The sequence below is a fragment of the Nyctibius grandis genome, chromosome 11 (genome assembly GCF_013368605.1).
Source record: "Nyctibius grandis isolate bNycGra1 chromosome 11, bNycGra1.pri, whole genome shotgun sequence".
NCBI lineage: Eukaryota > Metazoa > Chordata > Aves > Nyctibiiformes > Nyctibiidae > Nyctibius > Nyctibius grandis.
Window position 1 is genome coordinate 1,097,023 of NC_090668.1, and position 66,940 is coordinate 1,163,962.

General features: G+C 54.4%; 5 protein-coding genes across 12 annotated transcripts; 1 reads left to right on the forward strand and 4 right to left on the reverse strand.

The window, feature by feature from the left end:
* Window positions 1-276: 276 nt before the first annotated feature.
* On the forward strand, window positions 277-19,231 carry CERS5 (ceramide synthase 5). 5 transcript variants are annotated; one of them, XM_068409806.1, is made up of 11 exons: window positions 277-489; window positions 6,410-6,515; window positions 8,631-8,761; window positions 9,758-9,815; window positions 10,430-10,480; window positions 11,194-11,286; window positions 12,477-12,605; window positions 12,891-12,997; window positions 14,878-15,034; window positions 16,212-16,241; window positions 17,964-19,231. In XM_068409806.1, exons 1-11 carry the CDS (start codon window positions 290-292, stop codon window positions 18,114-18,116), a joined length of 1,215 nt encoding a protein of 404 aa, XP_068265907.1. In that variant the 5' UTR covers window positions 277-289; the 3' UTR covers window positions 18,117-19,231. The 5 variants fall into 5 exon arrangements, with proteins under 5 accessions (XP_068265907.1, XP_068265902.1, XP_068265904.1 ...); XM_068409801.1 differs by lacking the exon at window positions 16,212-16,241; XM_068409803.1 differs by lacking the exon at window positions 17,964-19,231 and having other exon boundaries at window positions 16,144-16,233.
* A 198-nt stretch (window positions 19,232-19,429) lies between these two features.
* On the reverse strand, window positions 19,430-19,891 carry COX14 (cytochrome c oxidase assembly factor COX14). The gene is made up of 2 exons (XM_068409822.1): window positions 19,812-19,891; window positions 19,430-19,703 (listed from the first exon to the last, which is right to left on the reverse strand). The coding sequence occupies exon 2, from the start codon at window positions 19,693-19,695 to the stop codon at window positions 19,537-19,539; it is 159 nt and encodes a 52-aa protein (XP_068265923.1). The 5' UTR covers window positions 19,696-19,703; window positions 19,812-19,891; the 3' UTR covers window positions 19,430-19,536.
* A 1,766-nt stretch (window positions 19,892-21,657) lies between these two features.
* On the reverse strand, window positions 21,658-27,030 carry GPD1 (glycerol-3-phosphate dehydrogenase 1). The gene is made up of 8 exons (XM_068409808.1): window positions 26,937-27,030; window positions 26,560-26,737; window positions 25,789-25,929; window positions 25,338-25,476; window positions 24,265-24,377; window positions 23,798-24,031; window positions 23,513-23,619; window positions 21,658-23,227 (listed from the first exon to the last, which is right to left on the reverse strand). The coding sequence occupies exons 1-8, from the start codon at window positions 26,975-26,977 to the stop codon at window positions 23,131-23,133; spliced, it is 1,050 nt and encodes a 349-aa protein (XP_068265909.1). The 5' UTR covers window positions 26,978-27,030; the 3' UTR covers window positions 21,658-23,130.
* A 909-nt stretch (window positions 27,031-27,939) lies between these two features.
* On the reverse strand, window positions 27,940-34,853 carry SMARCD1 (SWI/SNF related, matrix associated, actin dependent regulator of chromatin, subfamily d, member 1). Its single transcript, XM_068409799.1, has 13 exons — window positions 34,686-34,853; window positions 34,366-34,553; window positions 33,349-33,391; window positions 33,129-33,251; window positions 32,722-32,844; window positions 32,117-32,233; window positions 31,699-31,800; window positions 31,453-31,614; window positions 31,245-31,342; window positions 30,673-30,808; window positions 30,205-30,327; window positions 29,862-29,963; window positions 27,940-29,641 (listed from the first exon to the last, which is right to left on the reverse strand). Exons 1-13 carry the CDS (start codon window positions 34,851-34,853, stop codon window positions 29,588-29,590), a joined length of 1,539 nt encoding a protein of 512 aa, XP_068265900.1. The 3' UTR covers window positions 27,940-29,587.
* Window positions 34,854-40,704: 5,851 nt separating this feature from the next.
* ASIC1 (acid sensing ion channel subunit 1) lies at window positions 40,705-57,808 on the reverse strand. 4 transcript variants are annotated; one of them, XM_068409797.1, is made up of 13 exons: window positions 57,444-57,805; window positions 56,056-56,279; window positions 52,822-52,857; window positions 50,778-50,792; window positions 43,005-43,175; window positions 42,435-42,562; window positions 42,083-42,233; window positions 41,938-41,994; window positions 41,709-41,862; window positions 41,532-41,623; window positions 41,251-41,330; window positions 41,020-41,124; window positions 40,705-40,809 (listed from the first exon to the last, which is right to left on the reverse strand). In XM_068409797.1, exons 1-13 carry the CDS (start codon window positions 57,803-57,805, stop codon window positions 40,705-40,707), a joined length of 1,680 nt encoding a protein of 559 aa, XP_068265898.1. The 4 variants fall into 4 exon arrangements, with proteins under 4 accessions (XP_068265898.1, XP_068265899.1, XP_068265896.1 ...); XM_068409798.1 differs by lacking the exons at window positions 50,778-50,792; window positions 52,822-52,857 and having other exon boundaries at window positions 43,005-43,155; window positions 56,084-56,279; window positions 57,444-57,808; XM_068409795.1 differs by lacking the exons at window positions 50,778-50,792; window positions 52,822-52,857 and having other exon boundaries at window positions 41,251-41,623; window positions 43,005-43,155; window positions 56,084-56,279.
* Window positions 57,809-66,940: the final 9,132 nt, after the last annotated feature.

The following is a 66,940-nucleotide window of genomic DNA, read 5'->3' on the forward strand; positions in this document are numbered from 1 at the left end:
GCGCGCGCGCGCGCGCCAGCACCCTCACGAGCGCGCGCGGCGCCGCGCCTTGATGCGGGCGCGCGGGCCCGGCACTGCGCCTGCTCGGAGCTAACGGTCCGCGGCGGGGGCGTGGCCCGGCGAAGCCCCGCCCGCCCGTGCCCGGTTTGCGCATGCGCTCTCTCGCCGCCGGGAGGGAGGGGAGAGGAGGGGCGGAACTGGCGCGCGGCGCCGCCCCGCTGTCGGCTGCGGTGGCCGCCTGAGCTGCGGCCGCCGGGAGGGAGGCGGAGGGAGGCGGCGGCGGCGGAAGATGGCGGCGGCCGCGGCGGCGGCGCTGCGGGCCTGGTTTTGGAATGAGCGGTTCTGGCTGCCGCACAACGTGACGTGGGCGGACCTGGCCGGGGAGCCGGGCCCGCCGGGCAGCGGGCTGCAGTACCCGCGGGCGGGCCACGTCCTCTCCGCCTTCCCGCTGGCGCTCGGCATCTTCGCCGTGCGGCTGCTCTTCGAGAGGTGAGCGCGGGCCCGCCCCCGCCGCGGGGCAGCCCCCGGGGCGGCGGGGCCCTCAGGCGGCTGAGGCGGCCGGGACGCCGCCTGCTCCCGCCTCGGGGGCGAGCGCGCGGCGAGGCCGCCGGTGTCTCTTAGCAACGGGCTGCGGAGCGCCCCGGGGGGGAGCGGCGTGCGGCCCCGGGGCCGGGCCGGGCCGGAGGTGGGGCGGGCCAGGCCCCGCGGGGAGGGTCGGCGGGGCTCCCCGCTCGCCCCTCGGGCAGCGCGGAGGCCTTCCGCGGAGGCCGTGGCGGGCTCCCCGCCCGCGGCGTCTCCCGAGGCTCTTTGTGCGTGGAAAGGGAATATTGTGTAACCCTGAAAAACCCGTCCCGGGAGCCTCTCGGTGCCTGTCACGACGTACGCAAGCCCGAAGGGCTCCTCTGTCCCTTGGCTTTGGATCCCGAGAGGCTCCTCCAGTGCTAGCGGTACCTTATGCTGACGTAGTGCCAGAAAAAAGTCTGGGGAATTCACTTTAATGTCTCCTCCTGTCCAGGAGAACCTCGGCTGGGCGAGTGAAAGACAACTGGCTGCTGCTCTGCAATTGCTTTGCTTGTGTTGCTGGTCTCTGCCTTTATCGTACTTTCCTTGTGAGTTCCTGGATCAGGAAACAGGACTTGTTCACATGGCCTGGTATATTATTAAACAATTTGTGGATCCCCTGCATCTTGGGCATGACGGAAGTGTGTGCAGATCATCGTATCTGCCATAAACAGGTGTAAGACAGTATGTCTCATTTACTTGAGTATCCATAAACATATGATATTAACTGTTCCTTAGGGCAGAGGTTTATCCTTTCCGCGATGTGTATCTCTTACAGCCACACGCAGGGCAGACTGTGGGTGACATAGATACTAATTAGTAAAGCAGCTTATTTAGGAAGCTGTTGGGTGAAGCAGACCGAGACACCTTGTATTCCTGTTCAAGTAGTTCATTAAAGATTGATTTAATCTTAAATTTCTACATTGAAAGGGCAGAAGCCTCTCTAAGCGTGAAAAGGACTGTAGGACTGAAGTGAGTAGGAATCGAGTTGGTTTTGTTTTGTGGGTTTTCTATAAGAAGTGTGAATTTTCTTGAGCTTTCAGAAATTAAGAAGAGGGGACTGGGACAAAGTAAAAAGGTGAACTGTGGAGAAAAATGAAGCAGGTCAGCAGAGTAGGAGGGATACTTGAGAGGCTCTTTCTTTCTCCATCTTATCTTTTTGCCCTCAAAAAAAAAAAAAGCTTCAGAAAACTACTGGCAGTTCAAACCAGTGCAGAGGACCCAGGAACACACATGGCAGTGCCAAAATCTCATCTCAGCTTGGTGCGCTACTGCTAGTCTTGGCCAAATGTCCATGCTTGCCAGCAGACAAGGAAAGGAAGTTGTGAGGCAGAACAATACCCCTGGAAGGAACATCATAGGAAGGGCTCCTCATTTTCCAAGCCCTGTTTAGTCCAAGTGTCTTAGTCTGGGGAAGAAGTGCAGAAGGTTCTCTCTTCTCTGGAGTATGAGATGTTAGGAGAGATACAGTGTATCCTACCACGCCTAGTGTAACACAGTCCTCCTGGTAGCAATTACTTTATCATGATGATCTCTACCTGGTTTGTGCATTTCCTTTGCAGTGTTAATTTACGCAGGAGTTAAATGACAAATTAAGTCCTCGGTTTACAGACTAAAACCTAGAGACCACGGCCTGTTTCCTGAGTGGGTTGTTCCTTTTTTTCAACTGTGCCTTTGCTATAGTGTGTCTCAGTGATGGTATCCTGAAGTGAAAGGAGATTGTGAGAGCAACATCCAGGGCAGTTTCTAGTATGTTTATTTTAAAGGAGCACATTTTTTAAGAAATGCTTTTCTTTTTCCTCCTGCCACTTTGAAAGTGTCATAGAAGTTCACATTTGTCTTAATAAAATCCCATTGTGTGTATACCCTGATTCAGGCTTTGGGGATGATTGTGTCAAATGTCTTCCTTGACATATATTTGGCAGTGAGACTTGATGACTCAGAACTTGAATTATAGACTTGTGCAGCTCTTTTGTTTTAGCCTCTCTTCATTTCTTTCTTGTCTCTCTCCTTTTGCTGGAGATCTTCAGTGTGAGGAAGTGCTTTTGTGACACTGATGCTTGTAAAACTGACACATTTCTGTTAGTGAATGTTCCTATAAATTAATCTTTGCATCATGATGTTGGTAAAATATTCATTAGGTTGACTGTCTGTGGGAAGTATGTGACTATAGAGATGAGGCAAGACTCATAGAAGAAGGTAAGGTTCTGACTCACTGAGGGGGTGGATTTTTGTGCAGGCAAGATACAAGAAGGACTTCTGGCTATAAGTCTGGTTTTATTTTTTCTTTCTTGGTTATACTTGCTGTTATTTCTCCTTACACATCTTGTCCTGCTGCAGGCACAAAAAAATTGCCAGGTATCTACAAAAACCTGGAGCCTGTTATTCATATGATGTGTTTATAATTACACTGGAATGCCCTTCGGTAGCAGATCTGCTTGTTACTCTACAGGTCTGAGAAAGGATCTGCAGCTTGTGCTCAAGCTGGAGGCGGGGGAGAAAAAAGTGATTTTATATGTTAGTTCCTCAGGTCTGTCTGGAAAATTAGGGACAGTTGTGGAATGAGGTGATTTAATCTTAATACAGATTATTAATCTTAATACAGAAACTGAGAGATTAGGGAAAGATGAACTCTTATTTTGAGTGCATACTTTATAAATCTTACTATTTTGCAGATTGTTCTTTTAGAGCTGTAATAGGGAGCCACCAGACAAACTTGAATGTTCCATAAAGAAGGATGTGAAGTCCAACGTGCCTGAGAAATATTTGTTATAACATAACGAGTCTGTGTACTTGGAAATTGGTGTTGATTACAAAATCAGTCTAATAACAGCGTGAAAAAGGTAGCTTGGTAGGTATGACTTAAGCTAATGAGCAGATACCTGTTCAGAAAAGTATAATATAAGTATTGAAGTGACGATAATTCCTTGCTGGGAAGGTGTGGCAGTGAGTTGACCTTGGGAATAGTTGCTGCAGTTGAGATTTCTGTGGCATCATAAAATAATTTAGATTAAAAGGGACCTCTGGAGCTCAGCTTGTCCAATCTTCTCCTCAAAGCAAGGCCAACGTTTTAGTCAAGTTAGGTTGCTCGTGGTCTTGTGCTGTTCAGTTTTGAATATCCCCAAGAATGGAAATCCTACTGTCTGGGCAGCCTTTTTTTTTTTTGTGCTTAACTGCTATTGCTATATAGAATTTTTTCTCTGTGGGATACGGTGCAAAACCTGCACATCTGAAAACCTGTTCTGGGGCCAAAAATATAAAATGCCGCAGAGGTTTTAAGTGTGAGTTTTCCTTCATGGACACCTAAAGGAAATGGCATGTCATCTTGATTTTTTTCTGACTGACAACAGGGTTGATCATTCCCTTCATATTCCACCTGCAAGGTAGTAGCTGCTTGAAGCAATTGGACCGTGGCTGTTCAGTGGACTCATGAGTGTGAGCCAGCCATGCCCAGCCCAGGTAAAAACACCTGCTGTGGGTAGCCAGGAAGCCCTGCAGGAGGACAGTTGTCATTTGCAGTTCCATTGCACGAAGCCATTACGTGTGGAGTTAAGAGAAGCTACGTTAGGTGTTGGGTTAGACTTCCTTAAAAGTAATGAAATCCACTGCTGCCATCCTTTTCCCTTCCTGTTTCTGTGACTGGGGCTACCTCCATTGCTTGTGTCCGTGTCTGTCTGCTTCCATGCACCTAGAAATGTTTACAGGTTTTTTTGGTTTGCTCTTTGGTCACCCGCATGCTTGACTGAGTAACTTTAGTCTTGTGCTGTATCTGTAGCCTGTGGCTTACTCTTGATTTTTATTTTTTTCCCCCTGATTTCTGGAAACATCTGTATTTTTTTCCCTAAGCCTGCTAGGGGAAGAAGCCTACTACTCAGGAATACTTTAATGCAAAGTTTTGAGGTGGTGTTTTTTTGGGTTTTTTTGATTTGGTTTTTTTTTTTCAATCTTTAGGTCCCAAAGTGAATTATTTCTGCGTCTGTTTCTGAGGAGATGCTGTTTCTTCTTTCCTTGATGCTTCAGGTTTTGAATTCTAGAATAATGCCAAAACTTTGTATGGATCACTATGAGCTTTCTTAACCATTCGTTCTCTTCTTTACTTTTTCCTAAAATGAAAGAAAACTATCCTGAATAATAAATTAATTGAATGTGTAGATTTTTAGAGTTTTCAGGTTTCCTCTTATGTGAGAAAACTGACCCAAACCGACCATCTTCAGACCAGGATTTTTTTTGGTTTTATGTAGGGCTGTAAGCACTGTGTCCCAGAAAATGAAAGAAAAATATTTGGCATCCTGTAATTGCACATGTCTCCTTCTTTGCTGTTGCTGTGGTATATCCTGTAGGAAAGAAGAATATAAAGATGTACACTTTTATGGGGTCTAGCCAAATGTTTCATAATTCACATGATTTCTGGCTGGTGCTCTAGGTTGTAGAGGAAGCAGTGAGCCTTTTGAGCCAAGCTAAAAGGAAATCACCCTTTCCTTTTTTTTCTTTAATTTTTTTTTTAAAGCTACGACTGTTGAAATGAACAGGACGTATGAAGAAATGAGGCAGGACAGTGAAATCTGGGGCCACAGTGTCTATTACATGTTTAGTATTTTCTGAGAGCAGGGGAGTTCCTTTAGGATTAGTCATGAGCTGATCTGTAATTTCTCAAGGGGAAACCCCACAACCTGTGTCTGTTCCTAAACGCAGTCATAGCAATTTCTTACTGAAGTACTAACAATGTACTCCCAAGAATGATTGCTGTTGGAACACTTATAGTTGTGATTCTCCTGAATTTTAATCTCTCCTTTTAAACACAGGGAAAAATGGTAACAAATGTAGTTGGAAAAAGCAGCTTTTTCTGCTTGATGGCACTCTCAGTCCGCTAAATGAAATACATATGTGTAATTTTTTGTCTTCAATTCATTTGTCTCTGAAACAGTCTCCGTTTCAAAGCAGAATAGATTTAATGATGCAAACGTTGGGTCCTTTTCAAAATCGGTTTTGAGAAACAGGTTCTTTGCGCTCTCTCGCTCACAAAAGAATTGATGAAAAAAATAACAAAAATTGCACCTTGAAACCCCCCGCTCTTGCCCACCAACAGATGAGAAAACAACGCACATGTTCAGGTAACGTGCATTAGAATCCTGTGCCCATTTTGACACAAAGGTACAGCAAAACCCAATAATTTTTGAACATGTATATATTCATTTTAGATGCAAAACCAGGCTTGTTTTCAGAGTGTCCGTGCTATAAAATTCACGAAGGGTTAGATCAGCTTTTGGAATACGCAGTGCATACAGGGCTGAGAGATACTGAGATTGTGGGTCTTTCAGACTGAGTGACTTCTTACTTTCTCACTCTTGAAGGAAACAAGCCACTTTATTTTTCCCAAATTAAAAAAAAAAACCAAACTGTTTCTTTTAGGAGCTGTGTCACTTGAACTTCCCTTTTTTCTGAGCTATGTGACACCGAGGCGTGTTCTGGAAATAAGACATTTTGTTTATAGGGCTACAAGGGCTCTGGCATTTCTGTTCACAGAGGACTCCTATCAGTAATCTATTCTTTTATTTCTGAGTCATGAGAATCACCCTGGGGGAACACATTCTGATCCTTACAAGCCAAGGACATTAAGGTTTAATATTTCTTTTTAGGTGTGTGTGCTGTATGTGCTATCTGCAATTACCATTTGAACTAGTCAAAGGTATTACTTCACCTGTGAAGTTCCTTTAAGCAAAGTGGAGATCTTCAAAAGCTTTTTGGATAGGTTTTGCAGCTGCTAACAAGTCAAGGTCCTTGTGATTTAGGCAGAGGAGGGAAATAGGTGCCATGTTTTAATCTAGCTCTTTCTTTGGAACTCTTTCAGGTTTATTGCCAAGCCATGTGCCATAAACCTCGGCATTCAAGACAGTGGACCTCACAGAGCCCAGCCCAATGCAATTTTAGAGAAAGTGTTTACATCCATCACTAAGGTGAGTCATGCCTCAAATTCTGCTAGAAATGGAGGCCTGTAAGGAAGAGTGGTGGGGGGCTTTTTGCTTCCACTTTTCCCGTTTGAGAGAAATGCATTTCGCACTGTGCATGCACAATGAGTGTGCTCGTTCTCATTTTACTTTGCCTCTGGCGTGTCCTTGTAGCAAAGTAAATTCTTTTTATGGCTGACCTATGCTTTTGTGCACAGAAGAATCTTTTTTTGAATAAAATCGTTCTCTTTTTGGAAAGGTGCAAGGCTTCTTCCTTTAGTTCCCTGCCTTTGTCCTAATTCTAACTCCTGTAACAGGTGGTAATTCTTGGTTTAACAAGAAATTTCCCAGTATCTTTCACTTTCTATTGGAAAAGTGCTACTCTTTTCCTTGAGATCTCTTCCTTTGCTGGTTTTATCGGCCAGTTGTGTGAATGCCTTCCTCTTATTTTTGCCATCTACTGTGGAACTGGACAACAGCTGTCACAGTAGAAATCAGTTATTTAAGGAAAGCGTTCAGTCAGTGGACGTGTGCCCTGATAAAGGGTAGGACATTTAATGTTGACAATAGGTGTTTCTTTTGATTTTTTTTCATGGCCTTTCTTTCACTTAAGCTGACAGTGCTCCTTCACTTCAGAATTACAAAATTCCACACTGTCTGTACTCTATTGGATGTTGGCAGTGAAATCCACACAGACAGCATGATAGATTTCCATTAAAGATAATAAAATGGAAGGTTTTATATTCTGATTTGGCGATGCTGAAATTCATTCTGAGTGAAGCAGATAAAGTGCTCCGTAAATGGAAGGGAAATTCTATAAAAACCTTACTAAAACTTGCCTCAGGGGAACATTAAAGTTTTGAGGTACTTGAAATGACGTGTGAACTGAAAAGTCCCTATGGTTTGATGCTGTTTGTGGGGAGGACTTTTATGTAGGGGATGTCCTTGGAATTAATGTTCAGGAAACCCATGAGGACGCATGCTGTGCAAAATTTATCTAGCTTATGAAAACAGAGCTGCCTTTAACTGTACTGGTATGCTTGTGTCTGCTGTTGGATTTGGAGGATCAGAATGTAGGGTGGCACTGATGCAGGGGAAAGATTTCATTGCTCTTCTGAAATAGGAGCTCTGTAAATTCTCCTTTGAGGCAGATTCAATTCCAATGCAGAAGTGTCAAGTAGCCCAGACCATTAAAGCCTAGTAAAGTGCAGAGAGATCTGCTTGTGATGGAATTACAGGAAAGTCGTGGTCTCCATAGTGAAAATCAAATGATGATTTTGCTTTTCAGTTGAACAGCCTGGTGGCTCTTTATTAAATCAACATTCTGCATAGTTTTTTGGGTTTGTATGTAACTCAAGTAGTAAAATGTGTTTATCATCTTTCAGTTGTAAGAGCTCCCTGGCAGAGCTTGTTAAAAGGACACTGGTCTGAAACTAACGTGGCTTATCTCACCACTGGGCCATTTTAGAGGTAGTTATCAGGTTTTGTTCACTTTGTCTCTTATAAATCCATTTATGTCATTGTTCACAGAAATTAAACTGCCAGTAGAGTTTCCAGTCAGAGAACAGTGATATATTCTTTATCATACAATAAATTATCAAATTTAATTTTATTTATAAACTTTGATAGCGGAAATAACGCCATCACTACAATGCCCTTTTGGAATATACAAATATTTAGTGTGTTAAACCAACTCTTATTTTAAAGTGTCCCTAAACTTGCAGTGAGTAGAAATGTATTCAGCTTTGATCTTCCTGAGTTCTGGACTGTTTGAATTGATGTGCAAGTTTTAACAGGTAGGACAGAATATTTTAAAAGCTCCTTCCCCCAAATTAAGAAACAGAACATTGCATTCTTTGTCATAATGTGCTGTCAAATCATGAACTAGATGAGGAAATGTTAAACCAAAAGCATTCTGAATAATTAAGTAATTAGTGGCTTTTGAAGGTTAAACTTGAATGAACATTTGTGGCAATGGGTTCCTCCTTCTAGTCTATACCTAGTGCCTTCCTAGGGTGTGTTTTTTGTTATCTGTGCATTATTGCTGTCATAATACAGAAGGGATCTCAGACTGAAAGTAGGTCGAGAAGTAGGAGAAATGACACTTGTTTCATTTTCCTTCAGTCTCCAGATGGAAAAAGGTTAGAAGGCTTGTCAAAGCAGCTAGACTGGGATGTTCGAAAGATCCAGCGCTGGTTTCGTCATCGGAGGAACCAGGACAAACCCACCACCCTCACTAAATTTTGTGAGAGCATGTATGTTTGTGCAGAGGCCAAGATGTGGCTTCATCTTAAAGCTCCAGCTGTGTGTTCTCTTTTCTAACTGAAACTGTGGTCAGCTGCTAATTTAAACTATTGTCTTGGGGTTGGCTGGTGGAAGATAAATTCTTATATAAGCAAATGAAAGGAGTTAGGAGGGCTTTTTAGAGTTCAGTATTTTAAATATTTTGTATATATGCGTGAGAGACCAGAACACATGTACAGGAGTTATTCGTGTCAACAATGAGCAGCTTTAGATAGCGGACCAGGTCCTCAATGCAAACGTAGCACTTCGGTGTGCATGTGTGCATATGCATGTGCCCAACTTGAGTAATTACACTGAAGAGCAGTCTGCTGTCTGCACCCTCATGTTGCAGACCAGCCTTTGTTCCCAGACAGAATCACCTCATGGCTTACAGAATGATATATATACTTTTATACAGACACTTCTTGATTCCTATTCTTTTCATTTCAGTTCATTCTTTTGTTCTTTGTTTCTTTCTGAATGCTCACAGTTACCTCTGTTAGTGTAGTAGCATCTGAATATTTTTTCCTGACTTATTATTTCTTCTGTGCTGGTTTCTTTCCTTTCCAGTAACTTTCTTCATATTAATTCTTCCCCCCAGTATGGTTTTGTCTACTTAAAGCCACAAGGTAAGAGGGACAAATATATATATTAGGATACCTTCTGGATAACAATGACTTATCTCGTTGTTATCTTGTAACTCTATATTAAGGCATATGAATGATGCATGTTCGCTCTGAACTTTATTTCAGACTTGGCTGTTGATGCAAACTTGTGTGTGGTGTGAAAACTCTTAAATAGGTTTATCCTTATATGAAATGTTTACAAATGAAGAATTACCATTTGGTGGGTGAAAGCTTTTTAGGTGTCAGAATTGTTTTTTTTCACAATTGTTCCAGTTTTTGTTACAAATGTTAACCAGAAGCTATTTCTATTTTCATAAGTTTGATTTTTGCTTCTTTTTCCAGGTGGAGATTTACATTTTATTTAAGTATATTTTTTTATGGAATCAGGTTTCTCTGGACGGTGAGTTGGTCTGTCATCCACTCCCTTGTTGTTCTGTGTGGCATGCAGCTGGGTTATGGCTGTCGTGATGAAATACAGGGGCTTTGACTACCTGTGTCACTTCTTCAGTGCTTGCACCTAACTTAAAACAAGGGGGGTTTAGTGGTGATAGTCATATTTATGTTCCCTTATTTGGGATCCTGGGGTTTCTATATAAGGATCTTCTTTACACTATAGGAAAGCTTCTGTACAGATCTGTCATTAGGGAATTATTAGAAGCTTATTTGTCCTTTTAGCCCAGAATGGGACAGAACGGGGGGGTTTTGTTTGTTTTTCCTACAGAGAGCTGCTAATTTTTTTCTCATCTCCCTCTCGAAGGGTTATAGATTCATCTCTTTGGGTCTTTATTATTATTATTAGAGCTGTATGATTATTCTTTGAATTTCCATTGCAGTATCACTTGCCTTTGACTGCAGACAGACTTATTTAAATCACTAGGATGTTTTACAATTAATTTACCTTGAATGGTAGAATCAAGGTAAAATTTCAGTGAAACAGTACTGTAGTGGTCAACTGCCTTACATGATAGGAAAGAAAAAACTCAGTAGAATAATAACTTGTCTTTTTCCCTTTAGGCACCCTGGTTTTGGGACACACGACAGTGCTGGTACAACTACCCTTTTCAGGTAGGAGAGAAACACTTACTAGATTCCAACTTTTTGTACAATTTCAGTTTTTACTTTTTGTTAATGATTGAAACTCTGTAGACTTGAGTGGTCTTGTTATTCTGCGGGGTGGATGCTGCACAGGCTGCGACCTGGTGGGCTTTCTAGTGAGTGAGCAGCCATCCCTTTTGGAAGGCACAAAGATGGCATTTACTCTTTGTCTTTAGGTCCTGGTTAGGCTTGTCAGCAGCAGTGTTTCCTCAGACAGAACTGACTGAGTTCGTATTCATTTTATGTTTACTTGCTGCTGAGATTATTAAAAGTGGAAAAAAAATTATGCATAAAATTATACTGGTAACTTATTTACAGTGTTGTTTTCATTATGCAGCGAGTATGATTGTATAGAGGCCAACCAGTCTGTTTCAGTGCCTGCTTCTCCTAATCCAAGAGGCTGCAGTATGAGTTGTAAATATTGCCAAGGGAATCTTACTCCTTTTGAAGAAAGCTCAAACACACAAGTGTTTGTGACTAAGCCTAGAGTAAGATGTCTGTTGCTTAAGCTTGTTTTTACTAAACCTTAATTCTGGATCTTTTAACTTATGCCTCAGCATTCTGGAGGAACAGAGTGGGATGGGAAGGAAGGAAGGATGGAAGGAAGGAAGGAAAAAGTCAATTTTAATGTAAATTTTTAAGTACTTTGTCTTCTAACTGTGCTATCTTTGTTTGTTTTCCAGCCTCTAACATCCAGGCTTTATTATTACTATATCTTGGAGCTGGCCTTCTATTGGTCTCTCATGTTTTCTCAGTTTACAGACATTAAACGGAAGGTGAGATTAAGCAGAATTGCACTAACCACTTTGCTAAACAGATAGGACTAACAAAAAATGTGATTGTGCCTGACCAGTAAAGCTAAAGCATAGTAATAACTGTATTTTCTTCCTCACTCACATCTTTATGGAGCCTACCTCCTTCTGTAATCACTACCCAGTCCTGGGGAAAAGGGAGGAGCAAGCCTGATAGGCAACCTGGTATATCCTTGAGAGTCCCTTTCACCTTTCAGGGGAAAGAACAGAATCACTCAATACCTCCCAATAAAAAGTTATAAAATCGTTGCGTAAAAATAGATTTAATTAGCAGGCTTGCAAGAAAACATCGAAATGAGGTGCTCAAAGCAGTACCTTGCTGAGCTGAGTGAGAAAATGGCAAACACTAAAGCAATAATAAATGTTTTTTGAAGGTAATTTTTCATCTGTGTGTGTAGCAGAATGATGACTGGTCACGATTGCCGGAATCTAATTCCGTTGTGCTGCATTCTAGGGTTTGGCTTATTGTTGCTGTTGGAAAACAGTTCATAGTAAATCATGGTTTATTGCTTCTGTTAGACAAACTGCTAAGTAGCAAGTTATCCCAATTCTCGCATTGACTGTTCAAAGAGCAAAATTTGCCTGGGATTTTTTTCTGTACTGAAATATTATCAGGTGAGGCACTATAGAATATGTTGGAGCTGCAGAAAGGGAGTGATTAACAGCATCTGTGATACTGTTTATAATGTTTAATTTTGTACTCTGACTTTAACAAAGTGGATTGCTTTCCCCACTGCAAGCATGGTACAGTAACAACAGCATACTTAAAATTTGTGCCAAGAGCTGAAAGGACTACCAGCAATATGACTGTAAAACCAAAAGGAGCCAAAAATAAGGGCCATATGTTGTCTTGTCAATCTTTTCAGTGGGGTCTGCAGGCATACTTATCTTTACCTTACGTATGTATGCCAAAGAGACTGTGTTGTGCATGCAAAGCTCTGACTTCACAGGAGTACAAATACTGGGAGAGACCTTTCTGGAATCTTTAGTGATGATGGTTGATGTTGTATGATGAGCTGTGCTTTATATAAAGTGGAGTCAGAGTCTGAACTGAAGTAATCCTGTGACCCCAGTTAGTTTTGTGGTTCTGTTCCAAACTGTTGTATCTGTTTGACAGCCAAAGAGTCTTCATTCATTTTTTTTTCTGTTTCCAGGACTTCCTGATCATGTTTGTCCATCATTTGGCCACAATTGGACTCATTACGTTCTCTTATATGAATAATATGGTGCGGGTTGGAACTCTGGTGCTGTGCCTCCACGATGCATCAGATTTCCTTTTAGAGGTGAGTTTCCTTTCAAATCTTTGCATACTTAATGCTAGTGTGGTCTCAGGGGAGCAAGCTGACTTTCCCATTCTTGATAAACTGCATTAATTATGCCATAAAACTTGTGCTGCTGATCCTGCCTTGTCAGCTTTTCCTCATAACTGCTTTAGTGCTGAGAATAATCCCTAAATGTTCCAAACTCCTTACAAATGTGATGGCTCGAGGGTTTCTGAAGCTCTACAGCCTGGTAATTACATGACTGCACAAAGGGAATAATATTCTTATGTTTCTTGTCTCTTTTAGGCTGCAAAGCTAGCCAATTATGCCAAGTACCAACGTCTATGTGATGCTTTCTTCATGCTCTTTGGTGTCGTATTCATTGTTACACGGTTGGGCATTTATCCTTTCTGGTAAGCATCTTGAGCTGTAAGGTCTCGTTTGTCCTTCCAATCCTTCACGCAAAGCCTTTGTATTTAGACTTCTTGCAAGCATTCCAGCCTGTCCCTCAAGGCAGCCTGAAGTTGCAGACAACCCAAGTACTGTTTGGAGCAGTACGTTTGACTAAGCATATGAGGAAACCTCTCAACAGCCAGCTGAGGGAGTGTGAAAAGTGACTAGAATCCTAATGCACAGCTGGCCCCTCTCCTCCTACTGCAAAGTGATGACAGTGCTTATTAGCTGGAGCCAAGTCAGCCAGTATCTGCTCTGAAAGACTTGAAGGTTGTTTCCTCCTCTTAAGAAGTTTTGGAAATAGTTACAAATGAGGCTTAGTCTCTTGAGGTAAATTTGATTTTTGAGTATCTGGCTTAGTCATCGTTGCAATTTGTGATTCTTATGACACTCACGTCCTATCCTTGTGTCGTGACTGTTCAGAGCCTGAAATAGGTCTTAGGTTTCTTGGGAGGTAAAACCCTGGCTAAAAGGCTTATAGCTAATCATCCTCTAATGAGATTCCCTCTCACCTCAGTAGGTCAGGCTTGGTGAGGTTCTTCTGTTGATGAGCTGTTATCCACTTCTTGTTTCTGTTGAAAGAGTGTGGTAAAAAACTGGTTACACCTGATTATTACTGAGTTTATTTCGGTTTTACTGCATGTATCTATTTCCTAGGCAATGGACAGCTTGCATTCTCATTCTTTTCGGGTGCCTTGATGGTAGGCAGAAACAATACTTAGGCTTTGGTGTCAGGGTTGCAATTAAAGCTCTTGCTGGTTTCCAGTAAATGCATCAAAGGAGTCTGGACGAGGAAGAGCTTTAATTCTTACGTCTTCATAGGCTGCCTCCAGTGACAGATGAAATAGTTGTCATGGTGTTTATTGCTGTTGTCTGTCATGAGGTGATGCTTTTGCATCGTGCTATTGCTCAGCAGCCCTGTAAATCTTTAATGTATTTTCCACTGGCTGTAATGTAATTCCTCAACTTTGTAGAGAAATCTGGCAAGCTTGCAGCAGTATTGCACCTATGCTATTTCACTTCACTTATATCCCCTTCCCTAATTAGTAGTATAAAACATCAACAGATCTCTGGAATTGCATTTAATTCATCCATAAACTGGCTGTGAGTTAGATGTTTCTGTAGCTGCATTTTGGGGGACTTGGGTTCTTCTTTGAAAGGCTTGTTTTTCTTTTCTTGTGAAATGTTAAAAGCTGTGTGAAATTAATGATGTCTTTAAAGGTCTCCATATCTCTCTACTTCATAAAATCTAAAGTGTTTATTAAATTACTTAAGTACTGGCAATAACTCCCAGAGACAAGAACAGCAAAACAATAATGAAAGAAAGCACAAAGCTTTGTCCATAAAGCAGTTTCTAGTCCTCCAGCTTGGCAGGAGGAATCTATAAAAATCTGAGGGAAGAGAATAGCGCACAGGGAGGGAGGCCTACTGGGAACAAAATTCCTTCCTGATCTTTAAATATGGGTGAAGACTGCCCAAGTATGAACGTGTTAACGGTTGTTTTGATGACCAGTGCAGCTTGACATCACTTCCTGTAAAGTTATTATAAATGCTCATGCTTTTGAGAAGGAAATTGGCAGCAGATCTGTATGTGTAACCAAATTACAGAACATTCACATCTCCTCCTGTTCGTTGCTCAGTTCAAATGTTTCTAATTAGCTTTAGTCTGTCTCCTAACTCTGGCAAGAGACGAGCTGCATTGCTGCTCTGACAGGAGCAAAGCAACAGATGCTTAAATGAGATACAAACTGGTGTGCATCTGGCCAGTCATCTTAATTTAGAGCTGGAAGCCATGTTACCAGCGCAGCTGATCTGTAATGTCTTTCTGGATCTCTCTTAGGATTTTGAATACAACCCTGTTTGAAAGCTGGGAGTTGATTGGTCCTTATCCTTCATGGTGGCTGTTCAATGGGCTTTTGATAACCTTGCAGATCTTGCATATCGTCTGGTCGTATCTCATCATTCGCACTGCCTACAAGGCCCTCATGCGGGGAAAGGTAAGATTGCTGGTGACTCTTTTGGGTCCTCTTTCCTACAAGCCCTATTAAGCCATCATGAGAAACTGGGCCCTTCAGTGAGGGCTGGTACTAGTTCTCGAGGGACTTGCATCAGGAGTGCTTTGTAGAACAGTAGTTTTTACCTTGGTTGCTCTGCAGCCTCAAGTTGCCCGGTGTATACAAAGGCAGGGATGCTTTCCTGTTCTGGTCATGCAGGGAAATAACACCATTTTCCAGTATGTTCAGGTGTGGTAACAATAGTGATGATGACAGACTTGTTATGTACTTTGTTTGGAGTTTAAGATGGTAGTAGGCTCTTTTTTGAACAATCATATAGGATGCTTTCCAACTTCAGCTGGTTCTTGGGATGTGATGAGGGTTATGCATCGTCCCCTTGTTAGCACTAACACAGGCTTCTGGCTGTCAGGGCAGGCCAGGCATTGAGCTGCAGCATGCAGAGGAGAAAGGGTTATCAGCAATGCAGAGGAGTTTGCTGAGTTGTCACTGGGCTAATGGGGTGCAGTCTAGCTTCAGTCCTGAGTATTCTAATTTTAATTTGTCTTGGGAGTCTTGGGGAGAGGGAGGGTGAAACTGCAGCAGCTGGTTAGAAACAGATACTGCCCTAAGAGTGAACAATGCTGACTTTTGGCTGCAACCTCAGCTGCTAAGCAAAAAAGTGTAGTGCAATTGAAGTAGCATGAGACAGGGCACGCCAGCCTAGGAACTCATTTGACACCCAGCCTACCTGCCAAGAGAAGCCTCTTCCTTTGCAGCTACCAGAGAGCAACAGCTGATTTCATAGCACAAATGCTTTTTTTTTTTAAATCAGATATTTGGTAGTCTGATCTGAGTTTCTCTCATGGCTCTACTTTATTTTGTTTGACTTCTTAGCTGCCCCTACACATGGCATGTAACCTTGAAAAATATTTATATCGTAGTTGTCTGTGGCAGCGATTGTCAGGGGAAGGCATGTTTCAGAGTATGCACATGATCTTTTCATCTGTTCCCCACAGCTGCTACTGCAAATGTCTTTTATTTTCTGTCTGCGCAGCTACTTCTGTATCCTGAGGTCTACATCTTTTTCCTTTCCTTGGTTCTCTCCTGTCCAGGTGACGTAGCCAGAGAAAGGACTCTAAGCTCTGTCTTCTTCATTCTTTTCTCCTTTTCTCTGTGCCAGATTGGAGCTGGACAGTTTCATCCTTTGCATGTAAGTGTGATCTGTGCTTCTGTTTGTTCACTGGAACACGCCTGTGGCTGTTTCAAGGCTAAGACAAAAGCAAAGCTCTGGTCTTGGGGCTTTAGATGGCTGGTGCCTTCTCTTAAGCTGTTTCTCTCCCGGGTTGATACAGTGCTGGTTCTGACAGCATGCTAAAATGCAGGTTTTTTCCAAAGGTCAAAGCAGTGTCCTGGGGTTTGTTCTTATCTGCTGTCAGCTGGCTGCATGACCTTCACCTTTCTGCTTTTATACGCCCACAGGGACTCTGATACCTGTCTTTAGTGCTCATTAACACCGTGCTGAGTGGAAGAGGACAGGAGAAATGCAGTGCTTTTTGCAAAAAGGAGTACAACAGTCACTTGTCCCCCAAATAATGGGAAAAATTTCGAGGGATTTCTGCTTCCTTCCAGTGACCCTTTGAACTTCCAACGTAGCAGGAGAATAGGGAAAGATATCAGAAGTTCTGGCAACAGACAGAAGCCAGTACATCCAACAGGCCTGTCAAAACCAATCCTGGAGATCATTAACTTTACCTGGCTTTCTGCCAGATCTTCCCTTGAGTTCAAAAACTTCCTGCCTGGTGCTGTTGGAAAGCCCTGGCTCAAAGCAAGCAGAGTAGAATGAGATCCTTGGAAAGGTGCTAGCCACAAAGTGCTTGCACATTAAGCAAATGAGGGCTATTAGTTGCAGAGGCCCAAGTGTGGAGAGCCTGCCTTAGGGTATGCAAAGCACGGGCCATTCTCGCCGTCTCTGCTCGGCACTGGTGAGTTTATGGCTCTGGCACCCCGCCACCAACCAAGGTGCTTGTTTGCAGTTGGGGCCGGGCTTGTGAGCTCTTCCCTTCAGCCTTCTGGTGCGGTTGGCTCTGCCGTGCTGGTGCAGTGCCCTCCTGCGGCACTCGGAGCAGCCGGCAGCGAAGTGCACCTGGATCTGCTTCGAAAGGGTCAAAATCCCACGTGCAAATCGAATTCGGCTGGATTTGCAGCCAGTCTTTGGACTAAAGTAGTAACTCCCTAGAGCAGCTCTAGATTTCGGGGCTGAGATGCTCCTTCTGTTCCTGAACGGGTGTTTGCTGGATTAGATAGTTGTCTTTGTTCTCCAGCCCGCTGTCCAAACAGGCTTTTGCTTGTAAATAAGTTCTCATGTATGAACCACAGGCTGTGAAAATGGGAGGCGCTTTGTGCAAACAGCAATGTGATAAATATAGCTGGTTAATTTTTAAAATATCAAAGCTGTTCCCTGTAGGACAAAATGTTCTCTCTAAAACTGATACATAGCTGGTTTTTGGTCATGGTACCCACTTAAGATTATGGTATGAGAAGTTTTATGATTCAAAACAAATTTGTTGTTTGGAAAAGTGGCCTTTAACCAATCTAGAATGCAGCTCTTGGAAGGCAAGAACAACCAAAGGTCTGTAGTGTCCTCTGATCTGGTGAGAGCAAAATAAAGTGTAGTGCTTTCATGGATGTACAGAGTATTTGGGAAATGGAACTTGTATTTCCAAATTGTCATTTTCAGTGTCTGTGTCTTGCATTCTGTATGTGGTGACTCTGTATGTGAGTTTGAAGTGATTGAGGATCAAATGTAAAAGGTAAATGTAACTGACTGAGGCTGGTTAATCACACGGACACAACCTTCTAACTACTGTTTTCTGTGAATTTTTCAACTTCCCTTCTCCCCTTTCCACTACCAAATTTCATTTGAAATGTTTAGGTATCAAAAGATGACCGCAGTGATGTAGAGAGCAGCTCTGAAGAGGAGGATGTGACTTCCAACAGCACAAAAGGAGTTTTCAGCACTTCGAGTAACGGCTCCAACCGCATTAATGGCCACGTGGCTAGTGGCCAGTGGACAGAAGAGGAGTAAGGCTGTGGGTTGGCCTTGAGCAAACACGAACTTGTCTTTAAATATCTAGATGTGTTGAGCTCCAGATTCCCAAGTGATCTTTAATCAAGATACCCTTTCCCCAGAAACCTCCAGCAAATCTGAAATGGGCACAATCCAGACCGGTCAGAGGCTTTGCACAACAGAAGGGATAAAGCCAATGACTAGGGCAAAAACAAAGCTGCAGATTTCACTTTAAGCCATTTTGTACTTAAATCTTAGTCCCGTCGATATTTGCAGAGGTATCTTTGTTTGTCACAAACTGGTTTTTACTAGGATCAACTCAAGGCGGAACAAGTTTGGACTAGGCTGGCTGCCGACCGCAGGAGGGTTACGGTGCCATTTCGGTGACGGTTTGCTCCGGTGCAGGTTCAGCATATCTCCTTGATGCACTCCAGAAGCCACTTAAGAGCATGGAGAACGCAGTGTCCTGTGGTTCCACGTCCGAGCTCCCCTGGCTGTAGCAGAGACTCTTTTTCTCAGTCCTGCTGCGAGCGCTCTGGACTACAGCCAAGCTTTGAATTGGACTGTGCTACAACAGAAACGTTGTTCTAACTTGCCATCGGGGTGCTGAGGAGGTTATAGCTTTTATCTCTGCTGTCACGAGGGACCAGGCCAGCGTTTGCTGCCTATTTTGGTGCTGCAAGCCCCTCTGAAGTCTTGACTACAGCCTTCTGAAACGGGGGAGGGGGGGTTGTTTTATTGCCCCTAAGACAACTATCACAATACATGCCTTTTAATTTTTTTTTTCTGTTGCAAGTTGTGGTTTTGAAGATGTTTCTAGACCTCCTGGATACAGTTGGCTAAGCTAGGGCTTGAGCTGAGGGCGGACCAGTACTGGGGGGCTGTGGTTAACTTTCCACAAAATAAGACATTTCAGTCCTGCTTGTCTGTACTCCCAAGTGAATGTTGCTGCTCTGATTTTGCAACTGTGTGGAGGAATCACTGGGCTGGAAAGGCAGCCACACCATAGGCTTTGCTTCTTTTTTTTTTTACTCAATGGTACCTGGGGGCAATGGAGGACCTGTGCGTCAATCATGAGCAGAATTTTGGAAACTTCTTGAGTTGTTACCGTTTTATACCGTTGTTTACTCTTATTTCCGATTAAAAGATGCTTCAGAAACTTGGTTTACACGTTTCACCTTGAGAAAATAAAATCAAGGAGGCTGTACGCCCCTTTTCTGTGATTCTGAGCAGCTGGACTGATGGTAGGTGCTGGTGCTGCCACGGGGAAGCACCTTTGGAGGCTGGACAGGGAGCTGTTGGGGCAGACACCACGCAGCACCACAGCCGGGCCTTGTCACAGGGTTTTATTATACTCCATCTCCTTCCCCCGGCCTGGGGAGGCCGCGGGGCCTTTGCCCTGCCCTCCCCAAACCGGGAAACGCGGTCCTGGCTGCGCTCAGCTGTCGGGACCGGCAACGGCTTGCCGCTCCCGGCGGCGCTGGAGGATGCGGTAGGTGCGGACGCCGCACAGGTACCCGCCGTAGAGCGTCAGCAGCATCATGGAACCGGAGAAGGCCTTGTAGCCCAAGTCAGCCAGCCGCTTGCCGGACACCATGGCTGCGCCTGCAAGGGAAGGCGGCGGTGAGCGGGGCGGCGAGCGCTGAGCGGGGCCGGGAGCGCTCCGTCCCCCGCTGCACCCCGCCGGGATCCCGCCCCCCCCCCTCCCCGTACCTGCGCCCTCGGGCTCCGCTGCCACCGGCGCGCGGCTCCGCTGCGGTCCGCTTCCGGCCAGCGCCCCGCCCCCGCCCGTCACGTGCGTCCGCCGCGCTGCCTGCTGGGAGCTGCAGTCCGCGGAGGCGGGAAGCTCGGGCGGGCGCTGCGGCGCCCCCTCGCGGCGGGCGGTGGCGTCGCCGCTCTTTCACCCTCAGGCGTCGCCTCAGGCGCCCGCCGCGCCATGGCCGCCCCCTCTGCACGCACCCCCGGGCCCCGCTCTCCTCACCCCAGCCCCTGGCACCTGCCTTTCACCACCAGGCACACCCCAGGCTGCCCTGCGTGACGCTGAGGCGCCATCAGCCCTGAGGAGACTGTCCTCAGCCCCACACGGGCTGGAGCAAAGGCCGCACAAGTCCCGCTCCAGCACTCAGAGGCCTCGCCACCCTCCCTGAGGGCGCAGCCTATGCTCACAGCCGGAGAGCCTCCTCCAAGAGGACTTTAGGAGGCCTTGCTCCTCCAAAAGCACCACCCAAAAGCGGTGCTGTCCTCCCAGAGCTCCTGGCTGGCATTTGAATACAGCTCTGCTCTTCTCTGAGGGCTCTGTCAAGCACTGAGGCTGCAGGAGTCAGACCGCCTGCCTCTCCCTTGTCCTCTCCCCAGGCCGCTGCACAGCAGCAGCTCCCGAGGCTGCGGAGTCCTGCAGTGCCTGGATGTGCTGAGGCTGCAGAACATAACTCCAAATGGCAAAGGGAAGACTTTTTATAGCTCATGAACTCCAGCACTAGTGCAAGGCATGGGGTTTCTAAATGCAAGAGACTTGTGCCCTGGCCACCCCCAGGTGAGACTTGGGACCTTCAGCAAATGCTGTGAGGGCCTGCAGGGACCTGGGCTCTGCCAGCAGCACACAGCGTCAGAGAAACCCACACGGGGAGGGATGCACAAAGGACTTCCATGGCAGAGGAGCTAAGAGCTAAATGCAAGTCCAAAACACAATTCTGGATCCTGCTGCCGCTCCAGGCAGGTGCTGGCAAGAGTTTAGCAAGCCAAGGTGAGAGACTTGCAAGGTGTCGAGGGAGGAGAGCTCAGAGACCCTCTCTCCTGTATGAGCCTCATGCCCAAACACTTCAGCTGGGATTCCTGAAGCACTTCAAGACAAAGGGAACTAGAAGTTGTGCCAGCCCTGCAGGAACACGCTGGACTTCCTTTATCCTCCCTCCAACCTCAATAAAGTTCCTCATCAGAGGAAGCCGATGCTGGCTACTTTCCGTACGATAGCTCAGTTGAATTTAAAGGTCGTAGGGTGCCTAGTGAGAAAGCGTGTCTAATAAAAGGCACAGAAACAACTGCAGTGCCAGCAGATTAAATTCCCCTAGCAAGAGGCTGAGCAGAGGGCTAACAGTCCTGGAAAGGTCACTCAGTACGAGATGCATTTCAAAGAAAGACGAGGACCAGGCAAGTCCAGGGAAAGCAGTTGGGAAAAGATGAATAAAACAATACAGCATGTCCCAAGAAGCCAAGACATCAGAGGAGAGGAGGCCTGGGGTACATGGGGCACAGTGGGGTCCTGGCCCAGCTCCTGCAGGCCCCAGGTGGAAGAGTTAGGATTCTGTACCCAGTTCAGCATTGCAATCGCAACCCTCTTCAGTCCTACGGCCAAACTTTTAACACTGGAACCGCTGCTGAGAAAAAGCAAGTGGGACACTGTTACGTTGTGACTGAACAGTGACCTGCAGCATTCTTGCTGTTTCTGGGACAGCACACAAAGGTGCAGAGCCAGGAGGGAACGGACAGTGCCCTGTTCTGCACTCTTGGCGAGTCCAGCAGGCACCAACCCAAAGACAATGATGCACCAGAGCCACAGAGCAAAGAGCGCGTCTCCCCCTCTCCTCTCCAAGTTTATTATTATTTTAAACGTTCGTAAAGTACACTGCTAGTCAGAGACCCAGTGGCACTAGGACCCGGAACGGGGGTGGACAGCGAGACCTGCAGCAGCTCCGGCCTGCCAGCCCAGACGGGGTTCAGTGAACTGCTGGACACGCTGGCCTGAGCAAACACGAGCAGAGTGAGCCAGCTTCAGAGGACCAGAGAGGCACGTGGCACCCGGCCGGACAAGGGGCAAGTTTCAAAGGCACAGCATGAGGCATGAGACCTCTGTCCTCTCCCGTGATGTTGGAGGTCTCCTTGCACCTCTTGTGGCTCACGTGTCCATCGCTGCCCCTTGTGCTAGCAGGCAGTTTCCAGCACCCTTGCAGGAGGGGCAGCAGGGAAAGTGTGGAACCTGCTTTCTCAGTTCCTACAAAGCCACGCGTAGAGGCAAAGACCAGGCTAAGGCACAGAGTGGAGCAAGCCAGAGAGAAGGCAAAAAGCTGCTGTGGATCATTCATCTAAAAGCAACATGACTCAACTGCTTTGCCAGGTACACTGCCAAGGGTTCCACAGACTGCCAGCTGCTCAGAAAGACTTTGGGGCAGTTGGTCCCTGCATTGCAAAGCCAGCCAGAGGACAAACCGATTTGAGGGAGAAAGGCTTATTTGGGGGCAGTCAGCGGGCATGGAATTAGCACAGGTACATCTGTGACAACAGGGGAGTTCCCTGGGTGCAGGGGCCAGGTTTGATTGCGAGAGCAAAAAATTCTAAATAAACAAGCTCTAAAGTCTCACTCGGGGGCTGCCCTCACACACAAAGCGTTGGCCGTTCTGCAGGAGCAGCTGGTGGTGGCTGAGGAAGCAGCACATGGCAGGGTGGCAAAGAATGCTGTCTTCTGTGCTGGTGCTTCTTAGAAAGAAGAGTGATTCTCAGCCCCTTTGAAAGTCCTTAGGAGCTTCACTCACCCTGGTGGAGCCTGGCAGGGAACTGTGCCCTCTCCACGAGACAGTTAAGCCAAAAGCAACAGCAGCAAGCAGGAAAGGGCTGGTATCATGCAAAGTGGCCCCATGGGGCTAATAGCAAAGCTTGTCCTCCCAGGCAGCGCCTCCTGCGCAGCCCGTATCAATCACGACGACCTGGCAGAGTCCCTCTGAGAACTGAATCCATCACAGCAAGAGAACATGAAAGGAGGAAGACGCTCAGCCTCGCTCGGGGCAAACCCTAGACAGCAGCAGAAGCTAAATGAGCCCTTCAAAGAGAGAGGGAGATCAGCAGGTACCTCTGTGCAGATGCCAGGCTCAGGCTGGCAGTGTCCAGGGCTGAGAAAGGGAACCTCTGCCCTTCCAGCGCTCTGCAAAGGCTCCCAGGAAATCCGAACTCCTTACAAAGCTGTAGCAGCAGAGCAGGTCGGTGCGGGCAGGAGCTCTCCACTCATCTCAGCAGGATCAGTGGTTTTGCAGGCAGAGCCCACCTACATGTGCTCAGGGTGGTTCTGGAGACACGTGATGATATCACGAACAGGTTTGCCCTCGTAGCAGATCCGATACACAGCTGTGAAGAGGGGGAACCTGTGGGCAGATGAACAAAGTCACCCCTTGCCCTGTCACCACAGCTGGCAGAGTCAGAGCGCCTCAACTTCTGTTGCCACATGCAGGAGCACTGGGCAGGAGCAGGTGGGACAGTGGCATGGTGCCTCATCCAACAGGCCATTCCTGCCCAGCTGGTTTGATGCGGGCAGTGCAGAGATTGACCTGGACAGCAAAGACACTACGGGTGGGTTTCCCCTCCCACAGCTGCAGGAAAGATCCCAGCCTCACCCCAAAAGAGCAGACAAGGGAGATGACAGCACTCACTTCTCCACTACGTTCTTGATTTTAAGGATGCGATGCAGCTCAGCAGACGTCTGGGGACCCTGCAGCTTCTGCCCATTCAACATCTCCTTCTCCAGCTGCTCAATAGACTGAAAGAACCCAACAGTGAGGGAGCTGGACCCTGCAACCCCATCTGCTGCCCCACTGGAGCCAGGCTGCAGCACTGGGTGAGTGAAGGCAGGATACCACGGTGCTAATGGGCTTCGCCTCCCTGCCTGCTCAGCAGGTTGATGCAGATATCAGTGTTGCCTGCTCCCGTCTGCCTACCTTCCCAGTCTTGGCAAAAGCCTCAGCCACCTTGCGGTTGCGGCCACCGTAGCAGGTAGTGATGAGGTCAGCAATCCCGCAGCTCTCCAGGAAGGTGGAGGAGGTGACGGGCCCCTTACAGAAGAGTTTGGCGAAGGCAATCATCTCCATCAGTCCCAGACGGATCACGGCAGCCTTTGTGTTGTCTCCATAGCCGAGCCCATCACAGAAACCAGCTCCTACAGCCACAACGTTCTGGAAAATAACGGCAGCCAGTGATCATCGTCCCTCCAAGCAGCTGAACAGGACACATCCACAGTTCCCTCCAAAGTCTGGCCTGTGACCCAATGGTCTCAGCGAGCCACAGTGCAATATCCAGCAGGGTTCATTCAACTGGCAGCCTCCTCCCCAGAGCTCCCTGCAGAGCCCTAGAGAACCACAGGCTCTGCTAACCGAGCCCTGCAGACCCCGGTGAGCGGCTCACCCACCTTGAGAGCCCCGCAGATCTCCACGGTGTCGGCTTCCTGCACCACCGTCACCCTGAAGTTCGGTGTCTGCATCAGCTCCTTCAGCGTCTGCCCATGCTGCATGTTCTTGCAGCCTGATGAGACAAAGGGAGAAGGAGGAAGATGATGGGGGGAGACCCATCCTAAAGATAGGACTGTGCTGCTCTCCTGCCCAGTGGTGCATTCCTGCAGCATAGCCCTTGCGGCTAGTGCAGCAAGAGGAACCTATTGCCCAACTGATGGACGTTGCTAAACATCTGCAGGTCCACAAAGCGCCAAGCACACATTGCCTGGCAGATAAGCGAGGTTCAAGCTTGGAATTCCCAGAAGATGGGGTCAGTCCATACTGCTGTGTCAAGCAAGACAGAAATGACATGCCCAGTAGAGTAAAGGCATCTTAAAGGCTGCAAATTTGGGTTTGGAGACTGCTGCTCTCCCTGTTCCTGCAGCGTCCTGTGCAGGAGTGTTTCTGCGTGCTCACAGTAACAGCATGCTCTGCTTCTACCTCTCCAGTCTCTGCAGCCTCCTGCACAGCATGTTTGCTTTTGTTTAAATCACAGACACTTTGAATCCCATAACTTCTAACCCAGCAAACCGTTCTGTTGGTTTTGGCTGCTGTGCATGATTCACAAACAGCGTGGAGGATGTCAGGAACAGTCACCAGATGAACTTTGAAGCAGCCCTGGCTGGCAGTAACACGAGATCCAGGTGAGCGTCCCTTGAAGCCCAAGGAAATGAAGGTAGAAACTCTATTTCTAAAGGGCTTCTTGGTGTCCACCCCTTTAATCTGTGCCAGGCAGACTGCCTGATGCTCAGAGTGCACGCTGGCAGGACTTCTGGACACACAACTCTGTTTTTAATGAAGCGAGCAATCACAATGTAAACCCTGTGAATGAGTTCATGCAGCTCCTATAGCGTCTCTCTGCCTCCACAGGGAAAAAAAGGCCGGCTCACCCGAGGCAGAGGTAGTTTAAGCTGTACCATGCTCCCCCCTTTGCCTCCTCCTGCTCATCAGGAACGAAGGCTGCTAATGAGGAGGGATGTTGGCTCCTTACCGATGGTCGTTTCACAGAACTTCTCTTCTGCCACTTCATTAGCAATATTGGCCCCCATGAGGACAGTCATCTCTATTCCCAGTTTCTCACTCATAATGTCTGAGATCAGCCTCAGCCCGTCTGGTCCTTCATCCACCCCCTGGGAGACAACCAGGGGCAGAGATGAGCAGCTGCCCCCACCGGAGACCTGCCCCCACCTGCCCCAATCCCGTTGTTCCCTGTGCTGCAACGCTCTGACTCTCATCCCAACAGCGCTTGAGATCCCCCACATGCCCTCACCCTTCTCCTCCACCCACACGCCTCCAAATACCCCCATAACCCTGGAGCCTGGTTTCTGCTCCAAAATCCCGGGATTCCCTTTGCAGCCTCTCCGAGCCCGGGGGCTTCCAGCTAAGCCCCCTTAGCCCAGTGCCCCAGCGAGCTACCCGGGCAGCGCTCCTCCTGCTCACACCTTGATGAGCGACACTCCAACAGCATCTTTCTTCAGGTGGCCCTTGAGCTGGTCACAGACTTTGCCGATAAACTGGTGGGGCACCACGAACAGGAGGATGTCAGCCCCAGCACAGGCTTTCAGCAGGTCTGGCTCTGCTACCTGAAGAGAGTGTGACCATCATCAGGGACTTGTGCCTGTAGTTGTGCAGTGAGTGTGCCCAGAAGCCAGGAGAAGGGGCTTGAGAGCAACTGCTGGGGGCTTCTCTGTAAGGGCAGGAAGGGCACAAAGTCGCTGCCCTGAGGTGCCCTTCCAGGGCTGGCAGGGCAGAGGGGCTGGAGCAGAGCAGGGCGAAAGCAGCCCGAGCTGGTCCCACAAAGGTGGTGCAAAGAGCTGGGGCCATTCTGGGAACCTCAGCAGGCCAGCTCCTGCCGAGGGGCTGAGCGTGCAGCCGTCGGGCAGCAGGTCCCACGGGCCCTCTGCGTGCCACCGATGCCAGCTTGGCGGCAGCCACATGGCCTCGAGCCCAGGCTGTGGGATGCCAGAGCGGGGGGGCCAAGGTGGGCAGCGAGAGCAGCCAGGGCTGCAGCTCGTCCAAGCACAGATCAAGGTCACTGGGAGGGTGTAACTGAGTCCCAAACAGCTCGGTGCATCCCCTGCCTTCACAGCCCAGTGCCCAGGACACCAGGGCCCCAGCAGCTCCCAGCACAGCTAATTATTACCTCACCAGAGCCCGGCTCTCGGCACCGGACCTTGCGCTCGGCAGAGAGGCCATCGTTGGGCCACACTCACCACGTTGGGGGGCAGCTTGTGCCCTGGCAGGTACTTGACATTTTCGTGCTCCGTGTTGATGATGTCGGTGAGCCGCCGGCCGCCCACCTCCTCCTCCAGCACCCACATGTTCACCTGGTTCTCGAAGGTGCTCAGCCGCGCCGCGTTGCTGCCAGCGATCTTGGCGATGGCCGAGCCCCTGCGTGGGCAGAGCAGAGCCGTAGGCAGCGGGCACCGAGACCACGGGCACCAGCGAGCCCGGTGCGCCACAGGTCACTCGCACAGGGGTCCTGGTGAAACGGGGACAGCTTGCACCGGACACCACGGCGCACCGGGGAGGACGGGGACCGCGCTGTGCTCAAAGAGGCGACCCGGGTGCCCGGGCAGCAGGCGCTCACCAGTTGCCAGCGCCCACGACGCAGACTTTCTTGCCACCCATGGTGCGGGGAGCCGGGGCACTGCCAGCGCTGAGCCTGCCGCTGGTATTTCAAGGCTGCCCGGAGCAGGGGCGGCCGCGTCCCGCCTCTGGCCCCGCCTCGGCTCCGGGGGGAACCGGGCACCCCGTGCCCCGGGGTGCCAGAGCCGGACGCTGCCCCGGGCACAGCCGCTCCTCGCTCGGGGCTGCGCTGCAGGTGCAAATTGCTCCCCTGCAGCAAACCTCAGATCCCAAATCTCAGCAGAACTGGGAGCTGTGACTGCCAAGCTTCTCTCCCCCTTTTTCTGCACAAAAGCATTTTATTCCCCCCACCAAGTCGGAAATATGAACCAGCTGGTTGCAGACCCAGGACACGACTGCCCAGATCTCAGCCCTAAGCAGCAGCACCAGCTGCCTGCCCTTAGGCAAACTGCTGGTTCTTCTATACACAGAGGATCTTTCCCTTGCAACAAGGGCTTACAGGTTTTCCGTAAGGCATCGCATTTCTACTGTTAGAAAGCAGGCAGGGTGAAGAGAGTAAAGCCCCTTTTGCATAGTTTTAAACCCTGTATGTAAACTTTGTTTCCTCAGAATTATGCCTGGCTCCCACGGGGCTTGTAACAGGCTGCCACAATTCTGCAAGGCAGCAGAGTGGGGAGACGGGGCTGTCTAGATTTTATCAGCATCTTGGCCACTGGATTTCCACTTTTGCTGAAGTTCCTTTGTTTACCACAAAGGCACTTTGCAAAAGCTTAGCAGACTCTGCAAGCCAGGAGATCCTTACATGAAAGGCTCTCTATAAAAGGCCAAACTATGAAGAACATTTTCTCTCCAGTCTCTTAACCCAGCTGCCTTTCTTAAAAAAAAAAGTGGCGATAATCCTTTCCCTTCCCAGGCAAGTACGTGAAGTGTCATCCACCAGGGCAGCTGCTGCAAGAAAGTGTGCTGTCAGCGCAGAAGGAGGGAGGACAGCTTCCTTCACAGGAGGCTTTTATTAAAACTGGGTGACGTCTACAAGGATACAGTACAAAAAAAATTTTGGTCCATGGAAAAAACCGTAATATTCAGTTAAGAAAAGCAGTTATTCTGCACCAGCTATGTTTGCCTACGCAGTACTCAGCATCCTTCACATGTGATTACCCTGAGGAGTCAGCGGGCTGCTTCACCAGCACCAAGACCTTCACCCCAGTACCACAGAGGAGCCATTTCATAAGAGGGCAAAGGAGAAGGGAAGGCGAGAGTCTATTACTCACAGACATGTAGTAACACAGACACAAGGAGTAGGGCCACCCAGGCTCCCAAATTCATAGCAACCTTCCCAACCACACCAAAGCTGGGTGTGGGGATGAGGGGGGTTTGTCAGTAAAAGGATTTTGCAGCTACTCCAAGAGAATATGACCAACTTTTGAGTCCATTTGCGTTACAGTCCCGAGCAGAAATACTGAGATCCAGGTTAAGAGAAGCCATTCTCTTACACCTGACCACTAGTTCACTAGTAATTCATTCCATAAAGAGGCATCTGGGCTGCTACTCCCCACGGTAGAGAAAATCTACTTGTACATTCCTGAACCATGCTGGGCCTTATGGCAGCCTCAGAACCTAAAACGTGACTAGAAACCGCAGGAGCTTCAGCAGGGAAACACCTGCTAACTCGCATCCACTCCCAAGGACCGTCCTGTTACACCCTCAGATCCACACGCAGGAGCCTCTGGTCCCCACAGCAAGTGACACAGGAGAACTGTCCCAAAGGAATGAGCCTACAGCACTGCGCCCGTGCACAATTGCACCAGGCAGTTGCTGCATCCCCTCTCCCTGTGCAGCAAAAACAAGCAGCCAGATGGCTTGCTGGGACCACAAGTGTAGGTCTTTTGAAGAGCAGAGAAGTCTCACCACACTCCAATGCTTCCACATCCCTGCAATAGGCAAATGCCTCATAACCCCTGTGATCCCAGGCTAGGACAGTCTGTCAAAGAACATGAAGGGAACAGGGCAGGGAAATAGGGACGAGGGAAGAAGCAATTCTCTACACAGTCCAGTAACTTCCTCAAGGAGGAGAGTGACCTATGAGGCAGCCCAGTGCAGCAGCACCCTCCAAGCGAGGGATTGAGGGCAGGGAGGTATGTCAGCTCACGGCATCCTGCCCACTATGTCTCCTGGCACCTCGCTATAAAACAAGGCAGGGAAGAGACTAGCCACAGAACTCCACCCTCCCAGCAGATCCAGGCTTCCCAGACCCAGGTCTCACGTGTGCCACAACTAGATGCTAGTTGGGGGAGGAATGGGCTGTGGTTTCTGAACTCGAGGAGGGCTCCAAGTCAGCAGTCGTACTGGCTACTGGGGACACTACAGGCAGTGCGGAGTCAAGGGGAGGCTTTCAGAAGCCTTGGGACGGACAAGGCAACAGTCAGGAAGAAAACCAGGTAGAAATGTGTGCTCGTTGGAGCCTGTCTGCTTGCCACACCCCAGAAGACCCCAGGTGTCCTGGAGTTGCCCCAACAGAGACAATCCCAGGATGAATAATGACGCGGGCCTCGCTGCCGGAGTGGGATTATGTGAGCCTTAACAGCGTACTCTGCAGCTCTCTGTCTCCACAAATAGTTGTAATGCCTTCTGGTTGGGGAGGAGCAGAGCAGCCTATGTGTTACGGATCCCCAGGGCCTGCTCCAATTCCTGCCGTCTCTGCTGCACCTGCAATAGAAGCCAGAATCGCAGCATTAACATACTCAGATGCTGCAGCACCACAGCACCCGAGTAACACAGGGCCCAGGGGGAAAAGGGTGAACTCAAACCGGGATCAAGATGCATCAGCAGTGTCTGCAAGTGAAGCTTAGCGCTGCCACTTTCCACCATCATCAAGGTACTCTGAGCCACTGGGTACAGAGATGGACCCCGGCTCAGGGATGCTCACCTTGGAGTAGAAGTATCTGCACACAGCTTCCTGAGCCCATGGCTGGAAGTAGAACTCGGCTCTACGCTCCTCTTCAGGATTCCCAACAACATCAGTCATAGTCTGGAGAGCACAAAGGACAGAACAGTTCAGGGAGCGCAGCAGCTCTGGCTGTGCTGAGCAAACCCACCCTCCTCTCCTTTCCTCAAAGACATTTCAGTACAGTCAGGGTCAGGCTCTTACGCTTGACTCCAATTCGAGTCTTGCTTTCTGAGCAGGAAATTGCCTCCCTCTCTGTGGGAGCTGGTTATAACGAGGGATGTGTGTGACTGGATCCACCTTCCACACAAGACAAAGCTTTTACCTTTAAATCCCGGCACTGGGACTGTAGCCAGTCGTTGATGAAGCCCTGAGGATCTCGGGCAAAGCTCAGCATGAACTCACGCTGGGTCTTCAGCTGGTTAATTGTCTCTATTGTTTCATGAATCTGAAGGAGAGAAGCACAGCAACTGAACTGCTGAACAGGGGAAAAAGTCAGACAGAAACATCAAGAGACCCAACACATGAAGGCGAACTCCGCTACTCCCTGGTTGACTTACATCTATCATAGATAATATTTAGAGCAGGAAACTGGGAATTGAAAATCCTATCTTCCCACTGACCACTTGCTTTAAAACTACGCTCCCAGTTTGTAAGCACAGCTGACCCCACTCCAGCTTCCAGATGCACAACAGAGCAAAGCTGAACTCCTGTCCTGTTCAGGGCTCGCCTGCTCCAGGGACACATTCCTACCCAGCAATGAGGAAGGCAGACCTGAAGGAGCTCTTCCTACCTTGTTATCCAGAGCAGCAATTTCCTGTTGACTGGCTGTGGACAGCAGGAAAGAATTCATCTGAGTTTTCAAGGTATCATCCACCTCCACATCAATGTCATAGCAAGCTGTCTTCTTCTGGTCATTTGGGTCAACACTAGAGGCATCCACAAGAAAGAAGCCAAAATAAGTGAGTAGCTCAAGAAAGCACCAAATTGTGTCTTCTCTGGGATGACACAGCATATGGACTGCAGGCAGGGACAAGCCACGCCACTGTCAGCTTCAGCTCTAACACCAAGCAGCAAAGCTCCACTGATGATGGCTTTGCAGCACAAGGACCAAGCGATTGTTCCAAGCAGATTTCTATCTACAAAAGTGTAACGCAAAGGACAGCATGGACGTGGGAGTGCCTTGTGGGAAAGAGGAATGCGGTAAAGGAAAGCGGCGGCTGTTCTTGTACAAAGAAACAATGACAGGCAACACAGGAACCGCTGCTGAAAACCAGAACACGTTACATAGTCTTCCTGTGCCAGCCTCATCCATCCCTTCCACTCTCCTTCCCAGAAATATGAGATCAAGTGGACCAGTCTCACCTGATCACGTGATTAATGATGATCGGTTCGGGGGGCATAAGCAATGCGTGAAGCCTTTGTGGGATTTCAGAGAACTTCATCCGCTGAGATTCAAATATCTGTGACAGAAACACATGGCTAAGGAAAGGAATGGGAGCTCAGTGCCAGCGATCACTGGCTGCTGACAAAGAAAAGCTGAGACAGTCGCTTGTTCCAGCCACACGGTTACCTGCTGGAGGTATTTGTCACAGATGACATACTCCCGCTCGTGGGGGTCCTGGAGCTTGTGGGTCTTGATATATTGCCACAATGCCTGGATGATCACTGGACGGGTCTGAGTGTGAATCCCCAAGAGACGAGCCAAGCGGGGATCCAACTTGAACTGGGGAGGCTGAAACAAAAAGCACAGGAAGGCGAGATGGCCACGGACACAGCTAACAGTACGTGCCCAGCACTGTCACTCCCAACACCTTACCTGGTAATCCAGCATGAGGAGGACAGTACAGCGCACATTTACATCTCCCGGCCTCTTCACCTGGAAGCCATCTGTCTCCTGAGTTGTAGCAGTCCTGTGCCACTGAACAGGAGAGGGCATTTAGAAGCACCCACATGCTTGGTTCTCTTTGCTCCTGCTGCTTGGCACCCAACAAGCTTGCCAGTAAATCCCACCCATCTAGAAAAAGTTGACTTACAGCTTGAAACAAGAGTTAATACTTTATTCAGAGCCCCAGCAAGTCAAAGGAAAGCTAAGATAAGAATTCAAGAGCTCCTGGCTCCCAGCCACTTGTTCAAGCCTTAAGTATCCCCACCTCTCACATTACAAATGATATTCAAACCCTGTCTGCTGAAACACCAACCCATTTCTAGAGGTAACACAGCAAAAAGCAGCTCACCTCTACCAGGTGATTGTCAGGGCCATACAGGTCTTTATCAAGCTCAATGACCAGAGATTTAAAGAAGGATGAGAACTTTCTTTTCTGCTTGGTGGCATCATATTTGGACAAAGCAGACTGCAAGCAACACAGGAAGGAAAAGGGTTAGGACAGCAAGTCTCAGCACTCAAGCACAGCCACCGTGCACGACAGCGCTCCTTTAAGTTCTGAACACCTAAATTCACCACCATGTGCTTGAAAATCAAGTTCCAAGTCAGAAAGTGAAAGACTGGAGTTAAAGATGAGCTTGCAGGAATTAAATCACTCAGCAATTACGTACAATGCAAGGGCCCTGCTGCTCAGAGCCAGGGTACACAAGTGCCACTGATCTGCTCTCACCATTAATTCTTATAGCTATAAGAACTTTGTAAAACTCATGTGCTGCCACGGGGATACCCATCGGTCTCCAAGTTGGCTCTCGGTCTCTTCACCATCAGACTCCTTGGAAAACAGAGATGAAGGAGGATATCAAGCCCGTAGCTACACTCTCAGACACTAAGAAACTGGTTTTATTGCCAATTCCAGATCCATGAAGTCACCTCTGTGGTTGGGTATTTCACACTTACATCTTCCAGCAGCCGTCCTTCCACCCGAAGCTCCCAGGAGGCAACTGTTCCTTCACCATCCTCCGCATCCGACTTGGCTGGATTGAAGGTATTGGAGATAAAAATACGTAGCTTTCGTTTTTGCTAAGAAAAAAAGCATCAGCTCAGTGTTAATTCTGAAATAAAGGGCTGACTATCTTGCTTATGTTTTGCTTAATGTTTTTAGCTACCTCATATTCCCCCTCTCCCAGGGCAGACAGCAAGGAAAGAGGTATTTCTGGTTCCACTCCTTGGTTATGTCTGGAGCATTAAGATTCCTGAGACGCTTACAGGGACACAACCCAAGCTTCAGTGCCCTCCTGCTGTCTTAACCAAAGCAAGAGCCTCCAAACCTTGCTTACGATAACCATGAACGCAGCCTCCCCTACCTTGATGGGTCGCTTCAAAGCCTCCTGGATATCCAGGCGTTTCCTCATAATCGTCTGGTCCAATTTCCTTTCAAAGGCCAACAAGTCCATATAGGCCTGAGACTCGGGTACAAGCTCACGAATCTACAGCCAAATCAAGAATGCAAATCACCGTCAGCTCCCTCGCACTCCTCCAGTGTACTTTGTATCAACACAGGCTGCAACTGCACGTGCCACTCACCCTCTGAGGTAGAATTTTGTCAGCCATCTTCTTCTTTTTAGCGCTGTTAGGGAAGAAGATGCACACACAGGCATTAAAATGGCAACCACTTTCTGCAAATGAACTGCAGGCATTCACGAAGGGAGCAGCCAGCGGCTCATTCTCTAGTTTAGCACTGCGGCACGAGCAGTGCTCTCCGCCCAGACGCCAGTCTCGGGCCCAGGCTCTCATTTTCTGAGGCGCTTATCGTTACCCTCAGCGCAGAGTCAGGCTCTTTACTCCCCACAGCCCCTGCCAGGCCTCCAGCACTGCAGAGCTGACGAACCCTGCAGCAGGGTGACCAACCGACTACCTGAACCTTCCACATCCCCTACAAGAGCTCAGAAAGCGGGGTTACATCAAGTTGGAAAGGGTGCGCTGACATAACGCCTAAACAAAGTGATTCTCTAGCCTCAATTAGCTTTAGATTGATTTTCTAGGAGATGCCTTTTAAATCAAGGGATGAATTACCAGTGTTACTGAGGCGCCACATTAATCTGCCAAAAACGTAACGTAAACTTGCTCTTGTCTAACAGCTGCCCGTTATTGTTTTATCTGCTGGAAGTCCCCTCTCCCAAAGGAGCTGCACAAGAAAGCTGACGTCCCTTTCAGCCACCCAACAAAGAGAAGCCCAAGCGTGGCATGAAGGGAGAGCACCCTGGACACGGCCGAACAGAAAAGCTTTGTGCCGCTCAGTGCGGCCAGACGATGACACCAAGTCAGTGCCCAACGCTCCCCGCTGCCCCGCGCCTGGCACAGTCCCGGCTTCTCCGAGGACTCACTGCTCGCTCTGTGATTTCAGGGGTGCCCGCCTGCACCCCCGAACCCGGCCTCTCCCTGGGGGGCCTTTGGGGAGAGAGACATGTCTGTGCCCCCGCCTGGGGGATGCCCTGAGGTGCCCCGATGCCCCGGGATGCCCCGTTGCCCGGGGATACCCCGGTGCCCGGGATGCCCTGGAACACCCTGCTGCCCGGGATGCCCGGGGATGGCGGCCCTTACTTGTGGTTGCGGTTGGGCACAGCCTGCGGCTGCACCTGCTGGAGCTGCTGCGGCGCCGGCCTCTTGCGGGCCTGGTCCAGGCTGGCCTGCGCCATCCCGGGCCGCACCGCCGGGCTCCCGCCGTAACCGGGCGGCCCCATGGAGGGGCCCTGTGGCGCCAGCCGGCTACCCGGTAACATTCCCGGGCGCTGCGAAGAGAAGAAAACCGGTCCAGCGCCCACCGGGAAGGCCCGGCCCCGGCCCCGCCGCCCCCGCTCCCTCCCGCCCCGCCCCGCGCAGCGCCGGTCCGCGCGCCCCCGCCGGCCCCTCCCCCGCCTCACCGGGTAGGCGGCTCCCGGCAGCGGCGAGCGGTACAGGCCCTGTCCCGGAGCCGGGCCCATGCGCACCGGCCCGCCCGGCGTGCCCGGTCCCAGCGCACCAGCCCCGGCAGCAGCCCCGCCGCCGCCGCCGCTGGGAGTCACCGACTGGAAGCCCGCCCGCGCCGCCATCTTCTACAGCACAAAGGGGAGCGGGCCGGAACCGGATGTTCGTCATAGAGAGCCCGGGCGGGTGCCGGGCTAGAGAGGCGCCACCCACCACCACCGCCCTCTGCCGGCTGGAGGCCCACGCTAGGGGGCGAGGGGGGTACGGGAGGGTGCAGGGTCTTGGGGGGGTGCTGGGGCCGTGGGGGTATATGGGGGGGTGCAGGGTCCTCGGGGGGTTCTGGGGCTGTATGGGGGGGTGCAGGGTCTTGAGGGTGTTTGGGCACAGTTCTGGGGGGGTTCTGGGGCTACATGGGATGGTGCAGGGTCCTCGGGGGGTTCTGGGGCTATATGGGAGGGTGAAGGGTCTTGGGGTGAGGTCCTGGGGGCTATGGGAGGGTGCAGGGTCCTGGGGGTTTAGGGAAGGGTACAGGGTCCATGAGGGTTGCTCTCGGGAGTGCAGGGCCCTGGGGGCAATGTTGATGGGGAGCCTGTGGGGGAGTGGGGAGTCCTGTGGGGGTTAGGAGCAGGGTGGGAGAGGCAGCGGTGGGGTGTGCTGAGGGCTCTCATCTCTGTGCAAAACCATCAGTAAGAGAATTTGCAGCTCCTTGAATGGCTGGCAGCCATCGAGCTCCCTTCAGGCTGCTCAGGGACTCATCTACCTACCTCAGCTGACATGGCACTTGTTCTGATCTCTTCTGTCCTAATTTAGCCTGGCTGTTTTCCACTGCAGCCCTCAGAGTTACTGCAGAAGAGTTGTTACAGGCAGAGCTGCCCTGGCGTTGAGGGTTGGGGTGTCAGCCCCATGCCTGCCAGGCCACAACTGCAGCACTCACTGTTATAAATGTGTGCCCGTTACAGGAGATGCTGGTCCCGAAGCCTCCCTTGCTCTGGGCTGTGCTCGGAGGAAGGTGGTTTTGCCTGCCCCAGGGATGGAGGACTCCAACGTGCAGACACCTCTCACCAGAACTGCCGTCCTTATCTTAAGAAGGAAGCTTATGGGGGCATAAATGGACATGAATGGAGCCTGTTCAGGCTGAGCACCCAGGAAAAGGATTCCTGTCTCCCTTGGCAGTGACTTGGGTCGCTACAGAAAGCGTGGGATAGAATTAAAGGCCGCTTTCTGCAAGTATTATTCCCTGTTCCCCAGAGCACTTACCCCTGCGGTTGCTCAGAGAGAAAAAGGGACACAAATCCAGGCAGCACTGATCTGTGAAGAAAAGCCAAGTGAGCAGTCACACCACAAGTATTAATTAAGCAATTAATGATGATCATGGGTCATTTTGGAGGCTGTCCTATACAGTGCATGGCGTTGTTGACTGAGCAAAGAAGTGGGGATGTGTTGGCACCTTTTCTGCCAGATAGGGCATTTCCTATCCTTGATGAAAAACATGAAGCTTTGAGCGCAGCCATTAACTGTTGTCTCAGCATCCATGTGTCCGTGCAGTTAATTTAATGCCACCTCCAATGGGCTTGGCGCCCAGCAGCCTTATGAAATATTCATGGGGAGGAAAAGCAGTGGAACTTATCTGCTCCGTATTGTTCAGATGCAACTTTGACTGAGACTTAAAGCCTGGCAGGAGCCTTCTGGGTGTGCTGGAAAGCTGCCTGGCTCTCCTGGGAGGGACACACAGAGTGAGGCAGGGTGAGAGTGAGAGAAAGCAAGGGCTAACCTGAGAAGCAGAGAGAGGAAAGTGAGACTTAGAGAGCTGCTCAGCTTGGCACAGGGAGCAGGTGAGCTGCAGGGTGTTGAGAGACCCCACATTGCATGAGCCGAGCTGAGAGCGACGCCAGCCCTCTGTCCCCGGGGATGCTCTCTGACCAGTCCTCTTTGTCCCCTGATACTGGCTGCATTTTGTAAGAAACACAAGGACAAAAGAACCCCAGCTTCCTTGGCTCAGTGTCTCCTTACACTTGTCCGTTCTCCTTTCCTCTGCCCTGAGGGTTTGGTTGTTTCGCTCCTCCCAGTAGAAATGGTTTGCGAAACGCTACCCCGTGCACCTTCATTTTACTGCACCTGCTGGCACAAGGCAGCGCCTCCGAAACCTTCCTCCCCAGCCAGGACTGCTCTGGCTCCAGGCAGCCGAACAGCATCCAGGACTGTGTAATTATATCTCAGCGCCTGTTTCTGCTGGCAGCTTTAGCAGTGAGCAAGCGGTAACCGGGAATTATTGCCAGGGAGAAGAGGTGATGCTATCTCTGCCGTGGTTATCTGCACGTTGCATGATTAATTCTCGCTCTGTAGGGTTTCAGCAGCCACACCATCCACAAGGTAAACACAGCAGTGTGCAAGCGGGTGCTTCCCGGCATCTCAGGCCTAGGTGTGTCACACCTTGTCCTCGCATGGATCGTCAGATGCTTCCCGTGAAAGGTAATTAGCTCCTTGTCTTGAGCACGGCGTGAGGCTCGCACCACTCAGCGACAGCCGTGGATGCACTCGCGCTGCCTGCACCACACACCTCGCAGCCTGGCAGCCCCGCGGAGCCCATGGTGTGCCCATCCGTGAGCCACCGTAACCCCAAACAGGCTGAAGCTCCCCGGCCCCCCAAAGATGTGCAGCTTTTCCACTTCATATCTGAGAGCTGCTCACACTGGTGTCCTGTCTGGCTGCGTTGGGGGTCCAGGCACCTCCTCTGCGAGTCCGCTCCAGGCTGTGGCTCACAGATGTCGTGCCCAGCAGCAGCAGAAGCCCCAGACAGCCCTGCTGAGGCCAGGGATGCTCCTATGCAACGCGAGGCTGGGATGGATGGATGGGGTGACCTGCTCCCAGCACAGCCCAGCAGGTTAATGGGGAGCTGTGGAAGAGATTGCAGCTTGTGGAGACGGGGTCACTGCCTGCCCCCTGCAACAGGGGCTGCTGTGAATGCTGCTGCGGAGGGAGCTGCTCTGGCTACTCACAGTGGCTAGCTGCAATTAATTTGGGTTCATTCACTCCCTTCTGGGCTTAGCTATATTATGGTGTTCCTATTCAAAGCCCACCCTGTGGCCTTTGCAGCACCAACTCTGGCAGAGAAGGACCAGAACAGCAGTAGGACCCTTCTTGGTTCAATGCAAAACACCTGTCTGCCATTTCCAGAGGCGACGGCGACGTGGCCAGAGCCAAGTGACCGGGGGGTCTGGCATTTCAGTATTCCCTGCCCACTGCCTACTCACTATTATTCAATCTCCGTGGGACCCTGGAGGCTTTTTTTGGATGCCCACTGTTGGATCTGGCATGTTACTTTTGCTCTTTGTAGCTGGGAATTTTTAGGACGAGAAGTATGTTTACGTACAGTTTGTGCTACAACTGCTACTAACTCGGTTAAATTAAAACCAGGTGATATTCCAGCTAGTGACTCATTTCTGCTGAACCTCAGGTGTCTGTCCCAAACCTCTGAAGTGTTAGAGTTGTCAGAGATTAGCATGTGCATATGTTAATTCTCCTCCCCCTGCTTGAGAGCAGAAGTCAGTTCCCATTCTCCAGCCCTCCGTGTCCCCTGGGACGCGTTCACATGGCAGCGCGGTGCCAGGCAGCGATGCTGGAGCTCGCTCGGGTACCCAGAGCACAGCGCCTGGCAAAGGGAGGCTTTAATGTGACTCTGTTCAACATCAGCTCTGATGTTGCTCGTATTCATGTGCACATTTACAGACAGTACTGGAAGCCTGGACCAAAGCTTTATCCTCCCGCCCTCCTTCTGCTCTTGGCTCCAGGATTTCAGTGGTGCCTTCAAGACCATCCTGAGCTGATGCCGTCCCCACCTGCCTCCTTGGGGAGCGTTTCCAGCCGCTCAGCAAGAGAGAAAGGCTCAGCGTTCGTGAGTTATATCATTCTTTATATCATCGTTAAGAGTAGCAGGTATTGATGTACAATGCATCTGTCATCTTATTGTGCTTCCTATGAAAATGTGTGTACATAGTACAGATACCAGAGAGAATTCAACACTTTATACACTTGAAGGCATTCAGAGATCAGTAACAGAAAAAAAAATGGCACAAGAACAAGGCCTAAATGCTACTAGATGGGTATCTACACTGATATGATGCATATATAGATAGATATATATATATATGTACACATATATATATAGTCATATATATTATATATAAGAAATATAAAATGCAGGTGACATAATAGAAACAAACAAAAAAAAGTGTATGCTTCAACAGGTGAGTGTCAAGGTCAAATCCCAGCCCCATCTTTAAAAGCTTTAATGGGAGAGAGAAAGAAAGAAAATAAATAAATGAAAAGCAATGAAACATTAGGAAAAATCCATAAGAAAATTTATGGATGTGGCCGACCCGTCATCTTTGGGCGATCGCTGGATACAAAGGACTGACCCCCAGTTCCTAATTTTGGTCAGGAAGCAAATAATAGTGACAATAATAAAAACAAAACTGCAGTTTAGAAATAATAATTACTAAAAAGACTTATTGCAAAAGCTCTTGAAGATAAGTAGCACTTGGGCCCTGGGAGGGCTCTGGCCTGATGTGTGGGGCCTGGGGGCTGGCAGGGGCTGGGGGAGGCCAATTTCCACTGACCCTGGAGCGAAATGGGGGTGCGCTTGCGGGCCTGGGGAGCAGAGACTGGGCCAGTGCCGGCGAGACCCCGGCTACCAGGGCAGGTCTCTGCGTGCCGGGGAGAGGGCAGAGATGGGAGGAGCAGCGGCGGTCCCAGGGCAGCGAGCCGGCAGAAGCCCCCAAGATGCCCGGGGCTCGCGGTGGCCGGGGGGCAGCTGCTGTCGGGGGATCAGCTGGGTGGGAACCTGCGGTCCCGTGGACCAGAGCACCCTGTGCCATGGGGTATCCCTCAACCTATGAACCCTTGTGGTGTTGGGGCTCCTACGCCCACCTGGCCAAACGATGCCAAGGGGCTGTCCTTGTGGTGTCCCTGGCCGAGCCGGGCTGGTGGCTGCAGCCAAAGTGGGGGCCAGGAGCTTTCCTTCTGCCTTCCTCCCCGAGGATGGCTGTTTTTGGGGGCCGCACGGGGTAGCCCCAGGTTCCCTGGGGACTGGAGGGACAGCGGGGCAGGGCTGGCGCTGGCCAGGCTTCACGGAGCTCAGGAGAGATGGGCAGGGAGACCACACTGTCGCCCGACGCGATGCCGCAGAGGAAGAGTGCCCAGGCGGCGAGGTCGTCAGTGCCACGGTGGCATCTCCTGGCCGGGTCCCCCTGGTGCTCATGGCCGGCCAGCGAGCTCAGTGGCTGGGCACCGCCGTCCCTGGGGCAGGGTGCCGAGGAAGACGTTTCGGGGAGGTGGAGGTGCCCCGTCTTCGCGCATGTGGAGCAGCTGGGAGTGCCCCGGCGAGGGCAGGCTGCGGGCCACCACGGTGCCAGGGGACAGCGAGGCTCTCCTGGGACTGCCGAACCCACTGCCGTGCTGCCGGACATGCCGCGGGGCTCCTCGGTGATCCCTCCTGCGAGGCACGGGGGTCCCAGCAAGCGCCGGCCAAGGCTTTGGAGCAGGATGGGCATGGAGACGATGGACGGACAGACGGACAGGGCTGCGGATGGAGACTCTGCAGCCGAATGGCTGCTTCTTGGCTTCTGGGTTTCTAGTTAAAAAGGCCGAGGGGAGCCGAGGGGAGCAGGCGGGGCAGGCCCGTGCCCCAGCCCGCTGTGCGTGTCGCTCCCCGCGCTGCCGGGACGGCCGGGCTGGAGCGTCCTCGAGGCTCCGAACTCGCGGGGCAGGCGCGGAGCAGCTGCCGCAGGGGCTGCGTGCTGAGTTCGAGCATGGCCTGGCCCAACCGCCTGCCCCGAAATCCGAGGCCGTCGCTCTTGTCCGTGTCCCACCGTGGTGAGGAGCAAGGTCCCCTAGATGTGTCTCTCCGCTGGCGCTCGCAGGGAGAAGGGCGGCTCTCCGGAGGGCTTTGGTAGCTCAGGTTGTACATCCAGACGTCGGTTAGCAAGTGAAGTCCTCAAAGGTGCCCCGGGCCGGGTGGTGAGGTAGGATGTTGGCTGCGTACGTCATGCCTGCCGGGTGGCCCCGTATGCTTTCGCAGGGGTTCTGTGGGGCAGAGGACGGGTGGGACACTGGGGTCACTGGTTTCACCCAGACCCCGCAGGGAGCGAGTCCTGTCTCCCCACGGCACCTCTGCCTGGTGCCTCTGCTCCGTTCCCAAGCGCTCCCCAAAACGGTGACCCCCACCCCATGACACACAGGGGGACAGCAGCTGCCAGAGGGGACAGCAGCTCCCGCGGCACGGCCGGCACTTACGTGGCGTTTCACGTCGTCCATGCTCAGCGCGACGCCCTTGTCCGTGTTGTTTCTCTTGTGGCTCTTGCGGCACTTGCCCCGCCGGCACAGCCGGTGCTTTATCACCTGCGAGAGCCAGATTTCAGCGCCGTGGGGGCTCATGGGCGGCTCTTCCCCATGTCCCACACGAGCGTTTTGGTGCTCCAGGATAACCTGGGGCCTCGGCAGCCGTGGGATGGCGGAGACACTCACCTCGTAGGCGTAGTCGAACAGCTCCAGCACTGTGAGGATACTGGCCCCAATGAACAGCCCCATCTGCCCTCCGATGTCACCTGCAGAGGAGAGGGAAGCCATCAGGGTGGCACGAGTCTGGCGTCTGGTGGCAGAGGGAGCAGAGAAAGGGCAGAACTCATCACCGCTGTGACGGGTGCCCCACCCCGGTGCCTCGGGAACGGGGCCAACGTGAGACCCCTCGTTGGAGGATGGCATCTGGGTGCTGCCACAGGGCTCCCAGCGCAGCCCCCGACACTCACCCAGCAAGCCAGCCACCTCATACGCCTTCTTCTGCTCAATCGTCTCGTAGTTCAGGGCTTCAAAGAAGATATCCAGCACCAGGATGTTCTCCCTGTGCAGGACATAAACGGCGTCAGGCTGAGATTTGGGGTGGAGGGACAAGATGCTGCCCTGTCACTGCACCCGCAGCACATTACCCGATGTACTGCTCCGACTTGTTGTACTTCTTGGCCAGGTACTTGGCGGAGGCTTTGCTGGGGATCTTCACCATGGAGAGCTCTTTGCCGTAGCGGGTCACGTTGCAGGGCATCTCGCAGACGCAGTACTCGTTGTCCTTCTCCACCAGGAAATCTGGGCAGGGAGAGAGGGAGATGATGGAGAAATCCAGCACCCCCAGCTCGGTCCCACGGGGCCGGGCAGCCTCACCTAAGGCCGGATCCGCGCACTCCTTGTACTGCTCCGGGGTGCAGTAAGGGGCATCGCCTGGAGGGGAGAGAGGGCAGGTTTTCTGGGTGGGAGCGCGCCGGTGGGCTGAGCCGGGGGGGGCCGGACGGTGCCGCGCGGGGCTCACCTGGCATGTGGACCATGCGGCAGTTGCAGTTCTCCACCAGGTAGCGGGTCTCGCAGTCGATGCGGCAGGCGGTGATGCTGTACGTGTCGTAAAACTCCGAGTCGCCCGCCCCAGCCTTGCAGTCGCCCCAGGGAGGTGGCAGGTAGATGAGCTGGGAAGGGGCAGAAGCCAGGAGGTGAGTGGGGGGGACAGACACCCTCGCTGCATCTGTCCCCAGGGCTGGGTCCCCCTCTCCATCGGACATGGAAGCAGGGGACAGGGGCATGGATAGGGGACAGGCTCAGCATCCCACAGCAGGTCTAGCCACCAGTGCAGGGTGGGAGGGAGCACCCCAGACCCCCCCAGTCCCTACCCGCTGCTCCTGGCAGGACACGAAGGTCTGGAAGCCGGGAGCCACCCCGAAGCCCAGCTGGTCGATCAGTGGGGGCTCGTCCTGGCTGTGGATCTGCACCTTGATCCCGGCTTCAAACGAGGTCTCGTCTGTGGCAGAGAGAAGTGGGGTGAGCGTGGCACTGTACCCCTCTCTGCGAGAGGCACCAAAACTCCTGTCTCCCACCCTTCCCCTGGGCAAATCCATTCGTTCACGTGTCCATCCATCTGTCCTTGTCCTTGTCCCCCCTGCCTCTGACCCTCCTGCTCCTGCACCCAGGGAGAGCAGCAGGGAAAACGTTTGCCTCTATTTATAAACAAGTGGTGGCTGCTTCTCTAAACCGATGGGGAGTTGCCATGGCGAAGAGCACAGACAAGGAGGGAAAAGGAAAGAAAAGGACCCGAAGTGATGAGAAATGGAAGGAGGGAAGAGGAGGGAGCCTGAGGGACGTGGACCCGTGGGGTGGGGGGCTGGGAAGGGGCTGGGAAGCACCCCGGGAGCTGCCGGTGACCGCACGGAGCTGCTGGCAGAGCCGCTGGGGCAGTGGGTTACCTGTTTCTCCCCACACTGGCAGGTACTCGTCCTGCTGGATGTCCAGCATGATCTCCAGGCCGTTGCCAGTGCCCCCCTTCATGGTGATGAGCCGGGGCTTCCCGTCCTGCCCCGCGTTGAAGGTGTAGCACTTCCCGTAGCGGGTGAAGACCTGTGGGAGAGGACCTGGGGCTGAGGCTGGGGCCCCTCTGCCAGCACCAAACCACTGCCGGCACCACGGCATGGGGCCAGGAGGGCATCACCAGCCCTGAAACACAGCTGTCCCCAGCCCCAAAACACAGCCATCCCCAGCCTGGGCATACGACCCGACCCAGGCTCCTGCCCTACGGGGTGACTCACTGTCTGAACTGCCCATCTTTGCCCCAGTACAGGAGGAGACGTTCTGGCAGGGACTCGGAGGAGACACTTTGCAGCTTTACAGCACCTCGACCCCACGGCAGCTCCCCGAGACGGCGGTGCTCAGCCCTACGCCTGCCCCAGCACCTCCTCCAAGCCCTCCTCCGTCTCTGCGGAGGACGGGGCTGGGCGGGATCCTGAACCCCTTCGTCCTCCTCGGCCGTTCCAGTGAACCTGGCACATCTCCAGGTGCTGAGCTGCTGCAAGCCCGGGCAAGGGGCACGTGAGGCTGGTGGGCTGCAGACCACCTGATGCCCCACGGGCGGTGGTGATGCCAAGATGGAGGTGCCAGGCACCTGGGGCTGCTCCCCGCGTCCCACCAGCGCGTCTCCACAGCTGGTGCCGTCCCCAGCTCCAGCGAGACGGGGCCAAAATACCAGCCTGTCCCTGAGCGAGGTGGTAAGGATGGCGTTGCCCACCATGCCCGATCCGATACGGTGCCAGCCGGGGCTGCTCCCCGTGCCTGGCCGCCTTGGGGCTACTCACCGCCGCGAAGTCGCCGGGGCCACACTGCTCGCCCCGGTACCTGCAGCTCAGCAGCATGTCCTCCAGCTGGTGGCAAGTGCGGTTCAAAAAAACGTACAAATTTAGGGGCTCGTCCTCATCCCCAGGGCCAGGCTGGGCCGGGGCGAAGCCCAGCTCCGTTCCGGGCTCGTAGTCGACCAGGGGGGCCAGGTAGAGCAGGTCCTCGTGGCTGAGCTGCGAGACCCGCACGCGGTTGACGTTGCAGAAGGTGACAGCGGGGAAGGTCATCTCGGGGCTGTCCTCCTCGCTGAGCAGCGTGACGTGATGGTACTCCAGGTAGTAGACGATGCGGTCGGCCACCTGGTAGAGGAAGATGGAGAGGGAGAGGAGGAAGGCCAGCGCCCAGAGCGCCTGCCGGGCGCCCAGGCTGCCCTCCACGAAGATGTGGCTCAGCCCGTGCAGCGTGCAGCTGCTGGCAAAGGCCACAAAGTCCGTGGCTGCCCCCGTGTCCTCCTCCTCCTCCTCTTCATCCTCCTCCTGCCCGTACAGGAACTCGTCTGCTCCGTCCTCTGCCTTCTCGGTGGCTGCAGCATCTTTTGGTCCTTCCTCACTGGAGAAGGAGATGGTGCAGAAGATCTGGAGAGGCATCGTCCAGCGTGGGTGTCCCAGCTGTGGTGTGGGGGTCCCGGCTCCGGCGTTGGGGTCCTGGCCCCCACCCTGGCACAGCCTGGGGGTCTTCAGCGGTGGGTCGGTTCCTCGGGGTGTGGGTGAGAGGGGCCAGGGGAGAGCAGGGAGGGAGGAAGGGACAAGTTCAAAGAGAAACGGAGAAGGTGAAAGGAGAGACGAGCGGGAGCGAGGGAGAGGAGCAGAGGGATGCTCAGAGGGGACGGAGAGAGGAGGGTATATGAGGAGCAGGGAGGAGGAGAGGAGGAGCGAGGGGCGGTTCTGCGGGCTCCCCAGGTCCCCCGGGACCGGCCGGCTGCTGCTGACAGGACGGAGCAGGGACGTTGCCAGTTCCAGAAGCACCGAGGCGTTGGGAGCTCCCGACGCTGCCCAGGGGTCTGTGGGACTGCCAGGTCCAGCGAACACGGGTGTGCACGGGTGTGTGCAGGTCCCCGGTGTGCTGCGTGCCCACACCGCATCCTCCGTCCTCCGTCCTCGCGGCGGGGCAGCACGGCCCTGGCAGCCCGAGCGGCTGCTCCGGCCAGGCCCTCCCTGCTGGGCGCCGGCTGGTTCCGGAGCCACCATATGCCGGGCTCTGGGCTCTTCACCAGGGCAGCTGGAGCCAGAGGTTCTCCCGAAACGCCCGTGATACCGTCCTGCTGCCAGCGAGGGCGGGAGGACGCTGTGGTGTCCCCAAGCTCTTGCAGTGCTCGTCCCGCCCTGGCATCACCCATCCCCGTGGGCTCATCTCCCCGTGCCGTGGGGCCGTGGCACGTGCAATCCGGCGACGGCGACGTCCCGAGCAGTGCGAGGTCCGTCCTCCCCCACGCCGGAGCTGGTTTTGGCAGGATTTGGGTGCTGCCGTGGTTCAGGTGGTGGCTCCTTCTGCAGAGCCCAGCTGGCACACAGTGTGTCCCCTTGTCCTTCGGATCGCCGCGGGGCACAGGGAGCCACAGCTTCCCCCAGGACGGCATCCCGACCTCCTGCTGCTGGCCCGGCTGGGGCCGGGGGTCCCGGGGAGGCTGTCCTGATGCGGGGTGGTGGGACGGAGCCGGCGGCTGGGCTGGCTGCCGGGAGCGAAGGCGTCTCCTCCCTGCAGCGGCACAGCCCCTTCTTGCGGTTCACTTTTTTTCCTGCACTCAGCACTTGATAAAAGCATCCGATGTGACCACAGAGCAATCTCCAGCCGCGGCCCAGCACCGCAGCCGCCATCGCCAGCCCGAGGGGAAGGGGAGCAGCTAAATATGGCAGCACTGATGCGCAAGGGCTGGATGAAAGGTTTTGGCCGGTGCCCAGGTGTGACGAGCACGCCCCAGCCCCCTGGTTCCCCGCAGGGCCCTGGTCCCCGAGCACATCCCGGCTCGTGGACATGGGCATCACCAAACTGGGCGAACAAATGCAATCAGGAAACTTGTACAAATCTGCTCTGACACCAGTGCAAAGTTATCTGCTCTACCCGAGCAAGTGACGCTGGTGTAAGGGGCAGGGTATGCGCTGGGGATCCCTGCCAGGGCAGGCTCAGCCAAGACGACTGGTGACATGACAGCGGGTTGTCCCTCGAGGGGCTGTCCTGGGGCTCCCCGAGCTCCATATTCCCAAGAGGGCCCTTGCGTAAGGGGGACGTTGGCAGCTGCCACAAAACCAGGGATGCTGTCAGCGCCTGGGAGAAAGGGTGGGTGACCTTGGGGACGAGTGCCAGAGCCACGGGATGAAATTTCATAAAGCCGAGAGCAAAGTCGTGCCTTTTGGGAGCAATTTAGAGAGTCTGAGCTGGAAACTCATCCTGGGAAATAGGGGAGGGAGGCGGATTGGGGAGCTGGGAGCCACCGTGTCTTGGGGACCAGATCACATCCCAGCCCTTTGTCTTTGATGGAGATGAGCTGCAGCTGCACCGTGGGCAGCACCAGGCTATAAAGGCATCAGGGCTTCACCTGGGAGGGGGTTTGGGGGCATGGGGCTGGCTCAGCACTGGGGGAGAGAACTGGGGTGATCACACACAGACCGGTGCTGAGGATGCTTTGGGCAGGGAGCGAGCAGGTACAAGTGGGTTGAGGTTGAGGTTGGGGTTGTGGTGGGATTTCTGGTGTTCCCCAGCTCTGGGACAGGGATTTTCTGTGCAATGTCTGTAGGAAGGAGAGGAGGAGAAGAAGGGAAATGGAAGATAAGGCTGAAGTGGTTTGTTGACCCCTGACAGGGCAGTGACAGGCGAGCAGTGCTGCCTGGGGCCCTGTAAGATGGTCCCTGAGGGTGTGAGCGAGGGGCTGATCTGATCCCACGGCGCGGGGAGATTTACTGTGTCTTCTTGGGAGCAATTGCAGCAGGGAGAGGGAGGTGCTGTAATGAAGGCACTCCATCACGGGCTGGGGCCATTAACCTCCTTGCTCAGCTTAAACAGCTTGCGGAGAGCACAGGGCTGTTCCCAGGAGCTGTGCGGGGCAGCGGGGATGAGCCCTGCCCCGGCTCCGGTTACCTCCGCCTGTCCCAGACCTGACACTCGAGCCGGGGTGAAGGTGACCGGGGACGGTCACAACCAGGAGCGTGATGGCACCAGCACTTGGGGAGCTTATCCTGACCCCACGACCGGGGACAAGCTGTGGCCGCGTCCCCGCATTGTGGGTCGGGGGGGTGCCGTCCCGGTTTGTGCAAGTTTTGGAGGCGCTGGAGGAGTCCTTGGGCTCATTCCAGCTCCTCTTTCGCTGGGAGTTATTTTTAACCTCTCTCAGGTAAAAGCTTTGGTGGGGGAGAGGGACGGGGGATGCTATAATTAGCCGTGACATCAGCCCCCGTGGCGGCGCGTGCTGGGATGCTGCCGCCGCACCCTGACCCACCGCTGGGGCCCGGGGATGCTCCTGCCCTCCTCCCCGCCGCAGCGAGGGCCGCGGGGTGGTGGAAGGAGCCTGGTTTTTTCCTGGCTCTGGCATCGTGTTTGGCCGCTGTCCCAGGGCGGTTCGGCCCCGCTCGCTGCTTTGCAGCTCGTCACGGGCCTGGGAAAGGAGGTTCCCTGGAGCAGGGGAGCACGGAGGCGGTGGGGGGGGGAAGCGGGAGGGGGATTTGATGGCAGCAACAGCACATTTCACAGCCTGTCACGCTTTAATGGCAGAGGAGATCAAAGCCGGGATGGAGTTATTCATAGAGATAAACCAATCCCCGAGGAGGCGAGGAGAAAACAACGATGCAAGCTCTGTTATCCCAGGGCTGCGGGCGGCAGCCCGGCCCCGGGGAGGCTGTTGCAGAAAGCACCTGGGGAGCTGGACCCGCTTGGTTTTGTAACTGGGTGCTGCTTGTCCCCGCCAAGGACCAGCCAAGCTGGGGCCAAGCCGCCTGCATCGTCCCCGGGGGTGCCTGGAGGTTGGAGCCAACTGATGGGGAAGGATGAGATGGGAGTAGGATCTGGGGGATGGATATTTGATGGGGCAGATGGGCACCCGCAGCCGGGCCATCCTGCTCCCACGATGCAGCCGGGTGCGCTGCATTGGAGGGGAGAAGAACCAGGTTTGCGACGTGCCTTGGCCCAGGGATGTGCTTTGCAGCTCCCAGAGCTGCCAAGACGGTGGTGGTGGCACCCGCAGTGCCTCCATCGCCGCTCTGGGCAGGATGAGCCGCTTTGGGATGGCTCCGTGGCTGTGGATCCCATCCCCGAAGCCTACGAGGGGCAGAGCTGGGGCAGCCGAGCGAGGCGGGATTGCCCGGGCAGCCGGGATCTCTGCCGGGACTAATCCTGCTGCCCCTTATCAGATGCTGCCACCTTGCCTGCGCTCGCTCCGCCGGCCAAGCCGGGCGCAGCTTGTGTTATCCGGCCCTTTATCCCCCAGATTAGACGCTTCACAGTGGATTATCATGTCACATTCTAATGCAGAAAAAATCGATGATTTAAAAAGGAGTTTTTCCTCTGTATTATTCCCCACCTCCGCCTCCTCTCCACCCCGTCCCTGCAGGCCTGGGCAGCCCAGCCCCAGGCGTGGGGACCAGTGATGCTGCAGCACTGGGTGATGCAGGAGCCCTGGCTCGCACAGGGGATGGGAAATCAAAGGTCCCTTTTTGGGACCGTGCAGGGGTGGCACACTCCATCCAGGCTGCTTTGGGTGGAGGGGCTGGGTGCTCCAGGTCCCTGTGATATCCTGCCCAGGGTTATTGGCTGCAGACCTGGCATTGGCAGCGCAGAACTTTAATAAAAAGCACATTAGGGTGAGTAATGCTCTAAGTGGACTTCATTACGGACCCGGGGCCTCCCTGGCTCCCGTTGTTCCATGTGATTTCACATCAGACGAGCCTTATCTCCTCTCCAAACGCTTCCATTTAAACTCCATTAATCTTTCAAAGCTTCCCTGGGCCAGGGCTGCCGAGCGCTTCCCAGCTGGGTGCTGGTGTCCCTGGTGCAGAGGCCACCTGCGGGCTCGGGGGGGCTCAGCCGGGACCCCCTGCAGCCCTTCGCTGGGCATCTGCTGCGACAGCTCCCGCAGCCACCTCATCCTTCTTGCTGGGGACCTGTTTGCGCCCCTGTAACCGAAGCAGTGTGTAATGCTGAGAGCTTTCCGAGGGATTTACCCTTGGTGCCACGGAGGGGTCAGCAGGGCTGTGCCAGCTCCTGCCCCGCCGGGATGCAGGGGATGCTGCCGAGGTGCCGCTGAACTCGGGGCTGCCGGGATTATCCTGCGTGGACACTTATCCCAGCGCCTTTCCGTGTTTCCTGCCGATCACGAATTACCCATAAGCAGGCTGCAATTTTTTCCGACATCCTTCACAATTGTTCCGACAGTCCGTGCAAGCAGATTCAAGCCGACGGTTTTATTGGTGAAGGGGGAAAAAAAAAAACTTGTATTCTTATCTGGTTTTCTTGCTGCGTTCGCTCGCGCTGGCTCTGCACGCATCACGGTTTTCAAATCTAATCTAATCCAAGCAGGGTGGTTGCGCAGCTTCGGCGTGCAGCTGCTTTGGATGGGTCTCCCCATCGCTTTACTGGGCTGTGGTGCTGCCAGGAGAAGGGGCTTAAAATCCCTGATAAATCAGAGTGAGAGTGGGGTCACCCTGCCCCAGCACCATCCCGCACCCCTTCTCTGTCCTTACGGTAAGAGCCTGGATGCAAGTGCACCAAACCCTCCATACAGCAAAAAAAACCCTTCCCAAAAAATAAATAAAAGGTTATAATATCCAAGTGTCAGGGCCTGTATAAATAAATAAGAGCCTGAGATGGTGAGGAGCTTCTTGAGTCATGGGGGTTTTGGGAATCGCAGTGATGCTCCGAGAGCCCCGGCTCCGGCCAAGCTCTCTGCAGGCGATAAAACAAAGGCGTCTATAAAAAGCCAGATAAATTAAAACCGAGGCAAAAGGCTGCACGACAGTTAATTTCCCGGATCTCCCTGGGGAGATCTCTGCCTCCTGCACGGCTCCGTGTGCCTGGGGGACCTGCCCCCCTCTCTGCCCCCACTTCTCCCTGCTTGATATCGGGGGCAGAGGGGGGAAATGGCACTGGGAGGTTTCCTGGGCAGGTTCTTTGCCGTACCCACGGTCGGCCAAGGCGTTGTGTGCCCGGAGCTCGGATAAAGGCTGAAGGGAGATTGGGGGAGCAAATTGGAAAACCCCGACTGCTGGTGGTGGCCAGGGCTGCGTTACCAGCCCGTGGCTCCCTTGGGGCACATGTGCCTCCACTGTGGCCGGATGGCACTCAAAAGCCTCCTCATCTCTTCCAGCAGCCACAGAAGCCATTAAAGCTTATTAATAATAATTAATAATTCATTGGTTAATGATTTTATATGTGCAAAGGCATCGGAAGAGAAGCAGGAGTGACCTGAGGTGCATCTGAGCTGCTTCGAGCTCTTGGCGTGACACCTCCGAGTGTGTGTGACACCTCCGGGTGCGTGTGTTGCATCTGGCTGTGCAAAGGGCTCTGGGTGTGTGTGACACCTCTGGGTGTGCCCAGCGGTCCCGTGCTGGGTGTGCTGCTGTGCCCCGTGGCTCTGGGCATGGCTGTGCGCGCTCCTGGGGCTGGATGTTGCCCCTGCGCAGGGCCAGGGGTGCGATGACCCCCGGCTGGGCCTGATCCTGATCCCGTGTGTCCTCCTGTCCCCTGTCCTCATCACCTGCTGGGGCGGGCAGGAGCGATGCTGTTCCGTGCTCAGAGGTTCGAGGCGCTGAACGATTTCCCTACTCCGTTGCAGAGCTGCTAACGAAGCGGCTGCGAGACACAGGCACGCGTCGGCCTCCCCCCGTGCTGTGCCCAGCGCCGACGTCCTCGGCCCACTTCTTCCTGACCCTCTTCTGTGCCAGCTCAGCCAAAATTGTGGCGGGTTCAGCGGCACCGATCCCATGCAGCGCCGGCGTCACGCCGCGGCATCACTGTCCCGCTGCAGAATGGGTGTGAAACGCACCCGCCTTCGAGCAAGAGCTGCCATCTCCGTGTTGGCGTCAGCGCGGGGTGGGCAAAGGCACAGGCAGCCGAGGGATCCCCTGTCCTCCTGCCTGCACCCCCCGAAGCTCGGATGAAGGTGGGGAAAGGCGGCAGCTGAGGAGCGACGCTCGCCGGCATCTCCGCGCCCGAGGGCTAAACGGCTCACGGCTGCTTTAGGGATGATTTGCTTTGAGCACAACACGGTGGTACTAGAAATCCCCCGAGCTGCCGATGAGCCGACAGAGCCGGGGTGCTCCTGACCCGCCGCGCGTGCTGGGAGAGCCCAGTCACCACCAGCAAACGGCTGCGGCCCCGGCTGGGGCGGCTCCTCTGCTCCATCGCCTCCAATTATTTGGCACCGTGTCCCGCTGGGTTTGCTTCGTTTGGCTGGAAAATGATGCAGCCTTTGGGGTCAAACGATGCTGCTGTTGGACAGCAAAGGGAGGCGATGCGGGGGGGGAGCCCGGCCGGGAGCTCGCAGATGACACGGGTGGGGACGGCGTGGCCGGGGTGCTGGAGGTGAGTCGCTGCTGGGAGATAACGGATACCCGCAAGCAGTTTCAACCGCTTCTAAGTTATTTAGGAGCCTGTGTGCCGCTTTAAAAAGCGATTTACATAAATCACTTGAATCTCTTACAGAATTTGTAAACGTGCTGGAGCTGCTGGGGCTCGGTGTGCCGCTGGGGACTGGCCCCAAATCGGGCGGACGATGTTTTTTGGGGCCAGCGGCCAGCCCTGCGCCCACGCGTGGTCCCCAGGTTGTTTTTCCAGAGCCAGATGGGCCCGTGCGGTTTGTTTATTCACTGTCTAAAGCTCCAGGAAATATCTGGGTATCAGTAATTCCCGCGCCCGGTCTCTCCAGCTGTGTTGGAGATGCTTTTCACTCTGGCTCTATGATTATCCACTAACGCTGCGCTGTGGGGGAGCGCCGCTCGCCACGAGGCTCCTGGGCTTGTGGCCGCCGCAGCTCCGTGTGGGGCCACGGGGTACCATGGGCTGGACACCCGGGTCCGTCGGTGGGTGCTGGGATGTGGGTCCTGAGGGTCGATGCAGAGTAGGGAGACTGGCAGCATCCCCTGGTTGAGCACCCTGAGGCTGGCAGCCCGAGCGTGCCCCATTGCACCCCTCCCTCCGCGCTCCCATGGGTGCTGGAGGATGCCCTGGCACCCACCAACGAGGCAGGTTGGAATGCCATGAGGTTTTGGGTTTTTTTTTTTAGGAGGAAAAGCCACTGTGCTCCTGGGGTGGCAGGACCTGACCCCCAACGTGCACCAGCTGGAGCGAGGTGGGCTGAGCAGGGAGCTTTGGGGGTGCACAGGGGCACGTGTTGGGGTTTGGCAGGGTATGGGGGGCACAGCGGGGTGCAGAGGGACACAGCAGGATCTGGTGGGGTCCAGTGGGGTTCACCAAGGTGCAGAAGGGCAATGGGGAGGCTCAGCAGGGTGCAATGGGGTGCTGTGGGGTACAGCGAGATGCCGCTAGGTCCTTCTCCATCACGGCAGCTCCTGCATTGCCCTGGAGACGGGAGGAAGGAGGAGACGAGGAGTGTGGGGTTTGCTGGAGCTGCTCCAGACCTTCCCTGCTCCCTCCCTTGCTCCTCCTCTGTGCACTCGGTGTTTCCAGGGCAGAGGATGTGGAATCCAATGCAAAAGGCAGCGGCATGATCTCCGTGTCAAACTCAATTCTCCCTAGTGCCAGCTCAGCCCCGGAGCCTCATGGAAATGGTCCGGAGGGCTTAATCCTCTGCAGTTCATCGCGGATGTCCCACGCGCTCGGCCCCAGGGCTCCCAGCTCCCAGGCCAGGCTCGGCCTCCGTGCCCCAAAGCAGGATGGTGACGAGGAGTTGGGGATGTGGCTCTGCCCCGGGACGGGCTCGTGGTGGGTGAGAAGGAAAAGCTGCAAAGGTACATTGCACCGTGCCAGGCACGGTGGCTTGTGTCACCCCTGGCTGCTCTGGCCCCCAAAAAGGGGCTCTGTGAGCATGGGGCAGCCCTGATTCCCATCCCACGGGCCGTACTGGGCTGTGGAGAGGAAGGATAACCTCTGGGTTATCCTTTTTCCCTGGGATGGAAAGAAAATTAATGGGGTTTAGAGCCCACAGACAAGGACTTTCCCTTGCTGGGTGAGGAGCAGAGCCAGGGGGATGAGCAGGGCTCTGGGGGCCCTTTGCCACCCAGGGAGGGAGGGGAAACGCAAGCTGGGAGCTGGCAGGGCCACGCGTTCCCGCAGAGGAGCGAGGGCTCGAGCTTATAAATAATGAAGTAGCGAGTGTGAAGCATTGATCTCTCTAATGAGCATGTCGGGGAGTATGGCCCCAAAACGGAGGTGACAGGGAGGGTGATCGCCCCTTCCCTGTAAAGGGGAACTGGGTGGCCGTCCCCTGCCCACCCTGTGCATGGCCCTGTGGGTGCGAGGCTCTGGGCACAGCCCGGTGACAGGGACACCCTCAGCCCGTGTCCCTCAGGGCTGGAAAGACCGTGCCCTGAGGGGGGTCAAGACTTGCCCCTCAGCCTTGTGATTGCCCCTCCAGGCTTTAAGGCCATGCAGGATTTAGAGGCTGGGGAGAGGAGGTGGCTGCATCTCTCTGTGTCCTCCTCCCCATCCTGGACCACTGCAGAGGGGGAGTCTGGGTGGACCCCAACACCCTCGTGGTTCTGGAGGGGCTGTGAAGAGCCAGGGCAGAGCCGGGATGGGCCAATTGTTTGCCCCTGGGTGGTCTCAGAGGGTTCAATCTCCTGTATGGGACCAGTCTGAGCCTGGTCAGCTCCACTGCTGGCCCTGGAGCATCCCTGTACCCCGCAGGCCAACGCGGATGGAGATGGGGGACGAGCAAGGCCAGGGACCCCCCGATGTGGCCGGTGATGACGCGGGATGACAGAGGAGGTGGGAAAAGCCCGTATAATCCCAGGATGGGCTTCCCCACGGCACCCGTGTGCCAGGGGGTCCTGTCCTGGCTGCAGGGCGATGCCGTGTGCTGGGGGGGGCTGAGACCCAACCCACAGCCCCCCAGGGTGCTCCTGGGTGGGCGCATCATGGGGGGCACACAGTGCTCCCAGCACTGGGGGGGCCCTGGGCTGCTGCGACTGCCCCCGGTGATGCTCCCCCACTGTCTGGCAGCGCGAGGAGGGGACATGGGCAGGAGGCAGCTCCTGTGACCTTATTGTTGCCCCGGATACTTTGGTTACGGCAGCCCCTCGTTTGCATTCGCTGCGTCTCCCTCGAGCCCTCCCTTCTGCTGGGGACAGATAACGCGGCAGCCGCGGTGTGTTGGGGCCGCGGCGCTGGCGGCGGAGCCGTGGATCTTCCCGTCTCCTCCTGCGCTGGCCAGCATCAGCATGCAGCCAGCATCGCCCGGGTGGCCAGTCACAGTCACCCCCCAGCTCTCCCCACCGGACCCCCAGCTCTCCCCCTTGGCCACGGCACTGAGGTCAAATGACTGCAAAGGGGACAGGCGCAGGGAGAGGACCGACACGCATCCCTGCCTGCGTGGAGGCAGCTCCCCCCAGCCTGTGGGGTCTGGGCAGCCCAAACCCCCTCCCTGGCGAGGCCCCTCTCTGGACACAGCATCTCCTCTACCCCAGGGAGAGGAGAGGGGCAGCACCGGCTGCGAAAGCACCCGCTCGGGGCACCCCACCAGCCTGGAGGGTGCAAAGGGCTTCCCGAAATGCAGAGCTGAATGCAGCCCCCACTCCCTTGGCACAGGGCGGTGGGACCCCCATTGGGGCCTGGGGGACTGGGGGATGATGGCGCATCACTGGGCGATGGTCCCAGCACCCACCAGCCCTGACTGGTGCCACTGGGCCCGGAGCAGCACCAAGCCCGGCTCAGCCTGGGCGGACACGGTCGGAGCCGGGAGGAGGGAGCAGCGAGGCGGCAGGAAGGAACGTGTCGAACAAACCCCTCGAAAAGCTTCTGCGAGCCCCGGGACTCCGGCGCAGGGATGGGGCGAAGGTTTCCCACACAGCTCAGCGAGACGGGGCAGCTGCCAGGACCCCGCGCGCCGGCAGCACCGTCCCCAGCCCCGCCACGAATCCAAAGAGCAACATAAATCCAGCACGGAGCCAGTTCTTTCTAACCAAATCCATTAAACCATCCCAATCTGCTTGCGAGGAATAACCCGGGCAGGAATAACAAACCAGCTACGAGTCTGTTTTGCTTTTGCCGGTTGGAGGGGATGCAGAAAGCGTGTTTGGACCCCGATGGATGAGGTCGGGAGCTGGGATGAGCGTCCCTGAGGAAGCTTCGGCGCAGAAAACACAACCATGCACCAGAAAGAGCCCGGCGTCAAGGCAGCCAGTGGCCACACGCAGGCTGGGACTGGCCCCGCTCGCTAGTCCCGCTGGAGAGGCTCCAGCCCCCTCCGGGCTGCAACGTGCCTCCATTTAACACATAAAACACCCGACGGCTGACAACAGAGAACGGCTCTACATAAAGAGCCTGTCAAGGGAAGTTAATGCAGATGATTAAAATCGCCCCAGTTGTGCTGGGACCCGGGCAGCAGCTCGGCGGACGCCCAGTCAGTGCCTTGGCTTTGTCCTTGCTCGACACGGGATGCGAGCGGGACGTCCCCAGGCTGGGGACGGGGACCCCGATGGGCGCAGAGCCGCGCGCTCCATGCTGGAGCTGGCTCGGGAACAGCCACCCCGGCTGCCGAATTTATTAGGCAGCACCCGAATAGCCGGCACTGTGTAATTCCCAGCTGGGTGGGGGAGAGGCAGCGGCGGGGGGATAAAGGCTTTATTGTGCGCTGGATCCGTGCACCAGCACGAGACGCAGCCTCCGTGGCGGGGGCACAACGCTGTGCCGTGCCACCGGGCCCGGCGTCCCCGGAGGGATCGCAGGGCTCCCTCTGGTCCCTGCCGTCCATGGCCACAGCTCTCCCTGCTTCTCCACCGGTGCCTCCTCACCGCGTGGCAGTTTCCAGCACGAAGTTTCCAGCCCAGCGTGCGTGTCCCTGCTGTGCAGAGCCCAAGTGACCCCGGGGAGCTTTGCCCACGCACCGAGCAGCACCCGGACCCCTAAAACCCAGCAGCATCCCCTGGCACCCCTTTAATGAAGATGCTGCCAGTCGTTTCCAAGCTGAAAGGAGACCGGAGTGGCTACAAGTGGACAAACGCCCTCCTGGTGTGGGGGAACCATGACATCGGGCCGGGGCCGCAGGGGCACTCACCACTTTGAAGTCTTCGGGGGTGCATTTCTCCCCGCGGAAGAAGCAGGACAGCAGCATCTCCCGGATGTCGTGACCAGCCCGGTCGTAAAACTCCAGCATGTTGAAAGGTTTGGGCTTGAAGTTTCGGAAGTTCGCCTTGTCCTGCAGGATTTCCAGCTGCTTCTCGTCGGCGGTCTGGGTGTCCGGGATCTCGTATCTTAGGGGACAGAGCGGGCAGAAGCTCAGGCCTGACCGCAGCGGCTGCTCCCGCCGGCGAAAGCCATTTGGGCTTCACACGAGCAACTTCTGCCCCGACCCCGGTGTGGGATCGGCAAAGTCCCAGGCACTTTGCACGTGGCATTTTCAGAGCATCCAACAGCACAAAGTGACCCAGAGGCAGCAGGAGGATGAGTGAGGAGGAGAAGCTGGGCAGCGGCAGCGGCCACGTACCGACCCCATCCTGCTTGCCCCAGAGCTGCTCCCGCAGCACCGGCCCCGGCTGAGGCCAGCCCCGCTGCCTGCCCCACGCTGGTGGTGACAGGCTGGACGTGGTGTCATGGCTGCAGGTGGTGGCCTCACCGGGACGTGGGCTGAGCGTGCCAGCTCTCAGCCCCCACTCTCGCACCGTCTCCTGCCCTTGGTGGCTGCAAACCCCTCCCCGACGCAGGAATATCAAACCCTGGGGCACGAGTGGGGACAGCGGTGCAGCCCCTTGGTGAAGGGCACGGGCAGGGAGCCTTGCTGCTGGCACCAGGCTCATGGCGGTGGCTTGGCAGTGCCAAGGAGCCACTATGGCCATGGGGATGGGCTGCGAAGGGCGGGCGAGGGTCTTCCCTGTGAACCCTGCTGCCGCAGGGTCCCATGGCTCAAGGGGTGGTACCTATCTCCAATCCTGTGCATGGGTGATGCTCAGTGGCTTCACCTGCCAGCATCCCTGGCCCCGCTGCATGTGTCAGGCACCCAGGACATGGTGTTGGAGCTGTGCGTGCTGGATCCGCCCCACAGGCATCCCAGGGTGGCCCTGGCCTTGCTGCATGTGCCAAAGCTGGGGACAGGAGCCACGTGTGCCGGATCCACCCAGGGCAGCTCCAGCATGGCAGCCATGTGCCCAGGAGCATTGGCAGGACCTGGTGGCTCCTCACTCTCGGCTGTCAGCGGTGCCACACAGCGGCCACATCCAGCTGCAGAACTGAACTAACTCAAGATCTGCTTCCTCACGGAGACTAAGGACATGCCGCCCACACGAGTCTTGGGGCAAATCTCTCCAGCCCTCGCTGCCCCACGTGACGCGGGGCCGGTGGAGTGGCTGGGGTCACAGGTGGTGGCCTGCCCTGGCACATGGAGACCTCACCGGGGGCCACCTCAGAGCACTGGCACCCACCTGTTATTGAGCAGGGCGAGGAGCTCGCCGGCGTGGTACAGGTCGTTCTTGGTCACGCGGCTGAAACGAAACTCGTTGAGGTTGCAGAAGGTGACGGCGGGGAAGGTGAGCCTGGTGGCCGCCACCTCGTCCAGCTTGGTGACGTGGGGGTAGAGGAAGTAGTACTGGATGCGGTTGGTGCAGACGAGGGTGAGAAGGGCCAGCGAGCCCAGGAAGCACAGTGCCCAGACCACGCGCTTCAGCGACAGCCGCTCGTACGAGAAGATGTGCGAGAGCCCGTGGAGGGTGGAGCTGCTGGCGAAGGCCTGGATGCTCACCGGCTGCCCACTGTCCACCTCCTCCTCGTCCACTTTCAGGTCCATCATGGTCTGCGACGGCACCCTGGGGTGGCCACTCTGTCAAGAAGAGAGCCCATGGGTGCTCGGTGCCGCAGTGGCCTCATGGGTGCTGCTGCTGCCTGGCCCGTGGCATCCCCGCATGGGGATGCTGGGGTGCACCCGGCAGCCCCCGCGTGGGGCAGATGCTTTGCCATGCCCTGCTCCTCCCCACAGCCTATATATAAAAATATATATATACACACACATACATGTTTAAGGCCAGGTTGGATGGGGCTTGGAGCAACCTGGGCTGGTGGAAGGTGTCCCTGCCCATGGCAGGGGGTTGGAACTAGATGGGCTTTAAGGTCCCTTCAACCCAAACCAGTCTGTGATTCTGTGAGATATATATGTATTTATTTGAGTGCAGCCTCTTGCATCTCCTCCCCTCCCACCTCCTCTCTGCCCTCCCCATCCCACGGCAGGATCAGTGTGCCGTGCCCCCCCCAGCACCCCACTGTACCCACCCCTCCCACCTGCCCCCCCACCCCCAGTCCCCATCCGCCTCCCCCAAATGGCACCAACACATTGACAAATAGATGAAAGAATCGCGGATGCAAACCTGGAAGGAGGGCCGGCAACCGGGGCCGGAGCTGGGCTCGTTGTGCTGCCGCTGCGACGCGGGTGCCGGGGCTGGGACCAGCCTCCTCCACCTCTCGCTGCTGGGTGGGAAGCCGGGAGCGGGAGACGTGCGGGCACGGAGGGTGCGAGAGGCACCGAGCCCGGCAGCGGCGAGCGAACCGGAAAAGAAGGAGAGGAATAAAAATAGCCTCGGCGGTACCTTGGTGCAAGCGTGGGAGCGGGGATGCGCCGGGGCCTCGCTCAGCACCGTGTGCGGGGACCGGAGGCGACCATCGCCGGAGAGGAGGCAGCGGCTGGGTGCGAGGGGGAAAGATGGGGAGAAGGAAGGCGAGCGGGAGGCTGCGTCCCCGCCAAGCACATGGATACCTCCCCCCGGGGCTAGCGGGGAGCTGGTGGCTTCTTCAGATGCATAATCCGCATGAAGTCATTGTCTGTGCGCTGGTGGGGCCGGAGGCCGTGGAGGGGTGCCGCAGGCCGGTGGGCAGTGAGGAGGAGGAGGAGGAGGAGGAGGAGGTGGAGGAGGAGGAGAAGGAGGAGGAGGAGCGGGCGCTTCAGCGATTGCAGGCTGCTGGCAGGGGCTGTTGGTGCTGCTGGCGTGTGCATGTGGGTAACGTGTGTGTGCGTGTGCTGCTCCCATCCCCCAGCGCCTTCCAGGGATGCTCCGGCCCCTTGCTCCGACGGAGCCCCCCTGGCCCCCCCATACGGCCCTGGCCCGGCTCTCCCCTCCCACGGCCTCCACCGCCCTCGCAGGCTTCACCCATGGGTGGCCCCAGCGCTGGGCAGGTGCTCGGACACACTCGGGTTGGTCCTTTTTGGGAGAACCGAAGGCGGGCGCCTTCCAGCCCTTTCTGGCTGCCTGCTCGGGGTGGCAGCGGGGCACCCAGCATCCGTCCCGGGGTACAGCCCTGGAGCAGCGATGCTCCTGCTCCCCGCTACCTGCCAGTGTTGTCCCCAGCATGATGCTCGCCACGACGGGGACAAGACCCTGCCAGAGGCGCTGGGCTCCTGCCCCTGCCCCGCGCGAGACGTGCTGCCCCTTTCCCAGCTATTTCCCTTCTGCCATCTACAGAGTCATCAGAAAGGTGCCGTTGCCCCAGGGTGCTCCCTGGGACAGGAGGCACTGGGTGCTGGGTGCTCTCCTCATCCCAGGGCAGAGCAGGAGGGTGGCACAGCGCTGCCCAGCTTCCCCCCAGTGCCGCTGCATCTCCAACCCTGCTTCAGCTCCATCTGGTCCCCATGACTGCCCCGGAGAGTGGGGTGCCCTCATCACCCGAGCCGAGCTGGGGGATGTACACCCCACTACAGCCCTCCGCCGGCAGCAGTGCGGGGAGCAGGGGCTGCAGTGGGCGCCCGCCTGCTGCTCCCAGTGAGGCGACTGCAGTCGAATGGAAAAGAGGGTTTCAATGTCCTTTACCAGCGTGACGTTGGAAAGGGACAGCCAGACCCCAGGGCTGGCCCCACAAGCCGTGTCCCTGCCCAAAGCTGCCTTCCCAGTGCGCCGTCCCTGCCCGAACTGCGGCTGGTGGGAGCGTGGGCAGTCTGGGGTACAGCAAGGTCAGGTGTGTGCCTCGTCCCCACATCCCATGTCCTGGACACACTCAGTTTGGTCCTTTTCTGGAACACCCTCTCCCAAACTGGGTCCTCGCCCATTCCTTGTTGGAGCAGGAACCTGGGCTTTTGCGGTGGGACCTGCTGGGGTACAACTGGGAGAAGATGAGGCCCAGGGACACCCCACGAGCCAATGCCCCCCCTTGCTCACCGCTGGGCACAGGGACGACCCTGCCAGCACTTGGAACCGTGGCTCCAAGAATGGGAGAGCAGCTCTGGCATTTCCAGTTGGCACCAGCTCTGCCCTTCCCTTCCCCACTCCCCCGAGTCAGCATCTCTCGCTGCCCGGACGACGACTGCCTGCCCACAGCCGTCCCTCCGATCGCGCTCCTGAGAGCAGCCCGGAGAAGGATGAGCTGCTGGGATAAGGGATAAGAACATTTACAAAGGGGTGGTTGTTCCCCCTGCCTTTTTTTTTAATTCCTGATGACAAGTCATTCTCTGCAGTGGTTTTATTGACAGTAAATCCACCGGCAGCGGCCGGGCTGCGTGCGGGGAGGGATGGGGTTTCAGGCCGGAGTGGATGCACACATGGACGTACTTGCAAGCCCTTGCTTTCCACCCAGTGGGAAGGCCCAGTGAAGGGGCTCCGCGTCTCCAAGCCACCCTGGCTGCAAAGCACATTTCCTGGGGGTCTCGGGGGGCTGGCGGGACCCCCGAACGCCCCGGCACCCTTTCCTGTGGGAGCCGGGGAGGAGGCGAGCAGTCGGAGGAAACTTCCTCGCCGCTGGCCCCCGGCCAGGAAGGATGCAGCTGCATCCTTGGAGTCGAGCGGAGTGTGGGGAGCACGAGCATTTCCGTGTTATTTTTCCGGGGAGCCACGTGAGGGTTGTGTTAATTCCTGCAGGGAGAGGCAGCAGGGCCAGCTGAGGGCTGTGGGGTGGGTGAGGAGCTAATAATTAGCCCCAGGTGATAATTGATAACAGCAAGACACCAGGCAGGAAGGCTTAAAGGCGGGGAGGCAAGGGGTGGGCTGGGAGTAATGGGCAGCGGGGTGGGAAGAGGTGGTGGTGAGCTGCTGTGGCTGTATCCTTCCTGTGCAAATAGGTACTCAGCCCTGGCTCAGATCCAATAGCCAAGGCTCCCCTCAGGCATGCCCACGGATCCAATTAGCGTGAAAAAAGTAATTAAGGGAAGGTGTGGCAGTGCTGAGGCTCTCAGTGCAGCCTCCAGCAGACAGGCAGGCACCGGCGTGTCCTGGGAACACCTCGGGAGCTGGGGCCAAGGGATAGCTCAAGCCCTGGGGCTGTTTTCTCACCTTCTGAGCAGTGTTTGTCCCTGCTCCATCGTGCACACCTCTGTCAGAGAAACAACTGTCCATCCTGCTTCTTGGAAGAGCATCCGCAAGGCAAGAACATCCCCCCGGCAAGGACCGGTCTGCAGGGGGAGGTAAGAGATGCTTTTCCATGCTTTGTTGGGGTTATGCCCTGCTGTCGCTCCCTCCGTTGAGGCAGCCCTGGCTTGCAAATTGCTTCTCTATCTGTGCCTGCCGCCCAGCTGCTGTACAGGAGGCAATTTAATTGATAATGGTCTATTAAGTACAGTGGGCACTGGAGGTGCTGGGCACTGCTCCTTCCCTTCCCCGAGGTGTGACGGCTCCGGGGGTGACTGGCCCTGCGATCTCCACGGTTGCATTGTGTATTTAAGGTGAGAGATTTAATTAAAAGGCCACAAGCGTGGCATGCCACAGAGCCCTTTCTGCTTGCTGTCGGGGCCACAACGGCAGCGCTTTGGTGTCCAGCTGCCCGTTGGAGGATGGTGTGGTTGTTTGTCCTGTGTTGTGAGCCTGGTGCTGCTCTAACCCTTCATGTCGGTGGGTTTTGCAAGGCTGGTGCAGTGTCTGGCCTCGCAGCCCTTTCTGTCACCCCATCCCATCCATCCAGGCCAGAAGCTCCTGGGAAGAGCAGGAAAAATTCACGCCCTCCCCGAACCTGGGCTGAGTGTAAAATATCTTCACAGTCGATCTCTGCTAATGGGTTGCAAATTGCTTCCATCAGCTCCGGTATTACAGATTGCTCATCTGAAATTGCTTCCAGGAGCCCATTTTGGGGCCAAACACTTCCTAACTTGGGGAAATAACTATCAGCATCATTAGCAACAGTAAATTGTATTCAAATGAGGCACTGTGGGGCCTTACTAGGACTTTTTACAGGTGCACTGATGGGGTGGTTCCAGCATTAAGGGGCTGTTGCATCCGCACGGGGCTGGGTACTGCTTCTCCCAGCCCCCAGAGCTGGTCCCCCGTCCCCATCACTCCGGGCTGCTCCTCGAGGCATTGCTTTGCTCAAGCTCTGAACCAAGAGCAGCTCCATTGCCTCCACATAGGTTCTGGTAGAGGTCCAGGGCTTCCTAATCCATGAGCACATCGTTAATTGTCTGCTGGAAGCCAAAGTCTCGGCATCTTGGTGAGACTAACGAGGCTATTAGCAGAGCTGCTTCTTGCCATTGCTGGCTCTGGCTGGCCAGGAACACGTTGCCATCCTGGGCTGGCAAACGGAGGAAGAGCTAAGCCTTGCGTTGCATCTTTTGCCTCCTATTTGCTTTTGCCGTTTAAACCGAGACTGACCATTTCTGGGACCTTTCCACACGAAACCACCATATCTAAACCCCGAGAAGCAAGAACCCATCATGAGCAGCTCGGTGATACCGTGGGATTTCTAAATCAAGCACGTTCCCATCACCCCAGTAGCAGCAGATGTGAAGGGTCAACGACAGCCTGGGCGGAGGGTCGAGCCACAGCACCCGGAGCTGCTGCGTGCAGGAGTTACCAGCGGGGTTATCCTGAGTAAAAATGCAATTGTTTAAAATCAGTGGTTTGCGTGCCTCCCTGCTCCGAGCTGCCGGGTCACTCGCCCCCGTGCACAGTGTCTCCGTCTGATTTATGCCGTGTTGTGCTGTGCTCTCGCTTGGCTCTCCCGGCGCGAGGAGCAGCCAGTCCATTAAACACTGAGTCATCCTCAGCGGCATTTAATTTTGTGAGGGGCAGCAGTTTGGATAATTAAAGGCCTGCGTGGCCAAAGCCAGCGGCTGTGGAGAGCAGGGCTGACGGGGAAGGCGAGGACACCCGGCAGCACCAATCCATCGAGGTGGCTCCTCTCTCCCACCCTCCCCTCTTCCCTGGGCGTTTTGGGGTGTTTTTTAACCTTTCCCTGCCTCAGCCGAGGGCTTCCTTGCTCAGGTGAGTGCGATGATGCTCTGTGCTATTTCTGCCCGGATTAACCACATCCTGATGGGATCTCCCGTGGGCAGATATGCTGTCTGGAGGCCTTGGCTTATTAAAAGGACAAACTGTTCGGGGAGCTGGTAATAAAGTCATGAAAGCTTTTACGAACCGGAGTTGAAGGCACTAATATCGCTGTGCTCTGCGTGGGTGAGGAATTAGACAAGAGTTCCTCCATGCTGATAGTTTTTTTTCCTCCCCCCTATTCATCTTTCTCAACAATTATCTTTTATTTTGATATCTTTCTATTTAAACCTTCAGAACTGCACTCAGGGTAAAAAGGAGGCTGAATCGCTTAACAACCAGGCACCTTGCAGGGCGGGTGCGGGGGACCTGGAGGCACGGAGAGCGATGGGGAAGGTGGCTCAGGCTCTCCTGGGGTTTTGGCAGTGGGAACCATCCCCAAGAGCCAGGAGATAAACTCCCTGGGCCTGCCTCCTGCAGGAAGGCAGGCGCTCCTCCTTGCCCGCAGCCTTGGGAAGAGCCGTATCGATGCTTCTGTGTAGCACCAACACTGCACACCTGGTCTGAATATCTGGGATTTCTTCCAGCCGTTCCTCTTGCTGCTCCTCACCCTCGGATCTGGGTGCCTCTCTGCTGCTCTGGAGCTGCTGTGTTTTTTACAGCCCCTTCAGGGCTGTTTCTACTCTTTCGCCATGCCGGAAATCTTGCGATCGATCAGCCGCAGCTTTCCAGGGTTGTGAGCGGCACATCGCAAACCAAAGGCGGATGGAAACCCTGCAGAAAGTCACTGAGCTGAGCGTGCGGCTTCATCAGCTCGAGCAATTAGCGTGAGGCAATGCAAAACCACTGGCTACTGCTCAACAACTGCCCTGAAACGCTTTCCCCAGGCACCAACTCCGCCTTGGCTGGCTCCTGCCGTCCTCACTTGTTTCACCCTGTGTCCAGGAAAAGCCCCACATCTGGGACAGACACAGGTCAGGGGCTGCTCTGCTGGACTGGAGGGGCTGAAGATGCTCAGGCTGGATGGGTCCCATATCTGGAAGCGTGGGGCAGAGACCAAAGCAGCTCATTTCACAGAACGCTGGGCTGTGGCTGGGTCAAGCAGGGGATCTGTGCGGTTGCCTGCGGTCCTGCAGCACTCCCCGATGCCATCCCACCTGGCTCCTTGCTCTCTTTGCCACTCCGATTTCCGTATGAGAAGCTGAAGGTGGTTTGGAGCTACATGAGAAGAAACACCCCACACCACCAGCGGCCACGCCGGTGTTCCCGCAGGTGTGTCCAGCAAAGGCAAACACCTTGCTGCAGTCCCAGGCCACGAGCGGGTACCGGCATCGCGTGTGTGCACATGGGGGTGAGGTGCTGGGACGCCCGATGTGTGGCGACAGGATCTCCCAGCTCCTCCCTGTGTGCGGATCCAACCCGTCCCCCCGTGCTGGTCTGCTCGTCCAATACCATTTCTCTGCCTGTTCACCCTGGCTTTGCCAGCGGCTGCTTGTCCCCGTGTCCTTGTCACTGCCATAGAGCCGGTTCAGATCACATTTTCTTTTATTCGCTCTGACACCGGTTGTGGTCACAACAAAACTCATCTCATTAAGGAAATGCTGAGGATAGCTGGGAGGGGAAATGGATCCCCCAATCTGGTAAGTGCCAGGTTGGGCCAGCGGCGTGCGCCCGCTGTGGCCCCGAGCACCGCGGAGCCGTGATGGAGAAGGCAGCTCGTGCATCTTGGGCGTGCGAACGCGCTCCAGCAGCCGAGCGATCGCGCGGGAGCCAAAGGGTTAACGCTGCCGGCGTGCAAACATCCTCCAAACAGCACCGATGGGAGCAGCGAGCCTCTCGGCTCTCTGAAAGCTGGCAAACAAATTAAAGCAATGTTGCAACTAATGCGTTTCTTTGCAGCAGAGAGGAGGAAAAGCACCGCTCAAAGGCTGAGGAGACAAAGGCAGCGCAGATGGGTGCTGGGGGACCCGGCGAGCGCCACGTGCTCTGCGCTGCTTTGCTTGGAGCTAAGCTGAGATTTGCTGCTCCAGCTCTGTGACAGCGGCTGGAATAACCTGGGGAGGATTTATGGGAACCACAACAGGGCCAAAGGGTGAACCTGCCTGGGAAGGGCTGTAGCTGGGAGTCACTCCAGTATTGCTGCTCCTCTGTGCTTGTGTCCCATTTCCCCAGGGGGAATTGTGTTGCGCAGGGAGGGGATACAGCACTGTGTGCTCCAGGCACACGTATCAGTGCATCTTCTTCCCAGCAGCCACCTGACACACAGCAGTCCAGCATCTCCAAAAATGAGGTCCCACTTGGCTTCTTGTGCTCTTATTTGCCTTGAAGAGAAATTAAATGGAGAGAAGCAAATCTCCTAAAACAATTTAATGAAGCCGGTGGCTGCGGCGGCCCCGGCGGAGCCAGGTCCAGGGCTGGTGGGTGCCTGGGGGAGGAGGGTGGTTGGCACGAGTTTGGTGCGTGGTGAAAGGGCTGGTGGAGTCAGTCAGCCTGGACCTGCAGGGCTGCTGCTGGTCCCCAGCATGGCCTTATCGTTGTCCCTCGTTTACAGAAATGACACGTTTCTCATTATAAATGGGGGGTTTGCTACCCTCCCCCGGCAGCCAAGCCAAGCAAGGAGCAGATGGAGCCCATCTTGAATGTGCAATCTCAGCAGAAGCAAAGCCAATAAGTGAGTTAATTACCAGCACATTATGTGAAAGCTGGGGATTCCCAGGGGATCATGGAGACGAAGCAGCCCTCTGCTCGCCATCCGTGTACTGGAGGGGCCGGGGGACCGGGCTGGCCGCTGTGGGAGCTGAGCTGCCCTCCCCGGGGACAGCTTGCCTGCAAAAACCCTCAGCAGACCCCCTCAGAGCTCTGCAGATATTATCGAGGTCGTATCCATCCCTTCCCCTGCGATTTTCCTGGCTGTGTCTCGTGAGGCGTATTCACAGGGTGGCTGCAAAGCGGCAAGCAGTGTCTGCTCTCCACAAGACAGTTGGGGCTCTGGCTGTGAAAATACGAACGTACCTGAGGGCAGAGCATCTTTTGCCTTTGTCTCGCTGCTGAGCAAAATTGGGAGAGAAAAAGTAGCAGCTCCTAAACTCCCTGGTTTAAAGGTGAATTTCAACTGGACTTGAAAGACCGCTGGTCCCTTACTGGGTGCCTTTGGGGCAGCTGTACCATGTCCCCCCGGCTGTGCAACGCCTGCCTGGTGATGTGAGGACTTTCCAGCCGAAATGCCTGCCTGGAGGCAGCGTGCTCGTCTCTGGCAGTCGGAGGATGTGGATGTGCTGGTGTGCCCTCCTTGGTGCTTCTGCTCTGCTCGCCATCAGCTGAGCTGATAAAGTTTGGACTCGTTAAATCCACCAACAGTTTCAAACTCGATTGCCCTGGGCTGGCTTGCAGCTCCCGTCCACCCATCGCCTTGCATATCTGCCTGGGAGATAAGGAGGGCAGCGGCTCTAATTCCTCGCTTGTGCATCGACTGCCAATTCTACTGCCCGCTCACCCTTGATAAATATTGCACAAAGATTTGGCTGCCAATGTGCTGGAGATAAAGGTCCAGTCCCGCCAGATCTCCTTCCTCTGTGCCTTTTGTCTCGTTATGTGTCCAATTTGTTAAACAACCCACCTGCTGCAAGAGAGGCTCTTCCCGTTTCTCCTCCTGCTTCGGATTATTGCTGAACCTCTGAGTGAGCTCCCTCTTCCCCGCGCCCAGCCTTGGGTGGGAATTGAGGACTAAGAAAAGGTGCTGTCATTTCCAA

Coding starts and splice junctions, on each gene's coding strand:
- CERS5 (XM_068409806.1), top strand. CDS start 290: ATGGCGGCGGCCGCGGCGGCGGCGCTGCGGGCCTGGTTTTGGAATGAG. Junction 12,606..12,890: donor CATCAGATTTCCTTTTAGAG/GTGAGTTTCCTT, acceptor TGTCTCTTTTAG/GCTGCAAAGCTAGCCAATTA. Junction 16,242..17,963: donor GACAGTTTCATCCTTTGCAT/GTAAGTGTGATC, acceptor TGAAATGTTTAG/GTATCAAAAGATGACCGCAG.
- ASIC1 (XM_068409795.1), bottom strand. CDS start 57,805: ATGGACCTGAAAGTGGACGAGGAGGAGGTGGACAGTGGGCAGCCGGTG. Junction 42,234..42,434: donor TGTCCTGCCAGGAGCAGCGG/GTAGGGACTGGG, acceptor GCCCCTTCCCAG/CTCATCTACCTGCCACCTCC. Junction 41,125..41,250: donor TGTTCGACTACGCCTACGAG/GTGAGTGTCTCC, acceptor TGGCTCTCGCAG/GTGATAAAGCACCGGCTGTG.
- COX14 (XM_068409822.1), bottom strand. CDS start 19,695: ATGGTGTCCGGCAAGCGGCTGGCTGACTTGGGCTACAAGGCCTTCTCC.
- GPD1 (XM_068409808.1), bottom strand. CDS start 26,977: ATGGGTGGCAAGAAAGTCTGCGTCGTGGGCGCTGGCAACTG. Junction 25,930..26,559: donor ACAAGCTGCCCCCCAACGTG/GTGAGTGTGGCC, acceptor CACTCTCTTCAG/GTAGCAGAGCCAGACCTGCT. Junction 24,032..24,264: donor AGATCTGCGGGGCTCTCAAG/GTGGGTGAGCCG, acceptor GTTATTTTCCAG/AACGTTGTGGCTGTAGGAGC.
- SMARCD1 (XM_068409799.1), bottom strand. CDS start 34,853: ATGGCGGCGCGGGCGGGCTTCCAGTCGGTGACTCCCAGCGGCGGCGGC. Junction 33,252..33,348: donor ACAAAATTCTACCTCAGAGG/GTGAGTGGCACG, acceptor ATTTGGCTGTAG/ATTCGTGAGCTTGTACCCGA. Junction 29,642..29,861: donor GCAGATACTTCTACTCCAAG/GTGAGCATCCCT, acceptor CTTCTATTGCAG/GTGCAGCAGAGACGGCAGGA.